This window comes from Doryrhamphus excisus, chromosome 19, assembly GCF_030265055.1.
Source record: "Doryrhamphus excisus isolate RoL2022-K1 chromosome 19, RoL_Dexc_1.0, whole genome shotgun sequence".
NCBI lineage: Eukaryota > Metazoa > Chordata > Actinopteri > Syngnathiformes > Syngnathidae > Doryrhamphus > Doryrhamphus excisus.
In genome coordinates, this window is record NC_080484.1 from 3,171,401 (window position 1) to 3,243,489 (window position 72,089).

Consider the following 72,089-nt stretch of genomic DNA (forward strand, 5'->3'; position numbering starts at 1 on the left):
TATACTCATTTATTTGCTGCTCAATTTTTTTACGAAACCAATGTCATACTCATTCATTCATTCATTTTCTACCGCTTTTCCTCACGAGGGTCGCGGGGGTGCTGGAGCCTATCCCAGCTGTCTTCGGGCGTAAGGCGGGGTACACCCTAGACTGGTCGCCAGCCAATCACAGGGCACATATAGACAAACAACCATTCACACTCACATTCATACCTATGGACAATTTGGAGTTGCTAATTAACCTAGCATGTTTTTGGAATGTGGGAGGAAACCGGAGTACCCGAAGAAAACCCGCGCATGCACGGGGAGAACATGCAAACTCCACACAGAGATGGCCGAGGGGGGGACCGAACCCTGGTCTCCTAGCTGTGAGGTCTGCGCGCTAACGCCTAGACCACCGTGCCGCCCCAATGTCATACTTTTATGATTAAAAAAGTTAAGTTGTTTTAGTAGCATAAGTGTGAAATATTACAGAAAAATATGTTATTTTTTAAAGTCATAATAGGATGGGAAACTCCATAATTCCTGGAAAATTATGTTGTGACAAAGTTAGAATGTTACAGTCAAAATACTGTATTATGGGAGTAAAGTCATAATTATGAGAAGAAACTTGCCAAAATACAGTTGAAGTACTTGGAAACGGTCTTAAAAACTGCAGAAATTGATAAAAGCAGTATATGGACAAAAATTAAGTAAAGTACGTAGTGAAAAAGTGGCATTTTAATGAGAAAAAATTGTAATTTAGAGAGAATAAACTTGCAATATTATGAGGAAAAAGTCATATTATTTTAGTTGGTTAGTGTGTAAATATTAAACAAAAATAGTCATAACATCATGAAAAACAAACAAAACAATAAAGTGTCATTTTTGGAACTCGAAGTTGGGGTTAAGTTTTTAACCCTTAGATGCATAAGTGGGTCAAAAATGACCCGGTCAGTTTGTTTTCTTGAAATATCTTTGTAATGAAACTTTTTTATCATTTCATATTCCAGGTATTCCTCAAAAAACATGTTTTTGATATCATGCCATTCACATTTTTAACTTATCTTTTATACATTTTAAGAAATTTTAGTTACTACCCCAACCTTCCATAAGTGGGTCAAAAATGACCCGGTCAGGTTGTTTTCTTGAAATATCTCCGTAATGAAAAATTGTTATCATTTCATATTCCAGGTATTCCTCAAAAATCATATTTTTGATATCATGCCATTCACATTTTTAACTTATCTTTATGCAACACACCATGGATCCTCACATTTTCTATTGTTGTACGGGGTCATTTTCTTTTTCAAAGATGTAAAAAAGTGAAAAATGAAGATGTTTCTAACATGAAATCATTCTTGTGTGGTCCTAAATATAATACTAAATATCATACAAGTGATTATTCCTAACCAAAATGGCAAAATTGGCATAAAAAGGCATTGATTCTAGTATGGGTCATTTTTGAGCCACTTATGGAAGAGTGTAGGGTCCAGTCACTCGTGTATCTAAGGGTTAAATTATGGGAATAAAGTAAAAATATTTTGGGAATAAAGTCTCAATATTAAGATGAAAAAATGTATGACGACTGAAGAAGAAAGAAGAAATATTTAGAAAAAAACAACAGCAACAAACTTGATCAAGTTCTTACATCAACAATCAGCTATTTTTGTTGTCAAAATATTTTTAGCTGTGAACAAGAAACTGAAGAAAGTAATATATGATATTTTATTTTCCATTTTTTATGTACGAGTTACTTAACAAAATAAAGTTGGCCTTACATCCTTTAATATTCATCTATGTGGCCCTCGCTGGAGAAACATTTGGACACCCCTGATATCAAGTCATTCAGATGAGTAGTGTGCCTGTATACACACATTCTGACCAACAGGGGGCAGCAAACTACTATAAAGTGCAGTAAAAGACAAAGCGAAGAAGTCGACTGTCTGCCTGTGTTGACAGTAACGCTCTCCGTGTTTAAGGACTCGTTTTATTGAAACGAATCACTTTGTGTTTATTTTCCATGCGTTTTTTGTAATTTAGGCGAGTAATGTTGACGAAATTGTCAGCAGATAACCAGACTTTGTCTACTGTGCCGTTCAAACGATCGAGTTAGAAGTGTTTTAACAACAGAGGAATCGGTACTTTTTAAAATCAAGAAACCAGGAATCCAGCAAGAATGTGAGTTTGACAACTAACCTTTTGTTATGAATGTAGTCGTAGACGGCTTGTGGTTATAGCTTGTTGTTATTAGCTAGTTATTAGATAACTAACAATGCCACGCCGACGTATAAATAGCATAGTTAGATTAGATTAGACCTATATGCGTACAACTTAACATGTTTGGTGTAAAAAAAAGATGAAAAGACATCATATTACCCACACAGTCACCTAATAGGGATGACTAAGTTATTTATTTGACCTAACGGGAAGCCCCGCCCACCCGGAAATACAAAACACTTCAGCATCTGTGTATGAATAAAAATACATGTAATTTATACGTTCAGCACGTTCCAATGTCTTTTTGCCGCACATTTTATGAGTGTTAACAAGTTAGTTTAATGCATTGTTTACGCTATGTAACTCCAAATAAAGCATACAGTAATACAATACGTTCATCATATGTGCTATAGACACGCCCTTCTTGGAGGGAAGGAAAGGGAACAGATCAGATCAATTATTTTTTTAATCTACTCTGGTATTTTTTTTAATCGTACCCCCGACCACATGTACAGCATATTTATGTAAATTCTTAACATATTGACATTTTAGAATGTTTACAAAATTCGATTTTTGTAGGGACAAGTATGGACACGTGTGTTAAATTAAGGAAGACTTATGTAATTCCACTTCCGTTATTAATGTCAGATATTTTTTATTACGCCCTTATTTTGTTGACACAATTAGATGATTAGTATGGCGCGTACAGCACTTTTATTTTGAAGGCCGCAATAAATAAACAGGTCTCTCTTCCTTATTTCAATCAGAACTGTGGTAGGCCTGACAGTAATTGCCTACAAATGATTGCCAAAAATTGATATTATTCTCAACATTATTGCATAATTTCAGTATATTATACAGTGGAACCTTGGTTAGAGTCCGCCCTGGTTAGGGTGTTTCATGTGTTTCAGTCATGTTCTAAATGAAGATAAAAGGAACCTTGAATGTTCATTTTTTTAAATCCCTTTCATTGATCATTTTTATGCATTTATACTAGGGGTCTCAAACTGAATTTACTTGGGGGCCACTGGAGCTAGGGTCTGGGTGAGACTGGGCCGCATCAGGTTTTCCAAAAAAAACCCAACAAAAAACGCATTTATTAAAAACAGAAAAATTAATAAACTTTGCTTTGGTTCCGATTTTCTACAATAAAAGCTCTGATAAAACATTCCACTGTTCTCAAATATCTTAATTTTTATTTTTCTAGACAAAATAAGATGAAAAATAAATAAACAAATCAAGAATAAAGAAAATCAATCAATCAGTAATAAATAAATATAATAATAATAATAATAAAAACTTAAGAAACCACATATAGTTGGTGGGTAGACAAATGATTTTTTTCAGATTAAAATGAACAAAGCATTATTAGAGCCCTGTAGACATGACAAAACACGACTATAGTCACATTTATACTCTTTTTATTTACAACATATTGCGCAACTGCAGGGTCTTGAGACACATGCTAACTTGCAAACTAGAGAGCTAGCGACCTAAACGGTAGCCTTCAAGTTATTTCCTTTAAACTTAAACAGCCAAAAACTTACCACTTCCACACAGATAGGGAGGATAACTATTAACAGTTATTTAACCTTTAACATGAACATTAATGAAATGTAATATTTTTTTCTGTGTACATGATACCATACAGCATCCATATCAAACTTGCGCGGGCCGCACTAACATTAAACTTTCATATCAAGTCGGGGGCCTCAAACTAGTGTCCTGCGGGCCACATTTGGCCCGCGGGCCGCATGTTTGAGACCCCTGATTTATACTATTTCTTATGGGAAAAATTGATTGGTTTAGAGTACATTTTGGTTAGTGTTCGACCTTCTGGAACCAAGGTTCCGCTGTATGTGCATACTTATATGATACAGGAGATGCCTTGCGTGTTTTCCAGCGTGTCCATCGGCCTTCCAAGTGGTTCTTGTTGAAGCGGACTGACTGAAGTGAAACCGAGAAGACCCGACTGTGAGCAGCGCAGGCAGGACAGAAAATGCCTCTGTTCTTCAGAAAGAAGAAACCCAGCGATGACTCCCAGAAGCGACTTGAGTATCAGCTGTGTCGGGTATGATGCGTTGTCATTATTATTATTAGTATTAATTAGCGCATGTTGAATACTATAAATTTGTACATGTTATTAAGTCTGCATCTCCACACACACACACTATTTGAAACTAACTAGTTTGGCAAGACAATCAATGCCTCTAGTGCAGGGGTGGGCAAACTACGGCCCGGGGGCCACATCCACAAGTGTTTGAATACTGCCCGCCCAATCTTTCAAAAGTATTTAATTTAAACTCAACATACAACCTGGCATCATGGCCTGAGCCAACCTTTTGATGGTTGTATCAATTTCGTTGTTTGACATGGTCTGTTGTTTACAAAGTGCTCCTGAAAAAAGAGACACAAGCACATAATAATAATAAAAATTAAAATAATAATTATTATATTATTATTATAACTATTATGATTATTATATTTATTATATTAATGCTAATTATTATATTAATTATTCATTCATTCTCTACCGCTTTTCCTCACAAGGGTCGCGGGGGGTGCTGGAGCCTATCCCAGCTTTCTTCGGGCGTAAGGCGGGGTACACCCTAGACTGGTCGCCAGCCAATCACAGGGCACACATAGACAAACAACCATTCACACTCACATTCATACCTATGGACAATTTGGAGTGGCTAATTAACCTAGCATGTTTTTGGAATGTGGGAGGAAACCGCAGTACCCGGAGAAAACCCACGCATGCACGAGGAGAACATGCAAACTCCACACAGAGATGCCCGAGGGTGGGATTGAACCCTGGTCTCCTAGCTGTGAGTTCTGTGCGCTAACCCCTAGACCACCGTGCCGCCCTATATTAATTATATATAATAATATTGTTATATTTGCATATTCTACACAATAATAATATAATAATTGTTATTTTAATGTTATTTTAATTATTATAATATTTTATTATTTTTAAAATATTTAAATATAAATATAAAATAATAAATAATAATAGCAGATTGCATGACAATTTTACAGATACAATAATACCAGGTGGACTGTTACGTGTAAAATATATAGTCTGCCCCCCCGGCCCGCGAGTCAAAAAGTTTGCCCACCCCTGCTCTAGTGTAACCTGTTTGGCAACGAGACAATATAATGAAATGTACACTATTCAAATACACCTGCTTGTTTGATTTCACATCCATCGTGGTGCTGTATAGAGGCGAAATCATAAACCGAGGATGTCCAAAATGTTTCCACTAATGGCCGCTGAACACTGAAAAATCAAAGGATGCAGGGACAAGTTTTCTATTTTTTATTTTTTAAACCCATCCACTCTCGCTATGCATTCATTTCAGACATTTTTTCTTTGCAATTTTAGTGCTTTTTTTCATAGTGTATGAACGCTGTTACAGGCCGAATGGGGAAGTTGAGTGTTGTAGTTCTGTGCTTCATCACAAGGTGGCTGCACCGCCCATTGTCTTTGTCCTGATTGGCTGATTGGGCATTTTCAACCAATCTCCTTAGGCCATCTTCTTTGTGTGTTTTTTTCTCCTGACAAAACCCACAATGTCGACAAAATGTTCTGCACCCAAAATCCAGAGGAAGATGCTTAAAGTAGATATTGTGTCTGTAGGTCGTAATTACGGAATAAATTAACCTTTGGTTTGAGGAGCAGGACGAGGAAAATGGTAATGGTAATGGTTTAAAAAAATGTTAAAAAAGCATATTTAAGCAAGTTTTATGTATTTTATTGCTTGAATTAACCTTTCTTTCCAAACTTAATTTTTCCAAAAATTACAACTTTATGTTTTTTTGTTTTGTTTCTCATAATATTACAAGTTTTAAAATGCCATTTAAAAAAATATATATGTTTTAACTCTGTGTCACTAAAATGACATAATTTTCCCCATAGTTTATAATAGTTTAGAGTATATAATACTGTACATATATAATAGTTTATGGAAAATTGCAACTTTTTTTGTTGTTGTTTTTCTCTTACTATGTTTGACTTTATTTATTACAGCCGTTTTTTCCCTTTCTGCTATATTTTTCTTGCAATTTAATTGTGACTTTATTCGCATAATATTATACCTTTTATGCAAGCGAATGTTTTATTATTAACCTTTATTTTATTTTTTGTCATAATATTATGACATTTAAAATAACATATTTTTGCTTTGATATATAAAATTCATGCTAGTAAAATTATATTTTTCCTCAGAATATTTTGACTTTATTTTTTGTCAAATTTATGCAGATTTTTCCATTTTTGTTGTTGGTTTTCTTTTAATTAAATAATATTTAGAGAATGTGTTGGCAGTCTATTAAAAAAAAGCAGTTGCGGACTGCACTTTGGACACCCCTGCTTTACACTCATTCACTTTCAAATTTATTTTATTTTTTGTCATAATATTATGACATTTAAAATAATATATTTTTGCTTTAATATATAAAATTTATGCTCGTAAAATTATATTTTCCTCATAATATTTTGACTTTATTTTTTGTAAAATTTATGCAGATTTTTCCATTTTTGTTGTTGGTTTTCTTTTAATTAAATAATATTTATAGTATGTCTTCCCGGTGTATTAAAAAAAAAACAGTTGCGGACTGCACTTTGGACACCCCTGCTGTACACTCATTCACTTTCAATCACTTATGCAGTTAAGGGTCATGTTTTTTTCTTACCAACGCTTTTTTAGACACTGATTTTATGAAAACGCCATATTTATAAACATCACATTTTAATACATAATTTTTTTTAAATTAAATTCCATTTAAAAAAATACATTCACAAAATTCAGTGTCTAAAAATAATAGCTTTTGTAATAAAGGAACAAATGACCTTCATAGTCTGTTGTCGTGTCTTCTGTGTTGACAATGCTTCTACTGCATATGTTAAAAATCGAGTAATTCACGTAAAAGCTCATAACTGTCATTCATTCTCCAGTCGAAGGAGGCGGGTGCTGATGACATCCTGGATATCTCAGCTTGTGAACTCTCGGAGGTGAGAATGTTTATTATTATTTCATCCATCTATTTTCTATGCTGCTTGTCCTCACTAGGGGGTATGCTGGAACCTATTGAGGCGGGGTACACCCTGGATTGGTGGCCAGCCAATCACAGGGCACATATAGACAAACAACCATTCACACTCACATTCATACCTATGGACAATTTGGAGTCGCTAATTAACCTAGCATGTTTTTGGAATGTGGGAGGAAACCGGAGTACCCGGAGAAAACCCACGCATGCACGGGGAGAGCATGCAAACTCCACACAGAGATGCACAAGCGGAGACTGTGTGACCAACATGTTAACCACTTGACCACTGTGCATTATTGAGTTTAAGTTACTGTATTTACTGTAACCTTTTTAACCTGAATTAAACATTTTCAAGCAACAAAATTGGCCAAATAAAATACAAATATAAAGCATTCAGAAGATGCAGACGTGATGATATGGACTATTTTACACTGGTCACTAGGTATCAGTAATGTTACATTGATGAGATAGCCAGCAAGTACCGTACAGAACAGGAAGTAAAAAAAGAACAACAAGGCATTCTTACAATGCTACCATGTGTGAGTCTATATCATACCTTATTTTCGCTTATGGTAATGGTCATGATTTAGTTGGGAACACATAATCAGTTCCCAGTTCCACATGTCCAAAAGGAGTAGGAAGAAGCAAAGCTTATTAAATCCTACCCCTCCATCTGGTACTTTTACAATCAGTAACTGTTACATTTGTTCACTTCCTGCTTTCCACAATACAGTTTAAGGTTTTTTTTAAAACTTTTAATAATGCACCTCGTTCCGAAGTACGAGGTAATATGACCATCCAATGCCATAATGGGTCCCATAGTAAGTGTCAATATAGTGATACAATCAGTAACTGTTACATTTGTTCACTTCCTGCTTTCTTTAATTTAATTTAATTTAATTTAATTTAATTTAATTTAATTTAATTTAATTTAATTTAATTTAATTTAATTTAATTTAATTTAATTTAATTTTTAAAAGGTCATTAGCCCATATTTCCACACAATAATAAATAATAAATAATAAATAATAAATAATAAATAATAAATAATAAATAATAAATAATAAATAATAAATAATAAATAATAAATAATAAATAATAAATAATAAATAATAAATGTGGAGAATAAATAGATGACATCAAATATGAACAATATACAGCGTAAACTGTAATTTGTACAAATAATTTAGAATAAATAACAATAATTTAAAGTTTTGGTTTTGCGTGTGGGCAGGTAGAGGGGCTTATTTGGCATTGAGCAGTCTGATGGCCAGGGGGAAGTAGCTGTCTCGTAGCTGGGAAGTAGCAATAAAGAGTGTGGAGTGATTTCTGATTGAGAACAAATTTTGCTTTGTTCAATACTGAAATATTTCTGGCCACCTTATGTTGTATATTTGTAATATGAGGTTTCCAGCTCATATTTTCATCTATTGTGATCCCCAGAAATGTATTTTCCTTCACCCTTTCAATGTCCACACCGTCTATTTGTATTTGCTGGTGCGTGTCCTTTCTGCTGTGACCAAACAGCATGATTTTAGTTTTTAGCTTATGTCTCCAATAATGATTAATACGGGTGCAAAGGTGCCTATAGGGGTGTTATTTCATGCCAGGACGACTCTAATAATGTTGAAATCAATATTTTTAAAAATGTTTAAACAGATGAAAATATTTCATTTTAAAATGACCAATCTTATTAGGATCTGGTCTAGGACCAGTTAACCACGATAAACAAGGCATTACTTGTATGGTAATCATCCACACACAGTGTGAGCCAGTATTCATGTTCATACCTTCTCCTGTGTGTATTCTGCTCTTACACAGGTTCCTTTAAGTGCCTTTTCCATTTGCAAGGTTGTACAGAAGAAGGTACGAATACCACACAGAGCTGAAGAGATTATGCACAGATTGAATACCTTTTTGTAAGTACTACGATGTGCTCACCTTGCAGGTCCTCATCATACACAACAACAAGCTGAGGTCACTGCTTCCCAAAGGAGGTGACATCAGCTCTCTCGTCACACTGAAGGTAAAGTTAGCTGGACACACAAAACTATGTCTTCATGTATTTTTTTAACACTTTGGTATTATTCTTGCATTCTTTTTCTTGCAATGCAATCTGGAGGTCAGAAAAGCATGAACAAGTTTTTCTGTACCTGCTAGTGGCAGGACTTAAAGTCGCTACATCGGCTCCCCGTCCGCTTCAGGATCGATTTTAAGATTCTCTTACTGGTTTTTAAATGTCTTAACCTTCTTATTTATCTGATCTGCTTTTACCATATCAACTCCCGCGGACCATGCGGTCCTCCGGCACTGGCATTTTAAATCTACCAAAAACCTGGAACCCAGAACAAAAACCCACGGTGAGGCAGCATTCAGCCACTATGGCCCCCACCTGTGGAACAGCCTGCCGGAGACTCAGGACTGCAGAGGCTGTTGATATTTTTTAAAAAAAGATAAAAGACATACCTTTTTAATCAGGCTTTTAACTCATATTTTTCCTCTTGTGTTAGCTTGGATCCCGAATTGAATCCGAAAGTAGACTGGAAGTAGAGACCGGACAGTCCAAAGTTTCTCAAGAAAATGAATAGTAGCTTTAGAATTTAGCGTTATGTTTTCTACGGCATCTGTAACGTCTAATGTGTTTTGTGGGACTACCAGTGTGTAAAAAAAGTTAGTAAGTTAGCTATTAGCAACCCGGCTTCCTCAATGCTATAATGCTACACAGACAAGTGTTTTTCTTTTGGGGAAAGACCCAAAAGAAAGAAACAAAAACACAGTTAGGACACTGATAAACGGTTACTGCTTGCCCTTCTGACTCCTCCACACGACCAAGTAACATTGGAAAGGCTTCAGCAAGTTGGTCGGCTAGTCCAGCTGCATACTGGCCCGTGTTCACAAAACAGTCCAGTGTGAAATGCCGTTGAAAATCAGGAACTCCAACCACTTGTACCTGATGTCGCCGTCTTTAGGAAATGTAAACAAATGTGGCTTTCCTGCATTGCAAGCGACAGAAACCAAGGAGCAGAGCTTATCAGACTCACAACCACGCCCATATAAGGAAGTCTGTCCCTCTGTGACATCACAAGGGGCCAGTTTTACCACGCCTTTTGAAACCGAGTGTTTTGAGCCATCCCAAACTTCTTTTAGGGCTCACTTCCAAATGAGCAAACCTCATGATCTTAAACTTTGGCATCATTTAATACAGGAGTCTCAAACTCAATTTACTTGGGGGCCACTGGAGTTAGGGTCTGGGTGAGACTGGGCCACATCAGGTTTTCCAAAAAAACAACAACCAAATAACGCATTTATTAGAAACAGAAAAATATACAAACTTTTTCTTTGGTTCCGATTTTCGACAATAAAAGCTCTGATAAAACATTCCACTGTTCTCAAATATCTTAATTTTTATTTTTCTGCACAAAATAAGATGAAAAATAAATAAACAAATCAAGAATAAAGAAAATCACAAAACCACATATAGTTGGTGGGTAGACAAATGATTTTTTTCAGATTAAAATGAACAAAGCATTATTAGAGCCCTGTAGACATGACAAAACACGGCTATAGTCACATTTATACTCTTTTTATTTACAACATATTGCGCAACTGCATTGTCTTGAGACACATGCTAACTCGCAAACTAGAGTGCTAGCGACCAAAACGGTAGCCTTTTAGTTATTTCCTTTAAACTTAAATAGCCAAAAACTTACCACTTCCACACGGATAGGGAGGATAACTATTAACAGTTATTTAACCTTTAACATGAACATTAATCAAACGTAATAATTTTTTCTGGGTACATGATACCATACAGCATCCATATCAAACTTTAACATTAAACTTTCATATCAAGGCGGGGGCCTCAAACTAGTGTCCTGCGGGCCACATTTGGCCCGCGGGCTGCGTGTTTGAGACCCCTGGTTTAATACGACATTGTAACTACATTTACAGGTCAGAAAAGTGGAAAAAGCACAATATGTGCCCTTGAAGAAGAAAGTTGAAATATTTGGAAAATGAACACAAAAAGAACATCTGTGTTGATGTTTTTGTTCTTTGATGTGTAAAAAGTCTTTCCAATAGCATGCAAACATGTTCCTTCTCTTGGTTCCTCTCAAGGTTTTGGATTTGCATGAAAATCGGCTGAGTTCGCTCCCAGAAGACATCGGGAAACTGGCCTCACTGCAGGTAGGAAGTCGGCAACAATTGCGGAATTTGATGCGTTTTTGTCTTTACTTGTTTTTAACGCCCGTCTATTCAGGTGTTAAATGTGGAAAAGAATCGTTTAAAAGTCCTTCCAGACTCCATCGGGGACCTGAGGCTCCTACAGACACTCAACGTGAAAGGTCCAGTGCTTACTGAGCGATCGATTGAATATTTTTATGTGTGTCTGACTTGTTTGGTTATTTCCCCACCGCCCTTTAGGCAACTGTCTCAGTGAGCTTCCATCGTCGGTGAGCTCTCTGTGCAGCTTGCGTACGCTGGATGTGAGTGACAACCTCATCATCCAGCTTCCCAAAACCTTTGCATATGTACGCACGCTGGAGGTATGTGCTTAAACGTCAACGTTAAAGTAGCACTACCGCTAAATAACTGCCTGATTCATCTCTGTATGTACTATCTGTGTGACAGAGCTTCACATTAGATGCAGCCACAATGACCTACCCCCCTGCATCTGTGTGTATGGAAGGTACAGAGAGCATCCAGAACTTCTTGTGTGCTGGTGAGGATTTACTTCACATCCATAAAATATCCTTCATATCTTAGCATTATCTGGGGCTGGTTGCAGGATGAAGACTAGTGGTGGGTATACCCGTTCATTTCAGTGAACAAGATCATTCCGGTTCATTCAGTAAAAAGATCCGTGCATTTCGGTCAGTTGGTCGTTAGCTTGTGATCTCCGCCTGTGCATACGTAGACCCGGTAAGCCATGTCGAGTCAGTCCGTTCGTTCCAACTCAACTGTCAGTCATGAATGAAAGGCGGTCTTTCAGTCAGCTAAGCCCACCCACAGAGCGAGGTGCGACAATAGGATAAGACAGGCAAGCACGCCGATAGTCCCGTCCTGCAAAAGGAAACGGTGAACTGACTCTCCAGCCAATCAAAAAATAGCATTTGCAACTGAACAGGTATTTTAGGGGCGGTGACCTCGTTCATTCCGTTCACAAAAAAGAAGTAGTTCTTTTTTTACCCGTTCGTTCATGACCGACACACCGCTAATGAAGACCCATAGCTTTGATGAAGTTCATATGCTGAGAACTCAGAACTCAGCTGTAATTACAGTATATGAGAAGCAAAGAAAACAACCATTAAAGTTGTAACGTTATGAGAATAAAGTCAAAATATTAAGGGAATAAAGTCATAATTACAAGAAAAAATAGTTGCAATAAAAAAAAACAGCAATACAAAAACAAAGTAAAAAAAGTCAAATTCCAATGGAAGTAAAGTCATTATTATGAGAACAAAATAGTTCATTCATTCATTTTCGACCGCTTTTTCCTCACAAGGGTCGCGGGGGTGCTGGAGCCTATCCCAGCTGTCTTGGGGCGAAAGGCGGGGTACACCCTAGACTGGTCGCCAGCCAATCAAAGGGCACATATAGACAAACAACCATTCACACTCACATTCATACCTATGGACAATTTGGAGTCGCTAATTAACCTAGCATGTTTTTGGAATGTGGGAGGAAACCGGAGTACCCGGAGAAAACCCACGCATGCACGGGGAGAACATGCAAACTCCACACAGAGATGGCCGAGGGTGGAATTGAACCCTTGTCTTATTATTATTATTATTATTATTATTATTATTATTATTATTATTATTATTATTATTATTATTATTATTATTATTATTATTATTATTATTATTATTATTATTATTATTATTATTATTATTATTATTATTATTATTATTATTATTATTATTATTATTATTATTATTATTATTATTATTTGTAATAATAATACATTTATAGTACAGATACCTTTAATTAATTTAATTAATAATAATTTATTCCAAAATGTATTTATTCAACAACTTAAAAAAAATGATATATTAAAATAAATAAATATATTAAAATATATTACAAAATAGTTGTGATATTTAAAATTAACAACATCAGAAATGGAAAAAAAATAGTCAAAATATTCCGAGAAAATAAATCATATTCTCACTAAAATGGTTGCAATTTTGTGAGTATAAAACTCATAGTATGATGAGGAAAATTGATGTCATTTTAATTTCATAGACTCGAAATATTAAACAAAAAGGATTAAAAAGTTATGAGAAACAGACAAAACAAACTCCAGTTTCTGTGAGACATTTTCGAGGCACGTTCTGCAGGGTGCAAAACTTCAATCAATCTCACAAAGACAGGAAGTCCCACCCACGGCAGACTTGCTTGTTCTGAATGCTGCGGTTTTTCACTGATATCGCCGATACCAATCGGTGCCCGATAGATCGTAGCACGCCGATTTTTCACCTCTATTAGTGCTTCTCAATTATTTTCTGTCATGTCATTCTGTCATTTTTTCCCCTAGAGCTTGGAGAGGAGTATTGTCCTCCATCCCAGTATCTCCTGCCAGTGCTGGAAAATGACGGCGGGAGATCAAACTCAGACTGTGTGGACGGTTTGGATGAGTCCTGGCAGGTAGATGACACGCACATACACAACGTCATACTATAGAACAGGGGTCGGGAACCTTTTTGGCTAAGAGAGCCATGAAGGCCAGATATTTTAAAATGTGTATCTGTGAGAACCATATATATTTTTTTAAACATTGAATGCAATAAAATGTGTGCATTTTTATATAAGACCAACAGTTTTAGATATAATGAGCTCTAATTATGTAGACCAGGCACACTACCCCACGCCAATGGGGTGTGGCCAGCACACTTTTGTGAGCAGCGCAGTGTCTAATAATAAATCTAATACTTGTTGCCATTAATACAACTTCTGCTGCTGCATGGTTTTGCACCATACTCTGTACATGTATTTCATTCTTTTGGCCATCTTTGTCAGAAGGCTTAGTTCTGCAGCTTTAGCTAGGCGACTATTTGACTAAAGGAGGAAAGTTTATATTTACATGTTGACATCTCAATGACCGAGGTAGACTACCGCATTACCCAGTAATAATCGAGTTTTGGTGTTTGACCTGGAAAATATCATCAGGAAAGATAGATATGGTCGGCCGTATTGCAGTAGAAAATAAATGGACGGATTAAAATGCATAAGAAAGTTGTTGATTTTGAATATTATTTTTAACAGTCATTTCCGTGATGTTTACTTTAAAATGTTAGCAAAAATACATTTTTATTGTGGTAAGAAACGCTTGAGAGCCAGATACAGTCATCAAAAGAGCCCTACCTGGCTCCCGAGCCATAGGTTCCCTACCTCTGCTATAGAACATCTTTTATATGTGTGTCTTACTAGAGCGTGTCTCACTTTACTTTGCAGAATAAATTCAGTGACTATGAAAAGAGAAAGGTATGTCTTCACACTTGGCACCACTTTGCACCACTACGTTTGATTCCATGCATGATGCTGTAGTACTGGGGTCACCAAACCTTTCCCATACTGAATTTAGACATTGTCATTTAGACATTTTTTTTAGAATGTGCTGTGACCCAATAAAGAAAAGAGTTGCAGCCAGCTGGCCCGCGAGCCGTACTTTGGACACCCCTGCATTTCTCATTTATTGCCGTAATTATTCCAGACCTGAAAGGTGATAAGAGATTTTACGCTAAATCGAATTCCTTATTTATAAATGAAATATTTTTTTCGGGTTGGAGCATAGAAACCTGTTATATTATTAGAGTCCTCTAGACATGAAATAACACCCCTATAGTCACCCTTAAACTCCTATGACCCAATTTTGTAGACATAATAAAGGAGGGGTGTCCAAATCTGATACTGTATATGATAAGAAGTTCTATATATTTCATGACATAACTGCATATCAGCTTTGTGATATAGGTGACAAAAGCATATTACTAGTATGACCTTTGCTTATTTGCTCTTGGATTTTTTTTTCACTTTCCAAATATTTCAACTTTTTCTACAGTAAAACCTCGGATATATCGGACTCGGATATATCGGAAATTCGCTCACAACTGACAGATAAAAAATAACCGATTTTTCTGTAATGCATTTCCAATAAAAATTCATTGCATATATCGGATTTTTTTATAACGGATTTCGCCTATTTCGGACAAAATCTCCAGTCCCGTTCCAATGCATTTCCATTAAATTTCCCTCGCATATATCGGATGGCCGCATCGTGGCGCTCCCATTCGCCGAATCGTGACAGGCCGCTATACGACGTCATTTGCAGCGTTTGCAGCGTTGCCTGCGCGTCCAGGTACATTGGAAACATAGTCAAGGAAGTGCCTTTTTATAACGGATAAAATCCGATTTACGCATATACCGGATATAAATCCGATATATGCGTAAAACGGACATTTTCCGGTATACGCATATAATGGATTTCGCTTATATCGGACAAAACCAGTGGGAACAATTGAATCCTCTATATCCGAGGTTTACTGTAGTATATTTTATTTTTGTAATTCTGATTTAATTCCCATAAAACCCATAATTCCCATAATACTAGAATGTTTCCCCCAACCTAATTCTTGGTAATGGTAACGGTTTTATTTCATTTGAACATGCATCAGATTACAATTGAGTGCATCCCATAATCAGTTCCCAGTTCCACATGTCCAAAAGGAGTAGGAAGAAGCAAAGCTTATTAAATCCTACCCCTCCATCTGGTACTTTTACAATCAGTAACTGTTACATTTGTTCACTTCCTGCTTTCCTAAAATAGTTTAAGTTTTTTTTAATTGATTCTTATTTAAAATAAAATAAAATAAAATAAAATAAAATAAAATAAAATAAAATAAAATAAAATAAAATAAAATAAAATAAAATAAAATAAAATAAAATAAAATAAAATAAAATAAAATAAAATAAAATAAAATAAAATAAAATTTGTTGTCCCGTACCGAAGTAGGAGGTGATATGAGCATCCAATGCCATAATGTGTACCATAGTAAGTGTCAATATAGTGATATATATAGCACATCATGACTGGTTCAAGACTCTTCATCCTTGTATTTAGCAAACATCAACTGCTTGTATTGTTTCTTGAATTGGCTCATCGTTGTGCATTGTTTGAGGTCCTTACTCAATCCATTCCATAGTTTGATTCCACATACTGAAATGCTATGGCTAGCATAACGTAGTCCTAGCATAGAAGTGTTTCAAATGTACTTCTTCCCTGAGATCATATTTCTCCTCTCTTGTAGAGAAGTATTGGATGACATTTTTAGCTAATTGGTTATTTTTAGCCTTATGCATTATTTTAGCTGTTTGAAGATGAACTATATCAGCAAGTTGAAGTATTTGTGATTTTAGAAATAAGGAGTTAGTATCTTCTCTGTAGGCGGCATTATGAATTATCCTTACTGACCTTTTTTGCAGTACATTTAGCAAGTGAAGATTGCTTTTATAGTTATTAGCCCATATTTCCATACAATAAGAAAGATATGGTAGAACCAGAGAGAATTCTTCTAAATTGACAGCTTTATTTTGTTTTGTTTGTTTCTCATAATATTACAACAATGTGATTTTTCCTCATAATATTATATAATGTTTATTATTGTAAAATTGTGACTTTTTTTCTCATTACGATATGACTTTTCTCTTAATATTTAGACTTTATTCTTGTCAAATTAATACTGATTATTCCATTTATGATGTTGTTTGTTGTTTTCATGTTAAATTAAATAATTTTTCAAAAAAGAACATAGGAAGGTGTCAAAAGAAGCGTGACGTGGCAAGGACATGTTTTATTGTCTTTTTGTCAACGGTCAGGTTTAGTCCCAACAGTATTGTGTTCCTTCTCCTTCAGTTGCAGAAACAGGAGGAAAAGCTGGCCATGGAGCGTCATAGAGAAGAGAAGCAAAACGAGCACACCCAGCTTCTCCTCATGAACAACTCTCGGAAAGTAAACATACTCAACTCGGTTCGTCAGGTACGGACGGGCTTCCCTCATTTTATCGGAGTCTCATGGACCATTCTTGGAATATTAAGTGTTTGCAAAGCCGTCAGATTATAACGTGATGTAAAAAGGCGCTCACCTCCTCATCGGCGTGTAGGAGCAGGAGCGTCTGGAGCAGGGGGTCAACTTGCAGCAACGGGCCCAGGAGACGGAGAGGCTCCTCCTGTTAGAAAAAGTGAGACAAGCAGAAGATAATATCAGCAATCGCATTAGCAACATGCTATTGGATGACAACAGGTAGGACGTGAGGGCAACTTTCTGACGGCTGAGAGGGTTGATCTTGCTTTACCAGCGTTTTCATCTCTGCAGGCAGAAGAAGAGCGCAGAGTTTCTCCAAGCCATGGAGGAAGACCGGTGAGAATATATGATATATGGTTTTTAAATCTTTTTAGCATAATGTATGTGGCTGCACAGTGGTCGAGTGGTTAGCAGACCCAAGTTCAATTCCACCCTCAGGCATCTCTGTGTGGAGTTTGCATGTTCTCCCCGTGCATGCGTGGGTTTTCTCCGGGTACTCCGGTTTCCTCCCACATTCCAAAAACATGCTAGGTTAATTAGCGATTCCAAATTGTCCATAGGTATGAATGTGAGTGTGAATGGTTGTTTGTCTATGTGTGCCCTGTGATTGGCTGGCCACCAGTCCAGGGTGAACCCCGCCTCTCGCCCGAAGACAGCTGGGATAGGCTCCAGCACCCCCGCGACCCTCGAGAGGATAAGCGGTAGAAAATGAATGAATGAATGAATAATCATATGTATATTACATGTAGGGCGGCACGGTGGTCGAGTGTTTAGCACGCAGGCCTCACAGCTAGAAGACCCAAGTTCAATTCCACCCTCAGGCATCTCTGTGTGGAGTTTGCATGTTCTCCCCGTGCATGCGTGGGTTTTCTCCGGGTACTCCGGTTTCCTCCCACATTCCAAAAACATGCTAGGTTAATTAGCGACTCCAAATTGTCCATAGGTATGAATGTGAGTGTGAATGGTTGTTTGTCTATATGTGCCCTGTGATTTGCTGGCCACCAGTCCAGGGTGTACCCCGGCCCTCGCCCGAAGACAGCTGGGATAGGCTCCAGCACCCCCGCGACCCTCGAGAGGATAAGCGGTAGAAAATGAATGAATGAATGAATAATCATATGTATATTACATGTAGGGCGGCACGGGGGTCGAGTGGTTAGCACGCAGGCCTCACAGCTAGAAGACCCAAGTTCAATTCCACCTTCAGGCATCTCTGTGTGGAGTTTGCATGTTCTCCTCGTGCATGCGGTTTCCTCCCACATTCCAAAAACATGCTAGGTTAATTAGCCACTCCAAATTGTCCATAGGTATGAATGTGAGTGTGAATGGTTGTTTGTCTATATGTGCCCTGTGATTGGCTGGCCACCAGTCCAGTGTTTACGTCGCCTCTCACCCGAAGACAGCTGGGATAGGCTCCAGCACCTCCACATCCTTCGAGAGGATAAGCGTTAGAAAATGAATGAATGAATAATCATATGTATATTACATGTGGGGCAGCACGGCAGCCTCACAGCTAGAAGACCCAAGTTCAATTCCACCCTCGGCCATCTCTGTGTGGAGTTTGCATGTTCTCCCCGTGCATGCGTGGGTTTTCTCCGGGTACTCCGGTTTCCTCCCACATTCCAAAAACATGCTAGGTTAATTAGCGACTCCAAATTGTCCATAGGTATGAATGTGAGTGTGAATGGTTGTTTGTCTATATGTGCCCTGTGATTGGCTGGCCACCAGTCCAGGGTGAACCCCGCCTCTCGCCCGAAGATGGCTGGGATAGGCTCCAGCACCAGCATGAATGAATAATCATATGTGTATTACATGTGACTTAAGGGACACCCTAGATACCACATAGTTTTTTTAAAGTTTTTTTTGAAAGTATGATTTCTGGTGCAGGATCCGAATGGAACATTTGACTGCCATCACGCAGGAAGAAGCTAACTCTCTGAGGAAGAGAGAGGTGGCCGGTACGTAGCTCGTTGTCGTATTTCATCTTGTGATAGAAGCAATGGGAAACAGATGATTAGGTACTATTAAAAGTACAGTAACTTGGTACTTGAGGGCGTGTAGCATAACAGGTAGACCACATGTGAGACTTTTGATTCAAGGCTTTTTACTATTTGGTTTCCCCCCCCCTCCCTGTATGAATTACAGCGGCCATGCAGAAGATGCTGTCAGACAGCTGTGCTGTGAGCCTCCTCCAAGAGGCCAGTGACTATCGCAGAAAGAACCTGGTCTCTGAGACCTACAGAAGGTTTCATAAGCACTCCGCATAATTATTATTCCTTTCTCATACAAGTGGCATGAAAATGTTTGGTGATCTTTTCTCTATTTTGTGTCCCAGTATGGAGAATCTAGAGAAGAAGTTTGATAAGATGCTGTCTCTCCAAGTTCTAGACAAATCCAAAGCAATTTCTCACATCTTACAGGAGGTACAGTATAGAATGTATATATACTGTATATTTATCTACATGGGGTGCAACGATACAGAAATTTACCGTTTGATTTAATACAGATTCTTTTAGCTTTGTGTTAAAAAAAAAAAATTCACAAATGGCCCTTGGGCCATAGTTTGGACACATCTGCTTCAGTGTTATGGTTTATTTGATATATTTTTTAATTAGTTATTTTTTTAACTTGTGTTGTATTGAAATGACCAACATTTGTGTCAAGTCAAAAATTTTGTTTTTAAATTACAGTTTGAACACCGTTTTTTTAAAAAATATATTAATTAACAAATCATGCTGTTATCGGTTATTTAAGGAGATTTAACATGTTTTTGGGGGTCCTATGTAGTATTCTACTCTGGTCACTCGGTGCTAGTCACTTTAACATTGTGTGAGACACACAAGCACCAGACTTGATTGTCAGACCAATAGGATTTTATTGCAGGTTTGAATGACAAGATCAATAATCCCACACATAGGTGACTGTAGGGGTGTTATTTTATGTCTGGAGGGTTCTAATAATATTAAAAGATTTTCTATGTTTTAACTGCAAAAATATTACATTTATGTATACGGAATCTGGACCGATTAATGTACACGAAATTAATTGTGCTCATAGATTGAATAAAAATCATAAATATGAAAAATCCCGGGTCTGATGATTGGGTTACAGTAACATTGGATCCTTCATGGTATCAAATCGAGACCACAGTACAGAACAGATTCGATACAGATATTTGTATTGTTGCACCCTGGTATATATCTACAGTACATGTATAATAAAACCCAGCTCTTAATTGTGATTAAGTGATATTCTCCCAATCCAAGTGTTTTTCATTCCTTCTGTGTGTGCAAACAGGAGGAGATGCAGAAAGCAGCATTCCAGGCACTGCAGTTACAGAAAGATTCCGTGCATGGTTACATACGCAGCCAGGTGTGTATGTATGCAGGGCTGCTGCAAGGGAAGAAAAATAGGACTCTTTTTGCATGTGTTGTGTATCAGATTTTTATGTGAACTAGTTCTATTTTCCTCATATTGACTTTCTAGATCAAGTTAATTGAGGGAGAATTAATGCAGCTGACAAAACTGGAAGTGAAAAGACGCAACCTGGATGCTGAGAACCTGCAGGTTGGTGTCATTTATTGTCCTTGAACCTAAATAAAAGTAAAATCATGCTGTTTGGTAACAGCAGAAAGGACACGCACCAGCAAATACAAATAGACGGTGTGGACATTGAAAGGGTGAACGAAAATACATTTCTGGCGTCACAATAGATGAAAATATGAGCTGGAAACCTCATATTACAAATATACAACATAAGGTGGCCAGAAATATTTCAGTATTGAACAAAGCAAAATTTGTTCTCAATCAGAAATCACTCCACACTCTTTATTGCTCTCTGGTTCTACCATATCTTACTTATTGTGTGGAAATATGGGCTAATAACTATAAAAGCAATCTTCACTCGCTAAATGTACTGCAAAAAAGGTCAGTAAGGATAATTCATAATGGCGCCTACAGAGAACATACTAACTCCTTATTTCTAAAATCACAAATACTTCAACTTGCTGATATAGTTCATCTTCAAACAGCTAAAATAATGCATAAGGCTAAAAATAAGCAATTAGCTAAAAATGTCATCCAATACTTCTCTACAAGAGAGGAGAAATATGATCTCAGGGAAGAAGTACATTTGAAACACTTCTATGCTAAGACTACGTTATGCTAGCCATAGCATTTCAGTATGTGGAATCAAACTATGGAATGGATTGAGTAAGGACCTCAAACAATGCACAACGATGAGCCAATTCAAGAAACAATACAAGCAGTTGATGTTTGCTAAATACAAGGATGAAGAGTCTTGAACCAGTCATGATGTGCTATATATATCACTATATTGACACTTACTATGGTACACATTATGGCATTGGATGTTCATATCACTTCGTACTTCAGTACGGGACAAAAAATTAAATTAAATTAAATTAAATTAAATTAAATTAAATTAAATTAAATTAAATTAAATTAAATTAAATTAAATTAAATTAAATTAAATTAAATTAAATTAAATTAAATTAAATTAAATTAAAAATAAGAATTAATAAAAAAAAACTTAAACTGTATTATGGAAAGCAGGAAGTGAACAAATGTAACAGTTACTGATTGTAAAAGTACCAGATGGAGGGGTAGGATTTAATAAGCTTTGCTTCTTCCTACTCCTTTTGGACATGTGGAACTGGGAACTGATTATGGGATGCACTCAGTTGTAATCTAATAATAATGCATGTTCAAATGAAATTAAACCATTACCATTTACCTACCTCAATAGTTTTTGTTTTTTTTTAACCTAAGTTACCATATAACATTATAGTGATCAATCGTCACTTTGCGCTTCGAATTTTGCGGCTTCACTCCATCGCGTCCATTCACTTTGCTATCCAATCCAATCCACACAGAGTTTCCAAAGTGCTGCACAGACTAGTAAAATAAAAAGTACAAATAAAATACAATAAATAAAAGCACAAATTGAATTTAATCCCAAACTAAAAGATCAAATAAGAAATAAAATAAAATTGATATTAAAATATTAAAAACAAGAAGCAAAGCAATAAAAATATAAAAAATAAAACCAATTAAAATAAAAAGAAATAACTAAAAGACACGGGACCATACGACTCACTCCGAGTTAAAAACCAGAGAATAAAAGTGGCTTTTAAGACGACACTTAAAGCTTTCGATGTTGGGGGCCTTTTTTACTTGGGAGGGGAGAGAGTTGCTATAAAAACTTCATACTTGAGAGACAAGGACTCATTCATTATTTTGCGTACATTTACAATCCATAAGAACAATCCACTTCGCTTGCTTGCTAATTTTGACTTTTAGCATGTTTACCATGAGTGTATTTTATTCTGAAATTCACAACTCAGTTTCACGTGCCTTCCTGAACTATACTGAACTGAAGAATAAACAATTGTGTTCATAGATTGAATAAAAATCATAAAAATGAAAAATCCCGGGGCTGATGATTGGGTTACAGTAACATTGGATCCCTCATGGTATCAAATCAAGACCACAGTACAGAACGATTCGATACAGAAACAAAAGTTGAAATATATAGAAAGCAACTGGCGGGCCGGATTCAAATGCTTGGTGGGTCGCATGTTGTTTGCCCACCCCAGTTCTAGACGCAAGGTGGCCTAGGCCCACACCATTTGGGCTTCTCTGTGTGGACTCTACGTGTTGTCCCCTTGGATGGGTTTCCTCCCACATTCCAAAAATATACATGTAAATTGGGGACTCTATATTGTGAATAGGTATTTGTCTATGTATGCACTGTGATTGGCTGGCGACTAGTCCAGGTTGTCCCCGGCTCCCAAAGTCAGTTGGGAGAGGCTAGTGACGATGAGCGGCATAGATGGATAGTTTTCTTAAAAGTACTCGTCTTGTTCTTATGAACCCGATATCGTCTAAAGCAGGGGTGGGCAAACTTTTTGACTCGCGGGCCGCATTGATTTAACAAAATTGACTGGGGGGGGGGGCAGACTATATAGTATTTTATATGCAACAGTTCTATTTTTACGCATATTTTACATGTAAAAGTGTCATGCAATCTGCTATATGTGCACTTTGAAATCATTTATTTGATGTAAAGTGTGTTGGAAATTAAATGTATTATTATTTTTATTATTATTATTGTCTTTATTATTACTATTTTATATATATATTATATTAGATTTGTTATTATTAGCTTTAGTAATGTTATTATCATTATATTATTATTATTATTGTTAATAATAATAACAATAATAATATTACAACTATTATTATATTAATATTATTAACAACAATATGAATATAATAATAGTAATATTATTATTATTAACAACATTCTTCTTCTTCTTATTATTATTGTCATTATTTTTATTTTTATTTTTATTTTTGTGCTTGTGTTACTTTTTCCAGGAGCATTTTGTAAACAACAGACCACATCAAATAACGAAATTGATAAAGCAGCTACCTCAACCATCAAAAAGTTGGCCCAAGCCACGGTGCCAGGTTATGTGTTGAGTTTAAATGAAATACTTTGGAAAAAACAGGCGGGCCATATTGAAACACTTGGCGGGCCGCATGTGGCCCCCGGGCCGTAGTTTGCCCACCCCTGGTCTAAAGTAACGTATCGTATTGGTTTGATTTGATCCTCATGCATTTTTTTAATGAACCTAGGAATGTAATGGTCATTGTCAACCTGCTTCCTTGTGTGTACATGCAGGAGGTGCTGGTGGAGCAGCGCACGGCTCTTGGGGATTTGCTGCAGCAGCTACTCAAACAGAAACACCAGAGAGAGCAAGAACTGCAGCAAGTACTGGTGAGCCAACACAACTTGTTTTTGGACGCCGTGTCTTTTAGTTACGGAGGAGAAAATGCAGTTTTACTAGCTCATTACAATGTATGCTAACTGACTACTATACATCAATTCCACCCTCGGCCATCTCTGTGTGGAGTTTGCGTGTTCTCCCCGTGCATGCGTGGGTTTTCTCCGGGTACTCCGGTTTCCTCCCACATTCCAAAAAAACATGCTAGGTTAATTAGCGACTCCAAATTGTCCATAGGTATGAATGTGAGTGTGAATGGTTGTTTGTCTATGGTCTATGGTGGTCCACGTGGTGACGTGCATTGTGGCTCATTTAAAGGCAATGAGAGGCGTTCAATTCATTGGTTAAGATTACACCCGACACCCTCTCATGCCTTCGCTCCTCCCTCTTTTCCACTCCCTCTGTTGGGAAGGACGGAGGCGTGGGTGCGCTGCGCCGGACTGCACCGTTCATGTAAATTGGCCACACCCCTGGTATACGAAAATAGAGTCCAATGTGGCAGCAAGATTAATACCTTCCTCTTTTTTGTCATGAGTTATTTCTTGAATTGAATAGTGTTTCGGTGGACAAGTGGTTAATGGAGGCCATAGTTAGGAGATTGGAAAGACCTGGGTTCCATTCTCCCCTTGGGCATTTCTGGGTGGAGTTTGCATGTTCTCCCCGTGCACATGTGGGTTTTCTCCGGGTACTCCGGTTTCCTCCCACATTCCAAAAACATGCTAGGTTAATTAGCGACTCCAAATTGTCCATAGGTATGAATGTGAGTGTGAATGGTTGTTTGTCTATATGTGCCCTGTGATTGGCTGGCGACCAGTCCAGGGTGTACCCCGCCTCTCGCCAGAAGACAGCTGGGATAGGCTCCAGCACCCCTGTCACCCTCGTGAGGATAAGCGGTAGTGAATGAATGAATGAATGACCATACAAAGATACATTTACATGCAGTGGAACCTTAATTGTGGTAATTAAAATATGGCTGAGTACCATGGGGTTGGGTAACAACAATCATCAATTAATGTGATGGTTCATATATATTAAAAAAAAGACTGTGAGGCATTATTTTTATAATCGTCTTTCAATTTCCATCTCTTATGAGTGTACAGTGTTCCCTCTTTTGCCCCCAGGGATAGGTTCTCAAAATAGCCCCTCAATAAATGAATTGCACATATTAAATATGTTTTAAGGCTGTAAAACCCCTCACCAAACACTCTATACCAGGGGTCTCAAACACGCGGCCCGCTGGCCAAATGTGGCCCGCAGGACACTAGTTTGAGGGCCCCGCCTTGATATGAAAGTTTAATGTTAGTGCGGCCCGCGCAAGTTTGATATGGATGCTGTATGGTATCATGTACCCAGAAAAAATTATTACGTTTGATTAATGTTCATGTTAAAGGTTAAATAACTGTTAATAGTTATCCTCCCTATCCGTGTGGAAGTGGTAAGTTTTTGGCTATTTAAGTTGAAAGGAAATAACTTGAAGGCTACCGTTTAGGTCGCTAGCTCTCTAGTTTGCGAGTTAGCATGTGTCTCAAGACCCTGCAGTTGCGCAATATGTTGTAAATAAAAAGAGTATAAATGTGACTATAGTCGTGTTTTGTCATGTCTACAGGGCTCTAATAATGCTTTGTTCATTTTAATCTGAAAAAAATCATTTGTCTACCCACCAACTATATGTGGTTTCTTAAGTTTTGGTTTCTTAAATTTGCCATTTTTTTTATTATTATATTTATTTATTTATTACTGATTGATTGATTTTCTTTATTCTCGTTTTGTTTATTTATTTTTCATCTTATTTTGTGTAGAAAAAAAAAATAAGATATTTGAGAACAGTGGAATGTTTTATTAGAGCTTTTCTTGTAGAAAATTGGAACCAAAGCGAAGTTTTTTAATTTTTTTTGTTTTTAATAAAAAATTTTTTGGAAAACCTCAAAAGCCCAGTCTCACCCAGACCCGAGCTCCAGTGGCCCCCAAGTAAATTGAGTTCGAGACCCCTGATCAATACCCTTTTGCAGTAACATTTTCTCACATTTGATTTACTCCTCTGACTGTGCCTCTTCATTGTCCTGGAACCGGTCCGCTGTACGTTTTTGTATCCTTGTTAAAACCATTCTTCTGTCGTCATATATTTTTTTTAAATTATTTTATTTTGCAAGCCAAACGCATTCTAGCTACACTGCGCAGGAAGGCACTTAAGAGATTGATTGACAATGGTCTACAGATCCCTTAGCCAATCAGGACCCAGAACAAAAAAAATCAAGCAGTGAGTCTGCGATGTAGTGAAGGAACACTGTATACCTCATCTTTCCTCTCAGAGGTCCAGTGGTTTATGACATCACTTTGGAATTTCTAGGCGGAGTTGGAGCGGAAGTCAGAATCCAACCAGCAGAACTACTGGATGATTCAGTACCAGAGACTGCTGGATGCCAAGCCCTTGTCACTACGCATGCAGGTACTCCCCGCTACAGATGAGAGATCTGGAAGCAAAGTATTCAAATGCTTGTCCCCGTGCAGGAAGCTGGCGTGGAAAAGGAGCTGGTGAATCTGCTGTGTAAACTGTCCGCTCAGCATTATCTGCCCATCATGGCTCACCATTGTGTGACAGCAGAGGCTCTTTGCCACATGAACACCTCCGACCTGAAGAAGGTGTGTATAGAACACTGTTTCAAGATGTTTCAGCTTTACAATGTCTATCATTTTTAGACACATTCATTCTTGTAGGATGAATGTGGGTTTTGTAGGACTACGGGAGTTTTGCCACCAGCTGCTTATAATTATCTGTTGTGTAGTTTCTAAGAAATTTTGGTGCAAAAGCCTATTTCTGCTACCGTACAATTAAGAGAGGGATTTCTGCAAATAAAAACAAAACATTTTACGTCAAAACTCATATTAACATATTAAAATGAATTATTGGAATATGCAGATAGAACCGGTTCTTGTACGTTCTGCTTGTACACTCTACGCGCTGATTATAACTATTGTTTTTGTCTTATTTTGCGTACATTTTCTATTTTGACCCAATACCGCATCTTGGAAACTATAACCAAGCTGCACTTCTGACTTATTAGTGACCTAAACCAAGAAAACAATTTCAAATTTTACAAATACTATTTTAGACGAAAGCACATACGTTTAACCATTTTTTAACCATTTAAATTGCACTATTTACTGTGCTGTCAGCAAATAAACATACACAAATACCTTTATAAAGCAAAGCAGATAAAATATTTATATGACACAGTCATATAAATGGTCCTTCTATAAAAGTTTTTTTTTTTTATTTTCAACACTGACAGCCAATGGAAATTTCAGGGCGGGAAACCCAGCATATTTTCAAAGCATTAACCCTTAGATGCATAAGTGGGTCAAAAATGACCCGGTCAGGTTGTTTTCTTGAAATATCTTAATATCGTAATGAAAAAATGTGATTTCATCTTCCAGTTATTCCTCAAAAAACGTGTTTCTGATATATATAAAAAATGTGTATATATAAAAATATATATATAATATATTTTTACATATACATAATATTATATATATAATATTTAATATTAATTTAATTATATTTAATATTAATTTAATTATATTTAATATTAATTTAATTATATTATTATATAATATATATTATAATATGTATAATATATATATAATATTTATATATAATATATTTAAAATGTTTTTGATATCATGCCGTTCACATTTTTAACTTATCTTTTATACATTTTAAGAAAGTTTTGTTTTTGTGTTACTACCCCAACCTTCCATAAGTGGGTCAAAAATGACCCGGTCAGGTTGTTTTCTTGAAATATCTTCGTAATGAAAATTTTTTATCATTTTATATTCCAGGTATTCTTCTAAAAACATGTTTTTGACGTCATGCCGTTGACATGTTTAACTTATCTTTTATACATTTTAAGAAATTGTAGTTTTTGTGTTACTACCCCAACCTTCCATAAGTGGGTCAAAAATGACCCGGTCAGGTTGTTTTCTTGAAATATCTTTGTAATGAAAAATTTTTATTTCATATTCCAGGTATTCCTCAAAAATCATATTATTGATATCATGCCATTCACATTTTTAACTTACCTTTATGCAACACACAATGGATCCTCACATTTTCTATTGTTGTACGGGGTCATTTTCTTTTTCAAAGATGTAAAAAAGTGAAAAATGAAGATGTTTCTAACATGAAATCATTCTTGTGTGGTCCTAAATATAATACTAAATATCATACAAGTGATTATTCCTAACCAAAATGGCAAAATTGGCATAAAAAGGCATTGATTCTAGTATGGGTGATTTTTGAGCCACTTATGGAAGAGTGTAGGGTCCAGTCACTCGTGCATCGAAGGGTTAACATAAGATTGATGTGCTGCTTTAAACTGTCTGACATTTTTCACAATGTCATTTTTTTCTTCTTTTTTAAATTTTAGCTCGGCATTAATGAAATTGGCATCCAGAAATCTCTTCTGAAATGGGCGCGGGAACGCAAGCCAGAAGGTAAACCCTACACAGACATATTTGTTGTACACCAGGATCCAGGACAGGAGATCAACACCTGTAAAATACATATACTATGTAAGGCATTCAAAGATGTTGTTATGATATGTAGTACTCGACACTGGTCACTAGGCGTCACTAATGTTACTGTAATGTTAGTTGAGACGCTCAAATTGATCGCCAGAACAACAGACTTTATTGCAGGTGTCGGTGGTCCCACAACAGGCGCTATAATAAATAAAAATAAAATAAAAATGTGTAATAAAAACCGTCTGTTCAGCATGCAGGACACACAGCTAGGACACCCGAGTTCGATTCCACCCACGGGCATCTCCGTGTGGGGTTTGCATGTTCTCCCCGGTTTTCTGCACATACTTTGGTTTCCTCCCACATTCCAAAAACATGCTAGGTTAATTGGCGGCTCCAAATTGTCCATAAGTATGAATGTGAGTGTGAATGGTTGTTTGTCTATATGTGCCCTGTGATTGGCTGGCCACCAGTCCAGGGTGTACCCCACCTCTTGCCCAAAGACAGCTGGGATAGGCTCCAGCACCCCCCGCGACCCTCATGAGGAAAAAGCGGTAGAAAATGAATGAATGAATGAATAAAAACCGTCTGTTTAGCATGCAGGACACACAGCTAGGACACCCAAGTTCGATTCCACCCTCGGGCATCTCCGTGTAGGGTTTGCATGTTCTCCTCGGTTTTCTACACGTACTCCGGTTTCCTCCCACATTCCAAAAACATGCTAGGTTAATTAGCCACTCCAAATTGTCCATAGGTATGAATGTGAGTGTGAATGGTTGTTTGTCTATATGTGCCCTGTGATTGGCTGGCCACTAGTCCAGGGTGTACCCTGCCTCTCGCCCAAAGAAAGCTGGGATAGGCTCCAGCACCCTGCAACCCTCATGAGGATAGGCGGTAGAAAATGAATGAAATATTACTGGAAAAGGCTGTACAGTGGAGGAGTCGTTAGCATGCAGGCCTCACAACTAGGAGACCCGAGTTCAATTCCACCCTCGGCCATCTCTGTGTGGAGTTTGCATGCGTGGGTTTTCTCCGAGTACTCCAGTTTCTTCCCACATTCCAAAAATTAATTAGTTAATTGATTAAAGTTAATCGGCCACTCCAAATTGTCCATAGGTATGAATGTGAGTGTGAATGGTTGTTTGTCTATATGTGCCCTGTGATTGGCTGGCCACCAGTCCAGGGTGTACCCCGCCTCTCGCCCGAAGACAGCTGGGATAGGCTCCAGCATACCTGTGACCCTCGTGAGAATAAGCGGTAGAAAATGAATGAATGAATTCTCCTCCTATTTTGTGTGGAAGTGGTAACTCTTTGGCTTCTTATTTTATCTTTCCCCACCCTCGGCCATCTCTGTGTGGAGTTTGCATGTTCTCCCCGTGCATGCGTGGGTTTTCTCCGGGTACTCCGGTTTCCTCCCACATTCCAAAAACATGCTAGGTTAATTAGCGACTCCAAATTGTCCATAGGTATGAATGTGAGTGTGAATGGTTGTTTGTCTATATGTGTCCTGTGATTGGCTGGCCACCAGTCCAGGGTCTACCCTGCCTCTCGCCCGAAGACAGCTGGGATAGGCTCCAGCACCCCCCGCGACCCTCGTGAGGAAAAAGCGGTAGAAAATGAATGAATGAATGAATGAATGGTCAGATCTGGAACCAATTACCCGCCATAAATGAGGGATCACTGTGTTGCTAATCGAACAGAGGTAGACTATAGTGCAAAAAGTACAACTTTTTTACTAACCAGCTATTCTCTAATGGACGATTAAATCTGGCCGCCAATTAATCGGTTGAAACCCAATTATGACCAAGTTTTCATGGTAAATTTTTATGTGTATGCAGGACTAAATTCTGTGATGTTTTATATTTTGCATGAATAAATGTGAAACTGAACATGGTGTCGACCATCAACCAAAACATTGCAACGTGTTTTCTGTGCATTTATTACCTCCTTCTCTTCAAGGTGCTGCTAAGGTGCTGGAGCAGAGCGAGGAGGCTGAAGTCGCCCCCTCAGAGCCATCCTCGTACCCCTCTCCAATTCCCAGCACCTCTCACGTCCTGACCCCGAGCCCACCACTGACTCCTGGTACCCCCGTTACCCCATCGGCCCCCAGCCCTGTGGAGGGGCCATGGAGCTCAGAGTGTGTGGTCTGCATGGAGACTGCGGTAAGAACCAAGACGACACTTGTTTGAGTAGATGCTGTTAGCGCTTTAACGGTCATTTATTTCATGAATTACATTAAAAACATTTTAGCGTAATGAACACCAGACACTCTTTAATAACTTCATTCTGACCTGAAAACATCAACAGCAGTACAATTTCAACACCATATATGTATCTCCAACTCACAGACATTGCTTGTCCGGAACTTGTCACTCGACTACTACAAGATGCATTCATGGACACTGCGGACAACATCTTTATTATTTGTATATGTGTGGTCTAAATAAACAAAAAGACAAAGAAAGCCAATAATATGGTAATGGTAATGGTTTGATTTCATTTGAACATGCATCAGATTACAATTGAGTGCATCCCATAATCAGTTCCCAGTTCCACATGTCCAAAAGGAGTAGGAAGAAGCAAAGCTTTTTAAATCCTACCCCTCCATCTGGTACTTTTACAATCAGTAACTGTTACATTTGTTCACTTCCTGCTTTCCATAATACAATTTAAGTATTTTTTAAATTTAATTTAAGTTAAGTTAAGTTAAGTTAAGTTAAGTTAAGTTTATTTTATTTTATTTTATTTTATTTTATTTTATTTTATTTTATTTTATTTTATTTTATTTTATTTTATTTTATTTTATTTACATTAAATTACATTACATTACATTTAGTTTAATTTAAATTAACATTAAATTACATTAATTTAAATTAAATTAAATTAAATTTAATTAAATTAAATTAAATTACATTTAATTTAATTTAATGTAATTTAATAATTATTATAAATTTAATTTAATTTAATTTAATTTGTACGAGGTGATATGACCATACAATTACATAATGGATACCATAGTAACTGTCAATACAATACAATACAAATCAATAAAAATCAATAAAATACATAATATTTCAGTCATAGTTGTAAATTGTGATTAATCATGATTAATTATTATGAAAACGGATTAATCTGAATAAATTTTTTCATAATTTGACAGCCCGAATTAGCCGACTAAGAAAAAGCTCCTAGACCGAAACAGTGGATAGGAAAATTTGACGTTCTTCACATCCACCTCAAATCAGCAACTAGATGGCTGAAACTTGGACACAAGTGGTTCTTACAACGGGACAATGATCCTAAAAACTCATCAAATTATTCACGGACAAAGCAAATTTAAATGAACTCTACCTCCAAGTGGTCAAAAGTGGTCAAATATCCCAAAGCAGATTGTTCATTATTTTCCATCAGGATACCAACCAATCACTGTGATTGTCTTCTCCCAACCCTGCCATTTTATCCAGGCTTGGGACCTGCATGTTGTGGCACCGGCTGGGGTCAAAGCCACGCCGATACCGTTACACTGTAGTTGAAATCAAGCACTAAAAAAACAAAAATAAATGATGACTGTACAGACATGTTTGACTATAACTTTCCAGTCCCGGACAAATAAAAGATTGTATTTTTCCTCTGCAGGCTCAGGTCATCTTCCTGCCGTGCGGCCATGTTTGCTGTTGTCAGGTCTGTAGCGACGCAGTACAGAACTGCCCCCTGTGTCGGAGCGACTCATCCCAGCGCATACGTATATACCGTAGCTAGAAACCACTCGTGCCACTCTTATTTCCTGCATGATTAATTACCATGCTGCTATGTAGACATGCTGTGCAGAAATGCTGATCATTTCTCCTGTATTAACCAAAAACCTTCTAATATCATTTTAATATATAGTACACAGTGGAACCCGTTTATGTCAACGCCGCTTGTCTACATAAGCAAAATCTTATTTATTTGTGACATCGTCCATACATATATAAGGCGAATGGAGAGGATAAAGTATTTTAGTTTGTTGGCTTTTAGTTTGTTTCCTAAATTTGTGCATATTTTGACTTAGATTCGTGTGTTTTTATATTACATGATTATTATTATTACCCACATTTTTTCCCTCTTAGAGTTGCAATGCAATGTAATGGAGGCAATTCACAGAAATTTTAAAGTTAACTCTGCCCACCTTGTTATGGTACGATTCGATTACTTTGATTAATGCCATCTCGGTTTTGTGAAAAATACTTTTTTTCCCCTTTTTTGCTGTTAATTTTCCAAATATTTCAACTTTCTTCTTAAATAATCTTCATAAATTTCCTTCTGGAAACTATTTTCCCCATAGTTTGACTTTATTTCCATAATATTACCGTATAACTTTTTCACCAACCTAATTTTTTCAAATTGACTGTATTATTTAGTTTTGTTTGTTTCTCATCTTACGACTTGTTTGTTTGTTTGTTTCTTTTGGCTTTTTTCCTGATTACGGAGTCGTCACAGCATACTGATTTTTGGCTTGAGACCTTTTTATTATGCTGCTATATGATGCTTACTAGCCCTCCACTTGTGTTAGGGTCGGCACCGACCCGTTTTACATTTTAATGCATAAAAAGAATCACATAACATTTGTTTATTGCATCAAGGCTTTTTGACTTTGTCAGGAAACTCTATTTCAACAAAATAAAAACAAAAAAATTTTTTTACTACATTTTAAAATGGTCTGGTTGAAATGATGACCACTGTATTGTTAGGGTGGGTTTGGACCCGGTTATAATAATATGACTATAAAGCAATATTTTGAAATCCTAAGTGTCCAATTAGCCAACACAATGACAACCAGCTCCTCTTCTCATCATGTAAGCTTCAGGGGATTCTCATTTTGACTGGTTTTCCAGTATACCAGCAGAAAAACAAGGTCCAGTTTACATGTGAGGTGAATTCACTCATTTGACTGATGGCTGATTTCACATTTACAATTTGGATCATGGAAAGAATGGCAAGAAGTACAGTGAACCAAGATCTGGACCTGTTCTGCTTTTTCATTTCACTTTATACTAAAGTTCTGTTGCTGAAAACAATCACTTTTTATACCTTTTCTTGACATTAATATATATGGGTCAAAATTCACCCCAACACCATAGATGTTTCTTTAGTGATTCATACTAAAATGAGAAAATAAATAAAACTAATTAATTTAAGAGAAATGTTCTATAGCCCTCAGTAATAGCCAGGTAACAAAAGAACCTTCGATTTATGAATATGATTCTTTTGAGGTTCATTTGACCATTTTTGGAAATAGAAAATATAGTGACAAAAAAAGGCCTCCATGCCCACACCAAAAGTATTAAAAGCAACATTTTCATGGATGAGGAAGCCTAAGAAGGTAACCAAGACATGAGAAGCAAATTTGATGGTAACTTATTGTTTTTAGTGTATTTTATAGCTCATTTAATACATGGGTCAAAACATAAGAGATGATACCAGAAAGCTAACACAAGAGGAAGGTTAATGGAGATTCAAACCCGTGGCGTCCGCTCCAAAGTCCAGAACGCTAACCACTACACCACGGCCGGCTTTCTCATATTATTATTTCAAATAATATTTTTCATGTTTAATATTTGAACTCCATGCTAGTAAAGTACATACTTTTTTTCTCATAATATTACAAGTTTATTTTTCCAATATTCTATATTTTTTCTCATACAAATTATTGACTTTATTCTTGTAAAATTGCAGCTGTTTTTTTCCATTTATTTTTCAACTTTCGTTTTGTGAATTTTCTTCTTATGATTTCTGCTTTTTTTATTTCTATAATATTTGCACTTTATTGCCATTGCTCACATTGTACTTTTTAACTTTAATTCTCCATAAATTACAACTTTATTTTTGTTTTGTTTGTTTATCATAACATTATGACTTTTTTCCAAACAAATTATGAACTGTCTTTTTTTCCTCAGTTTTGCTGTTTTTTTTCCACCAAGATATTTCAAAATTATTCTTAAATAATCAAATTTTCCTTTTGGAATGTTTTGACTTTATTCCCATTTAAAATAAATCATTTCATTTTGTGACTTTAAAAACCTAATATTTTTACTACTAAAATGACGTTTTTCCCTCATAGTGTCACAAGGTTATTCTTGTAAAATTACTGCAGATTTTTGTCATTTTTGCAGGTTTTTTAAAATTTTTTATTATGTTTTTAGAAATTGCAGCAGGCCGATAAAATATGGCCCCTGCGCTTATCTAACAGCTGCTATGGTAAATTAATTGTATGCTTTCACTATGTGAATTTTTGAAAAGAAAGTGAAATATTTGACGCATTGCAAGTCCGTGTTTGCATCTCGACTGCGTTCTGACTTCTGATTGGATGAGCAAGGGAAAGTGAGGTATAGTATGCAGTGATTCTCACTGGAGACAAAACAGGATGAGGGATTGAGTTTGGAGTTGAGGTTGAAGCAAGTTACTGCGCTGTAAAATAAGACAATGTAATTAACGAGAGCATAGCTGTGTGTTTTATAACGAGAAGCGCGTTATCGCTATTAGTTAGGAGCCCTTTTTTTCATAAAAACAATATGTTGGTGTCGACTTAAAGGGGAATTTTGCCCATCATTTGTAATACTCTTGTGAAACATGAACATCATGGAAAATACCTATTTTGACGCTAAAGCCTTCACAAAAAACAGTCTTCCAATTACATAACTGACTTGTATATTAACCAAAAACTATTAACATGATGCGTCGCTAATCGCTAGTCTCAGCGTCATTCACACACCTAGCTCTCAATTTCAACTCAAGATGCTAGTTTTCCGGGCGGCACGGTGGTCTAGTGGTTAGCGCGCAGACCTCACAGCTAGGAGACCAGGGTTCAATTCCACCCTCGGGCATCTCTGTGTGGAGTTTGCATGTTCTCCCCGTGCATGCGTACATTCCAAAAACATGCTAGGTTAATTAGTCCATAGGTATGAATGTGAGTGTGAATGGTTGTTTGTCTATATTTGCCCTGTGATTGGCTGGCCACCAGTCCAGGGTGTACCCCGCCTCTCGCCCGAAGACAGCTGGGATAGGCTCCAGCACCCCCGCGACCCTCTTGAGGAAAAAGCGGTAGAAAATGAATGAATGCTAGTTTTCCGTCAGTTTCCTGGAGCACACATCTTGTGCTGGAAGACGCAGCCATCCCAATGAGAGCGGACATTGTAAGTGTTGTCGCTGTATCGTTGCTGCTGTTATGATGGAACTAGCATAAATATGTCTATCAATGCGTGTTTTAAATCATCAAAATACGGCAACATACTGCGGCTATTACATGTTATCATCAGTGTACGTGTTTATGTATGATCACGTTTTTTTTTAGAGTAATTCATAGTTGAAATAGGTGTTTCCCAGTGATGTACATTGTTAGCTAGCTCCTATTAACTTGTTTTCTGGCCTTATAATGCACAGAAAAGGGAAAGAAATATGTGTTCATGTTTCACATCAGGATTGTGAATGATGGGTAAAATTCCCCCAAAAAGTGCAGTTCCCCTTTAAGTGGGTACTTTTTCAGTAATAGGACCACATTGACATAAACGGGTTCCCTATAACGATGAAAACATTTGACTAGGACTCTATAGTTGGTTTTAAAATTGTTTTTGAAATGATATCAGTCAATATTATTATTTTTTGTTCTTTTGACCTTTTGTTGACATTCTTAGGGGTGTGCATGTACATTTTATTCTTAAATGACAGTAAGGGAGTCTAATATTTTAAGTTGACTTTCCGGGGTTGTGCAACTGTGATCCAGCGCCACACTCGGCCGGGCCCTTAGGGGTGCATGGGAGTTTGCCCAACCATTCAACATGTGTTTTGTGGACTTGGTAAAGGCATTGTTCCTGAAGGAATCCAGTGGGCGGGGGGCATGGGAGTATGGTGGGAGGCGCCGCAGCCCAGGCGCAGCCAGGCGCAGCCCAGGCGCAGCCCAGGCGCAGCCAGACGCAGCCCAGGCCCAACCATTCTCCATGTGTTTTGTGGACTTGGTAAAGGCATTGTTCCTGAAGGAATCCAGTGGGCGGGGGGCATGAGACTATGTTGTATTGGAGTGCCGGATTCGGGCGGTTTGCTCAGTGTCAGAGCTTGGTCCACATGGGCGGACTCGCTTCCATTTGAACAGAATTTCCAGGCGCAGCCCAGGCGCAGCCCAGGCGCAGCCCAGGCGCAGCCTAGGCGCAGCCCAGGCGCAGCCCAGGCCCAACCATTCAACATGGGCTTTGTTGACTTGGTAAAGGCATTGTTCCTGAAGGAATCCAGTGGGCGGGTGGCATGGGAGTATAGTGTGGTCCACATTGGCGGACTCACTTCCAGTGAACGTTGGACTCTGCTGTCACCGATTCTGTTCATAACTTCTGTGAACAGAATTTGCAGGCGCAGCCCAGGCGCAGCCCAGGCGCAGCCCAGGCGCAGCCCAGGCGCAGCCCAGGCGCAGCCCAGGCGCAGCCCAGGCGCAGCCTAGGCGCAGCCCAGGCGCAGCCCAGGCCCAACCATTCAACATGTGCTTTGTGGACTTGGTAAAGGCATTGTTCCTGAAGGAATCCAGTGGGCGGGTGGCATGGGAGTATAGTGTGGTCCACATTGGCGGACTCACTTCCAGTGAACGTTGGACTCTGCTGTCACCGATTCTGTTCATAACTTCTGTGAACAGAATTTGCAGACGCAGCCCAGGCGCAGCCCAGGCGCAGCCCAGGCGCAGCCCAGGCGCAGCCCAGGCGCAGCCCAGGCGCAGCCCAGGCGCAGCCCAGGCGCAGCCCAGGCCCAACCATTCAACATGGGCTTTGTGGACTTGGTAAAGGCATTGTTCCTGAAGGAATCCAGAGGGCGGGTGGCATGGGAGTATGGCGTATTGGAGTGCCTGATTTGGGTGGTTTGCTCAGTGTCAGAGCTTGGTCCACATGGGCAGACTCACTTCCAGTGAGCGTTGGACTCTGCTGTCACCGATTCTGTTCATAACGTCTGTGAACAGAATTTCCAGGCGCAGCCAGGCGCAGTCAGGCTCAGCCAGGCGCAGCCTTGGTCCACATTGGCGGACTCACTTCCAGTGAGCGTTGGACTCTGCTGTCACCGATTCTGTTCATAACGCCTGTGAACAGAATTTCCAGGCTCAGCCAGGCGCAGCAAGGCGCAGCCAGGCGCAGCAAGGCGCAGCCATTCAACATGTGCTTTGTGGACTTGGTAAAGGTATTGTTCCTGAAGGAATCCAGTGGGCGGGGGGCATGGGAGTATGGTGTATTGGAGTGCCTGATTCGGGCGGAGCAGCCAGGCGCAGCCAGGCGCAGCCAGGTGCTGCAACCAAACTGGAGTTTGGTTGTAATCTCTGAGGTGAAACTCGGAGGATGCTTCCCAGACACTTGGGGAAGGTCCTCTGGGAGGACCCAGGGCACATCGGAGAGAATATATCCCTCAGATGTCCTGGGAACGCCTCAGGATCCGAGTTGGATGAAGTAGCCAAGGAGATTGAAGTCTGGGCTTCTTTGCTTAGGTTGGTCCCCCCTGACCCTAAATAAGCAGACAAAAATGGATGGAAGTTAGCTTTTCTAAATGCACACAAATTGGGACTTACTTACATAGAATGGTTTGCTGTTTCATGTGACTTCTATTGTCTGTTATTCCTGAAAATGAATGTAAGAGTCAATGTTTATGTTAATAATTCATCATCATACACATTTATTATATATAAGAAATGAACAGGCTTTTGGAAGTAATAGTGAGACCTCCTTAGGATGGCTTTTAAGCTTACTGCTGTTAAGTGCTTAAGCATGTTACAGGATATTATATATGATATTTTCCTCCTGAAGAAAACTATCATCCAACTTTTTACCCTCAACCATCTTTGGTAGATGACTTGGTTGTGTCTGCATGACCCACCAGCCTTCTTCATTTGTTTTCTTTGACCACTATACTGTATCTGTGTATTTACTGTGTACTCTATTTAGCATCACCCGTTTGTGGCCACCGCTCATGTATTTCTAAGTGCTCTTACATACACCACACATGATATTTCAGTGTAACACAAAACATACGTAACCTTCGTGTACTCCATGTGTCGTCAATGTAAATATCCATGTTGGATGGGAAATGGATACTGAAGTATATATTTGGAGAAGTTGATGCTGATGTGTAAGAAATAAAATATGAAGATGGCTTGTGGAGTTGTCTTATAAACGACAAAGGCTGTGTGGTTTGCTCTGCAATTATTATACCTAAGGTTACAAGCATGTATCAGAATCAGAAATGGTTTATTGCCAGGTATGATCGAACACATACTAGGAATTTGTTTTGGTGAAGTAGGTGCAGACACATCTATTAAAAATGAAAATACAAAATATACAGAATAAACAGTATAAATGTATATCTGGGGTCTCAATTTACTTGGGGGCCACTGGAGCTAGGGTCTGGGCGAGACTTTTTTTCCCAAAAAAAACCCCAAAAACGCATTTATTAAAAAAGGAAAAATGTATAAACTTTGCTTTGGTTTCGATTTTCTACAAGAAAAGCTCTGATAAAACATTCCACTGTTCTCAAATATCTTACTTTTTATTTTTCTACACAAAATAAGATGAAAAATAAATAAACAAATCAAGAATAAATAAAATCAATCAATCATTAATAAATAAATAAATATAAAAATAATAATGGTGGGTAGACAAATGATTTTTTTCAGATTAAAATGAACAAAGCATTATTAGAGCCCTGTAGACATGACAAAACACGACTATAGTCACATTTATACTCTTTTTATTTACAACATATTGCGCAACTGCAGGGTCTTGAGACACATGCTAACTCGCAAACTAGAGAGCTAGCGACCTAAACGGTAGCCTTCAAGTTATTTCCTTTAAACTTAAATAGCCAAAAACGTACCACTTCCACACGGATAGGGAGGATAAATATTAACAGTTATTTAACCTTTAACATGAACATTTATCAAACGACACACATTAAGTATTATGTAATATAAATAAAGTCTATAGTGTGGTACATACATTGTTCACTCGGTTCACTGATATATTTGGTATAATAAAAAAATATCTAAATCATATTTGATTAAAATATATTTGCACAATACCAGAATTCACTTAATGTGTTTTAAACAAAGTATTTTATGTTTTATCATGAGGGACTATTTTCTTGTAAAGTAGCCAAAAGCCATACTTGTGTAAAAGTAAAGTTGGTAATACTTGTAAATACCTTCAGGTACCTTACATGTAAAAATACATGTCAATTAAATCGCAATCAAGCTGAACTTTTTAAGTGTTTATTATAGATAAGCCGTCTGACACATACGTAGACTATGGTGTGCTGCTGTTGTCTGTGTAATGTCAATATCACGTGACCGCAGGCCGGCCGGCCGTCACTTCCTGTTTACATAGCGTTACACAAAAAGACCCAATGAAACACCGCAGTCTTCTTCTTCCTCATTGGATTGATTGGTGCGCGGCATCATAGTACTCGTATCAGTCATTGGCTGCCGAAGCTAAACGAAAATTAACGAGTGGCGACGATGTTCGTCAGAAACGTATCGGAGTGGAAGTATATATGTACATTTTTGAAATATAGCAATGTTAAAGTAAAAAATGGGTCTCAACACAAACAGTAAAATATACACATTAGAAAAAATATACAATTTAAATCCCTCAAAGCAGAATACTGTACAACAGGTGTTGTTGGATTTTTTTCTGATCAGTGAACGCACCGGCAGTCCACAGGCCAATGACGTTGCGACATTTATGCCGTAAAGTGTGACGAACATATTCTTATGGAAGACCTCTGAGCGTGGCTGACAATTCATTTTCCTGCGTTTTAAGACGTCGTCGTCATTAATGACGGTGACGGGAACTGTAAGTGGTAATTTTGAATACTCGTATATATTAATGATACTAGTGATATAAAATAAATATGAACGTGCACCGGTATTCATACTGTTGCTAGCCTGCTAGTCGCTAGGCAGCTAGCACCAGTAAGAGTACTACAAGGATACTTCAGGCACAGTCAAGCATTGTATCATTGCATTGCCTTTACAAAAGGCTGTCTTACAGAATTTATAATGTATTGGGGCATAGCACAAGTAGTATATTATTAAATTCATGAAGTTTGGTGTTGTGGTTGGCTTTTGCTAAGCTAAGGATGTAGGTACAATACTTTGTTGTTGTCTGTTCTGGAAGGAACCACACAAGGAGTGTCAAAAGTTAGGGCAAGGGGCCACAAACGGCATTTTAGTGGCCAGCCGCATATTTGTGTAACCTAAACATAGTCATTATATTACTGTTTGTCTCTTTTAGGCATAATGTCAATCCCTGCTTTGCTCATCCTGTATGGGAGCCAGACGGGGACGGCCCAGGACACGGCACAGAGGATTGCCTGGCAGGCGCTGAGAAGACACATGCAAGTGCGTGTGTCATCTCTGGATGACTACAATGTGGTGGGTTTTTGTTTACAAATTTACACCAAGCGGGGGTTCGTCCTGTTTGTATTGATGGCATTGTGCATGTGTGTCTTCTTGTATAACAGGCCAACTTGATCACAGAGCCTCTGGTTGTTTTTGTCTGCTCAACCACTGGCCAAGGAGACCCTCCAGACAACATGAAGGTAAAATTCAGATGGAATGAGTCGCCATCTTTTCTGTCCGAGTCGGTTACTTCCTTCTTGCTGACTCATTGCTGCCCTCTCTGGAGAGGCTCAGTGTCGCTGAGCCCTCCTGCTACGTATTCTTATTCTCTAGCAGACTAGGTGCGTATGTGGTGCGTTGAGAAGCAGAGACACGGTACATTGTACCGTACCGAGTCGGAACGACGAGCTGCATTGACAGTCCCGTTATAATGTCTTTATGAGCACAGGCAAATCTATTTGTGGTGGTCCATGTTTTTGGAGTGTGGGAGGAAACCGGAGTACCCGGAGAAAACCCACGCATGCACGGGGAGAACGAGCCCTCCTGCTACGTCTTCTTATTCTCTAGCAGACTAGGTGTGTATGTGGTGTGTTGAGAAGCAGAGACACGGTACATTGTATCGTACTGAGTCGGAACGACAAGCTGCATTGGCAGACAGTCCCGTTATAATGTGTTTATGAGCCCAGGCAAATGTATTTGTGGTGGTCCGAATGTATTTGTGGCGAAATGAATGTACTCTGTCACGGTTTTTCAAACATATCCAGTATTCGTTAATAAATAATGCTGTTTTCTGGTTGAATACAGCCTTTCATTAGTAAAAAAAAAAAAATACGTGCACTTAAGCAGTTTTTTTTCCCCAAAGACACATTCAAATTGTGGATGTAGTACTTTACTCTGGCCACTAGGTGTCAGTAATTGTATGGTGAGACCAGCACTGGAACAACAGGGTTTTATTACGGATGTAGATTATCTCACGACACAAGCTAATAATAACAAGCTAAAACTCAACTGTGCAAACCCCGGCGTCACTTCCTGTTCGCCACACTGAACGCATTTACTGCAACACACACAAGCACAAGTTGTATTTATGTCTTATTTTGTATGATTATATCTACTGTATTGAGTAATACGAACATAAAAGTGGGTGTTATGTCAAGTTTGGAGGGCTCTAATAATGTTAAAAGTGGGTATTTAGTGGGTGGTAAACAGGTTTTTTTATGCTCTAAATACAAAAACACTCCATTTATGTGGACTTCCACTCTCTACTCGGATCGCCGCCCTAGTTACGTAGACCGAGGACCATCTGAAACGGTCATAATTCAGAGTTCAACCCTGCTCATGTTTCTCTCTATAGAATTTCTGGAGGTTCCTTTTTAAGAAAACTTTACCAGTCGGGTCTCTGTGTCGGCTGGACTGTGCCATACTGGGCCTGGGGGACTCGTCTTACCCAAAGTAAGTCTGGGCTGCTGTTTTTGTCCCCGAAGTGGAGTCGCACTCTCACTCTCTTAATGAAGCGTCTCCTGTCTTTGTTTGGAGGTTCAATTTTGTGGCTAAGAAGCTCCATAAGCGTCTGGTGCAGCTGGGCGCCACGGTGCTGATGCCCGTGGGCCTCGCTGATGACCAGCATGACCTGGGGTGAGTGTATTATGGGATGCTTTTGGGAATAATGAATACGACCAGAAGCATTTTCATTTTTTGTATTCTTTAATGTATTGTCATTCATTGCCACACATACCTTTAAACTAATAAAATTAAATAAGTGAAAAATGAATAAAATAAAACAAAAACAGGAACAAAAAGTAATTAAAAGCTAAAAATTGTATATTTTTATTCTTTAATGCATCATCATTTAATGCCACATATACTCAAGTAATAACAGTAATAACAGTAATAAAAATATTATATAAATTTATTATATATCATTTTTATTACTGTTATTACTGTCCAAAAGTACATGTGACATTAAATTATGATTAATTTAAATTTATATTTGGGATCTTTATTTTTATTTTGAATTGTAATCTTTATTTTGTCTATTTATTTATAATTATTTTAATTATTAAATATAGTATTATTATTTTTAAATCTTATTTATTACCTATTTAAAGTAAAACAAAAACAGGAAAAAACAGGAAAACATTTATTTAAATGATAGAAATTGTATATTTTTTATTCTTTAATGCATCATCATTTAATGCCACATATACTTAAGTAATAACAGTAATAAAAATATTATATAATCAAATAAATAAGAAATAAATAAGATTAAATAAATAATACTATGTAATTAAAAATAAATATACAAAATAAAGATTACAATTCAAAATAAAAATAAAGATTCCAAATATAAATTTAAATTACTCATAATTTAATGTCACATGTGCTTTCAGACAGTAATAAAATAATATATAATAAAATGCAAAGGTAATAAATACAATTTAAAATATAAAATAATGGAAAAAAAAGATTACAAAAAATATTCCATTAAATCCATTATATTTTAGCGCAGTTTCTTGGGTAATTAGTTAATGCCACATACTTTTTCCATCAAAGGCCACATTCTGAAAAAAAAAATTGTAAAAAAAAAAAATCCATTAAAGCCACTTGTTGCTAATGTAAAAAAAGGAAGCGAGGACGTGTGCCCTCCTGCTACATCTTCTTATTCTCTAGCAGACTAGGTGCGTATGTGGTGTGTTGAGAAGCAGAGACACGGTACATTCTACCGTACCGAGTCGGAACGACGAGCTGCATTGGCAGACAGTCCCGTTATAATGTGTTTATGAGCACATGCAAATCTAGTTGTTGTGGTCCATGTTTTTGGAATGTGGGAGGAAACCGGAGTACCCGGAGAAAACCCACGCATGCACGGGGGAGAACATGCAAACTCCACACAGAGATGGCAGAGGGTGGAATTGAACCCTGGTCTCCTAGCTGTGAGGTCTGCACTCGACCGCCATGCCGCTGCCATTTTTGTTTTGTTTTTTTTAAATAAAAAAAGTGTAATATTAGAGAAAATATCAAATGATAAAGTGGTCATTTTTGGAAAATGAGGGGGAAATATTAAATATTAAATATTATTAAATTATAAATATTATTATATTATTGTAAATATTAAACATTATTATAAATATTATTATAAACATTATTGAAAATATTATTATAAACATTATTATAAATATTATTATAAACATTATTATAAATATTATAAACATTATTATATTATTATTATTAAATTATTAAATTATTATTATTAAAATTATTAAAATTATTAAAATTATTAAAATTATTAAAATTATTAAAATTATTAAAATTATTAAAATTATTAAAATTATTAAAATTATTAAAATTATTAAAATTATTAAAATTATTAAAATTGTTAAAATTGTTAAAATTATTAAAATATTTGGCAAATAAGACAAAGGACAACAGCTAAAATGGAGAAAAAAGAGCTAATTGAAATATAGAGTATATAACTTCTTATTGCAAAATCATGGAAGAACATGACACACATTTGGCATTTATATTTGTAGAATCTATGCCAATGGCTTCTTATTGGCTATGACTGACTGCCCTCTTAGTCTTGATGCCAGTGAGTTACATAACAATTCTTTCTGTAAGTCAGGCCTGATGCTGTGATTGATGTGTGGCTGACATCCTTTTGGCAAAGCATAGCGACGCTGTACCCGGGCTTTGCCGATGTGATCCCACTTAGGGAAGATGAGCCGTGAGTATCCTTTTCCATTCATCACATCAAACCCGATCGTCTCTGTTGATTTTGCTGAATATGCGTCTGACTTATTTCTCACCAGACTTCCTCCCACATACACCTTTCATTTTCTGGAATCTGTGGAAGGACAGACGGAGGACTGTCCGAGGATTCCGTCACAACAGCCCGCTCCCTCCCGGTCGTGTCCGTTCTCCGCCAAGCTGCTGTCCAACAGGAGAGTAACTGACCCGCAGCACTTTCAAGATGTGAGGCACATTGACTTTGACATCACGGGATCCAACATACGGTACGTCCTCTTCAGTCGTTTTTGCTACGGATTTGGGAATTCTCTCCCAAGTTGGTCATTCATTCATTCATTTTGTACCGCTTATAGTCACAAGGGTTGCAGGGGTGCTGGAGCCTATCCCAGCTGTCTTTACCCTGGACTGGTGGCCAGCCAATCATAGGGCACATATAGACAAACAACCATTCACACTCACATTCATACCTATGGACAATTTGGAGTCGCCAATTAACCTAGCATGTTTTTGGAATGTGGGAGGAAACCGGAGTACCCGGAGAAAACCCGGAGATGGCCGAGGGTGGAATTGAACTCGGGTCTCCTAGCTGTGAGGCCTACGCGCCAACCACGTGTCGTCCATGCAGCCTGGTTTAAGTTACATTCATTCATTCATTTTCTACCGCTTATACTCATGAGGATCACGGGCGTGCTGGAGCCTATCCCAGCTGTCTTGGGGCGAGAGGCGGGGTACACTCTGGACTGGTGGCCAGCCAATCACAGGGCACATATAGACAAACAACCATTCAGAACATGCAAACTCCACACAGAGATGGCTGAGGGTGGAATTGAACTTGGGTGTCCTAGCTGTGAGGCAGGCGTGCTAGCCACTAGGGTCACCGTGCAGCCAGGCTAACGACCATTCATTCATTCATTTTCTACCACTTATTCTTTCGAGGGTCGCGGGGGTGCTGGAGCCTATCCCAGCTGTCTTTGGGCGAGAGGCAGGGCACACCCTGGACTGGTGGCCAGCCAATCACAGGGCACATATAGACAAACAACCATTCACACTCACATTCATACCTATGGACAATTTGGAGTCGCCAATTAACCTAGCATGTTTTTGGAATGTGGGAGGAAACCGGAGTACCCGGAGAAAACCCACGCATGGCCGAGGGTGGAATTGGGTCTTTTTGCTGTGAGGTCAGCGCGCGAACCCCAAGTTGGTCAACATTTGTAAATTGACAACTTGTGTCGTTAAGAATAAAAAAAACTAGCCGTCGGCACTAAGCTGGGGATGATGATAAATCAATGAAGGCAGGAAGAGTGTTGGTTTCAACACCTTGGCACAGTTCTTCCATAGAACAACGGCATTAACAGAGTGAGCCTTTTTTGTCAGTGATACAGTTTCTTTGTCTCGGTGGGTGGAGGTGGGTCCGCTAGGAAACACACAGAGTGCAGAAGAGTGTAATGTAGAAATGACATTGGCAGATTGTCATTGAGTTTTTGGTTTAATTTGACTTGAACATCCATGAAGTGATAATGGAATACATCCCATAAATTCATTCACAGTTCCACGTGTCCAAAAGCAGTAGGAAGAATCTGTTACTATTGCAATACATTAACATTTCCTGAAGTGTAAGGTGATGTCACCATATAGTGATTTTCCCCAACCATAATAATAATAATCATCGATGTAACCACAAAATAGTGATACATAATAACAAAATAAAGACTCTTCATCCCTGGATTTTGCCAACGTCAACTGCTTGTATTGTTTCATTTAGCAAGTGGAGATTGCTTTTATAGTTATTACCCCAAATATTTCTCTGGGTACTCTCCCACATTCCAAAAACATGCTAGGTTAATTAGCGACTCCAAATTGTCCATAGGTATGAATGTGAGTGTGAATGGTTGTTTGTCTATATGTGCCCTGTGATTGGCTGGCCACCAGTCCAGGGTGTACCCCGCCTCTCGCATGAAGACAGCTGGGATAGGCTCCAGCACCCCTGCGACCCTTGTGAGGATAAGCGGTAGAAAATTGATGAAAAACTAAAGCAATGCAACTTTACATCATTAAACAGGTGCCCGCAAGGCATGCTGCATAAACGTGAGATGAGATGTTACATATGCTTACTTACAAGGAGAATCAGACACATCATGAATGTTTTTTTTTTTTTTAATCACCCATGTGGGTGGCACAGCGTTCGAGTGGTTAGCACGCAGACCTCACAGCGAGGAGACATGAGTTCGATTCCACCCTCCGCCATCTCTGTGTGGAGTTCACGTGTTCTCGCCGTGCATGCGTGGGTTTTCTCCGGGTACTCCGGTTTCCTCCCACATTCCAAAAACATGCTAGGTTAATTAGCGACTCCAAATTGTCCATAGGTATGAATGTGAGTGTGAATGGTTGTTTGTCTATATGTGCCCTGTGATTGGCAGGCCACCAGTCCAGGGTGTACCCCGCCTCTCGCAGGAAGACAGCTGGGATAGGCTCCAGCACCCCTGCGACCCTTGTGAGGATAAGCGGTAAAAAATGGATGAAAAACTAAAGTAACGCAACTTTACATCATTAAACAGGTGCCCGCAAGGCATGCTGCGTAAACGTGAGATATTAGATTTGCTTACTTATAAGGAGAATCGAACACATCATGAATGTTTTTTTTGTTTTAAATCACCCATGCGGGTGGCACGGCGGTCAAGTGGTTAGCGCGCAGACCTCACAGCGAGGAGACGTGAGTTCGATTCCACCCTCCGCCATCTCTGTGTGGAATTTGCATGTTCTCCCCGTGCATGCGTGGGTTTTCTCCGGGGACTCCGGTTTCCTACCACATTCCAAAAACATGCTAGGTTAATTGTCCACAGGTATGAATGTGGGTGGGAATGGTTGTTTGTCCATATGTACCCCGCCTCTCGCCCGAAGACAGCTGGGATAGGCTCCAGCACCCCTGCGACCTTCGTGAGGATAAGCGGTAGAAAATGGATGAAAAACTAAAGTAACGCAACTTTACATCATTAAACAGGTGCCCGCAAGGCATGCTGCGTACTGCGGCAGAAACGTGATATATTAGATATGCTTACTTACAAGGAGAATCGGACACATCATGATTTTTTTTTTTTTTTTAATCACCCATGCATGTGATAAAACATGCACAACATGAAACAGCCAAGTCAATAACTTCATGTTCTGTTGTTAGATAAGCTTTAAAACCATAACGTTTGACTCAAACTAAACACACGTTTTGCATCATGGCCATTTACTTATTATACTCAATTATTAATTATGCAAATTAGACGATACTCTCTTGCATCCCGACATCACAGATACATGTCAGCCCCGTGAAAAATACTTGTGTAAAGTAGCAGTTACCATAGCAACCTCGCCACCCCCAATACTGTGTCTGGCGCTGTTTAGCATTGTGTCGAAGGCACCAAAGCAAGAGTTTGTAATTGTTTTAAATATGAAATTAAAATGTTACAAAACCCGTATTTTAGCAATTTAAAAAACCTGACAGTGAGCACGCATATTCTGTCGGAGAGTCACTGCACACATTATTAAAAATTCATTTTTTCATGAGTATTTTCATTTGTATACATGCTTGTTGGGTAGATTACTTCATCTTCAATTTTGTACAGGATTTATACATCACATCATTTCACATCAAGTATAATTGAAATACTTTCAAACTCATACACCGGAGCTATATAGAAGATTGAAAGTATATGGCAAAGGTGGGCAAAGTGCAGCCCGAGGGCCACATTGCGTATCTCCACGCAATACCCATGCAAAAAAAAAAACACCATATATTCCTGCCACAAGGCATGCTGGGCAGCCTGTGCTACTCTTTCTCCCAACATTTTGCCGCGTTTGTCCCATGTTTGCTACATTGCAAAATGTGTTGAGGAGGTTGCCAGATAAGTAAACAAGAAGGGGTTAACATATGCTAATGTTTCAATGCTGGACTACCCAGCATGTCTTGTGGGCATTTTGGGAACGACAGTTTTAAGTTACATGCTGTTTAGCACTAAGTTGTTGATTTATGTGATGCGTTAACTTGCTGTGTTTCCATTTTGTTGCACCGTGAGCAAGTATGTTGTTTTGCTGCATATAGGCGAGTTTGGCCACCCATAGTATATGGAAAACTAGTATACTTTAATGTCTACCTGAAGACAAACTGTAATTAAATATGTTTTTCTGCTCTAATCTGCTCTAACTTTATTTTTCTAATATTTTGGGTAGGGAAGTAAATCAGGTATTAATTCAAAAGTTATACTTTATCAGATTTTGCAAATTTATGTAACATTGCTATGTTTAGGTTACACAAATATGCGGCAGGCCTCTAAAGTGCCGTTGGTGGCCCCTTGTCCTAACTTTTGACACTCCTTGTGTGGTTCCTTCCAGAACAGACAACAACAAAGTATTGTACTTACATCCTTAGCTTAGCAAAAGCCAACCACAACACCAAACTTCATGAATTTAATAATATACTACTTGTGCTATGCCCCAATACATTATAAATTCTGTAAGACAGCCTTTTGTAAAGGCAATGCAATGATACAATGCTTGACTGTGCCTGAAGTATCCTTGTAGTACTCTTACTGGTGCTAGCTGCCTAGCGACTAGCAGGCTAGCAACAGTATGAATACCGGTGCACGTTCATATTTATTTTATATCACTATTATCATTAATATATACGAGTATTAAAAATTACCACTTACAGTTCCTGTCACCGTCATTAATCTGCACATACTCCGGTTTCCTCCCACATTCCAAAAACATGCTAGGTTAATTAGCGGCTCCAAATTGTCCATAGGTATAAATGTGAGTGTGAATGGTTGTTTGTCTATATGTGCCCTGTGATTGGCTGGCAACCACATCCCGTTAGTCAGACCTTTTCACACATGAACTAAATCACACACACACACACACACAAGTTCTAATTGTCATTTCTGGGCTGTACGTTGGTGGAGTGGTTATCACGCATGCCTCACAGCTTGGACACCCAAGTTCAATTCCACCCTCGGCCATCTCTGTGTGGAGTTTGCATGTTCTCGCCCGCCTCTCGCCCGAAGACAGCTGGGATAGGCTCCAGCACCCCCACAACCCTTATGAGGATAAGCAGTAGAAAATGAATGAATGAATGATTATTACTACTACTACTAGTGGTAGCAGTAGGCTAGTATTAGCCTGCTTATTGGCTTGCTTATTTTCCTGCTTTTGCCCTATTACAAAAAATTGTCAGATTTTTGTCAGATTTTTTTTGTAAAAAAAAAAAAATCAATAAAAATGTAAAAAAATCAATTAAAAAATATCAAATTATTTAGGGGGGCTTAAGAATATTTTAGGCCTCTAAAATAGGCCTAATGGTACCACTGGCCCTTAGAAGTAAAAAAAAAAACATGCTAGGTTAATTAGCGACTCCAAATTGTCCATAGGTATGAATGTGAGTGTGAATGGTTGTTTGTCTATATGTGCCCTGTGATTGGCTGGCCACCAGTCCAGGGTGTACCCCGCCTCTCGCCCGAAGACAGCTGGGATAGGCTCCAGCACCCCTGCGACCCTCGTGAGGATAAGTGGTAGAAAATGAATGAATGAATGAGTACAGTAGAGTAGTCTATAGTAGTAGTAGTAGTAGTAGTAGTAGTAGTACAGTAGTATATTAGTAGTAGTCTATCTGTGCAGTGTTGGACAAAGTTACCTACATGGTGCGTTGAAGGACCGTGGGATTATATAACATTATATAATTTTTCTGGAATGAACATTTCACTATGTGCCATCTGAATATGATGCGTTCTTTTACACATTTGAAGATACTTCCGTGACTCAAAGCAGCATTTTTGTGTAGTTTCACTGCAGGCGACGTGGTGATGATGCGTCCTCGCAACGCACCGGAGGATGTCGAGCAATTCTGTCAATTGTTGAGATTAGATCCAGACGCCAGATTCACTCTTGCGGCCAGCCCGGGCTCTACAGGTTGGTGTCTTCTTCCACTCTAATCATCTACTCATCGGTATCGATGGCGGTCATGGCTTAGTTAGTTCATTTCAGATATGCGGAATCACATATCACATTGACGTTACAATAATTGTATTTATAATACATACTCCTATAATAAAACTCCTCTATAGCAATAACCTTAGAAGTATGAACCCGTCGTGTGTGTCCAGTCCCCGGCAGGCTGGCCCCCTCCTGCACCGTACGCTACCTGGTGGAGAGCTACCTGGACATTGGGGCCGTGCCCCGACGCTCCTTCTTCGAGCTGCTCTCCACCTTCTCCACCAACGAGCTGGAGCACGACAAGCTGGTGGAGTTCAGCTCAGCGGAAGGCCAGGAGGAGCTGCACAGCTACTGCAACCGACCACGGCGCACTGCGCTGGAGGTGTGGGCTCAGGGTTCAAAGTTCATCCTTCTAATAATAGATCATAGCCATTACAATTATAATAGTCACACGCTGTTGTACTTAACACTTTAAAATTGTTCAAATTTGTAAGTGAAACTCCGTTTCCCAACAAAAGTAGTTAAAACTCAACTCTGAACCCCCGACGTCACTTCCTGTCTGCGCCCCACTCAGCTCACCCTTCCTGTAAATCACATTTACAAGTCGTATTTATGTCTTATTTTTAAATGTGCCCTGCGATTGACTGGCACCAGTCCAGGGTGTACCCCGCCTCTCGCCCAAAGTCAGCTGGGATAGGCTCCAGCACCCCCACAACTCCAGTGAGAATTAAGCGGCATAGACAATGAATGTCTTATTTTCTCTTGTGTCTACACCAGGGGTCTCAAACTCAATTTACCTGGGGGCCACTGGAGCTAGGGTCTGGGCAAGGCTGGGCCGCATCAGGTTTCCCCCCCCCAAAAAAACAAAAAAAAACCACATTTATTAAAAACAGAAACTTTTTCAGTTCTTTGGTTCCGATTTTCTACAATAAAAGCTCTGATAAAACATTCCACTGTTTTCAAATATTTAAATTTTTATTTTTCTGCACAAAATAAGATGAAAAATAAATAAACAAATCAAGAATAAAGAAAATCAATCAATCAGTAATAAATAAATAAATATAATAATAATAAAAACTTAAGAAACCACATATAGTTGGTGGGTAGACAAATGATTTTTTTCAGATTAAAATGAACAAAGCATTATTAGAGCCCTGTAGACATGACAAAACACGACTATAGTCACATTTATACTCTTTTTATTTACAACATATTGCGCAACTGCAGGGTCTTGAGACACATGCTAACTCGCAAACTAGAGAGCTAGCGACCTAAACGGTAGCCTTCGAGTTATTTCCTTTCAACTTAAATAGCCAAAAACGTACCACTTCCACACGAATAGGGAGGATAACTATTAACAGTTATTTAACCTTTAACATGAACATTAATCAAACGTAATCATTTTTTCTGGGTACATGATACCATACAGCATCCATATCAAACTTGCTCGGGCCGCACTAACATTAAACTTTCATATCAAGGCGGGGGCCTCAAACTAGTGTCCTGCGCGCCACATTTGGCCCGTGGGTCGCGTGTTTGAGACCCCTGGTCTACACAATCCAAGTGTAAAGGTGACTATAGGGGTGTTATTTCATGTGTACAGAGTTCTAATAATGTTTAAAAAAATCATATTTGGAAGGTCGTAAACAGGTTTTCTATGTGCTAACTATGTGCTAACTATGTGCTAACTATGAAAACTGGAGAAAGTCATTACTCAATAGAATAGTCAAGGTGACTCACACATAAGAACACTAAACTCTTCACACAGCAACACTCAAAATATATACCTAATAAATATACAAACATACCAATACGAGTTTAAAATGAAAAAAAAACAAAACATATTAATGTTTTCCCACAAAGCATTTATTTAAACAAGGCATTTCATGGAAGGACAAGCAGCATAGAAAATGGAAATATGGTGCTGCAATGCTGCCTCTGTCCACCAAAAGGAGCCAAGAGGGAGGCTGATGTCAAGTGCAGCACCCCTGAGTTTTATTTTAAACTTGCATTGTTATGTATTATTGTCAACATTATTTCAGGGGATTTTCCTCACTTTCTGGAGCAGCTTTTGATTTACGCGAATATTTTTTTTTCTGCAGGTGTTGGCCGACTTCCCCCACACAACTGCACAGCTCAGAGTAGACTACCTGCTGGATCTTTTCCCTGAGATCCAACCACGCTCCTTTTCCATCGCGTCCTCTCTTCAGGTAGTTCACCTTAATACTTCGAAAATATACACATTCTTTACGCCGATGTCTGGAACCCCCCCACAACAGGCTCACCCTAACAGGCTCCAGGTTCTAGTAGCTGTGGTCCGATATAAAACCAAAATGTTTCAACCACGAAGGGGTCTCTGCTCCACCTGGTTAGCCTCCCTCGACCCCACAAAAGGTCGTTCCCGTCTTTAACTCCGAAATACACTCATCACTTATTGGATATCTCAGAACATGAAAATATTCAAATTGTTCACTTTTCAGGAGATGTTTATGTACCTCTCTGGGTGAAGAAGGGAAGTCTAAAGTTTCCCAGGGACAAGGACACCCCCGTGATCATGGTGGGACCGGGAACAGGAGTGGCGCCCTTCCGGTCAGCTTTACAAGAGAGGACCGCCGAGGATAAGAATGGTGAGTACTTTGACCTCTGCACATGGATCTGTCCCTGAATGTGTCATGCAGACCCCCGCCCACCACTGTCCCCAGCCAACGTCCTCTTCTTTGGCTGTCGATCCGAGTCCAAAGACTTCTACTTCAGGAACGAGTGGGAGGAGATGATGGGAGTTGGACAGCTGATGCTCTTCTCTGCCTTCTCCAGAGACCAGGTCATACCATCACTCAATACATTTTTTTTTACTTTATTGAACCTCACAGATGAACAATATACACCAGTCATAACCAAGCAAATTTCACTTTTAAGATTTTAAGTTGAAAAAATGGCGTCTTACTATCCCGGGATAGCCATAGCCTCTGATATGCACACCAGACTTGTGGCTTGAGAGCAATTCTGGAGGCAGACTTGCAGTTCGCCGAGTCTAGGCACATTTATTTAGCTTGGCAGAGAAACTTATGGATAACACTAAAAATAAAAAAAAATAATAAATTGGGAAAAAAAAGAATGACTTGACTTCCCAAAACAACAACAAGAAAAAAAGTATTCGCTCACATCACTGAAATCCAATACTGCAGCCACCTCCCATACACCCCCAGCTGCCCCAATCTGCCCAGAATGTCCCACTTTCATCCATGGGTGAGTCTACAAAACACATCTAATCATGAAACTCTTAAAACTGGATTTCAACACCATCATCTGATGCGACCCCACTGCTACTACTAATCTAAAATCATAAAACATTATGATTTAACATACACATATTTCCTTACCCGAACCCAACATTAAATACCCATCCAACCTTACATCCCCCTCCCCTGTCCCAAGTACATGGTACGGTCTGATGATGTCACTAATGACATCACTAAACCTATAAACCCCAAGACTCATGGTGCCTACTCTCCAAATATTCCTGCAGGTGACTCCCCAGGTAAGACAAACTCTGTACACCTGTTCGACTCCCAATTTAATCTGGATTAACACAGCACTATTAGCAGTGACATAACTCCACAAACAATGACATCCTGAATGACGAGTTCTAACTCATTCACTTTGTCACAAGAGCTCTTCCAGCACACACAACAGGCCTCCTCAGCAACAATTCACCCAGCCCCTTTTACCCGTGAAGGGCCAACCATAATTCCCCAATGAGAGGGTGAGGCAATTTGTCTAAAACAGGGGTCTCAAACTCAATTTACTTGGGGGCCACTGGAGCTAGGTTCTGGGCAAGGCTGGGCCGCATCAGGTTTTAAACTTTTTCAGTGCTTTGGTTCCGATTTTCTACAATAAAAGCTCTGATAAAACATCCCACTGTTCTCAAATATCTTACTTTTTATTTTTCTGCACAAATTAAGATGAAAAATAAATAAATCAAGAATAAAGAAAATCAATCAGTAATAAATAAATATAATAATAATAATAAAAACTTAAGAAACCACATATAGTTGGTGGGTAGACAAATGATTTTTTTCAGATTAAAATGAACAAAGCATTATTAGAGCCCTGTAGACATGACAAAACACGACTATAGTCACATTTATACTCTTTTTATTTACAACATATTGCGCAACTGCAGGGTCTCGAGACACATGCTAACTCGCAAACTAGAGAGCTAGCCACCTAAACGGTAGCCTTCAAGTTATTTCCTTTCAACTTAAATAGCCAAAAACTTACCACTTCCACACGGATAGGGAGGATAACTATTAACAGTTATTTAACCTTTAACATGAACATTAATCAAACTTAATCATTTTTTCTGGGTACATGATACCATACAGCATCCATATCAAACTTGCGCGGGCCGCACTAACATTAAACTTTCATATCAAGGCGGGGGCCTCAAACTAGTGTCGTGCGGGCCAGATGTGTTTGAGACCCCTGGTCTAAAAGTTACCATATTTACACTTACCCACAACACCCTTCTTTTATGTTACAAAAGCCTTTCAATATTACCACACTTAAGTTTCACTTCCTGTATACATTTTAAGCACTAGATTGTAGATTTTAACTACATTTACCCAACAACTACCCAGTTAATCCCCGCCCCTACTCCAGGTGACACTTGGGAGAGTCCAATCAAGGTGGGCGCGCCTCCATGCTTGTGCCCCGACCAATCACCTCAAAGAAAGGAGAAACTGATGAGAAATCAGGAACAAAACCAATGACTTCTAAATGAAAAACTAACTAAAGTGGCAATGAAACAACCTAAATGGCAAACAAATGTAATTAAAGTGCTAACCAGAATGTCTATATGTAAATAACAAAATATATACACAAATAGAAAACATGACAGTGTGTAGGTGGGGCAGTGAGGGAGGATTCAAAGGGTCAATTAGCTTACCAAACACATTTTGTGTTCCAATTAGTGCTAAAGATACTAAAATCAATAAAACAACAAGTTTATGTACCCGCCTACTTTTGTTTAAATAATTTATCGCACACTTTCTGTAAATAAACTTCATTTCCCTTCTCATCCATCTGTGTTAAATATGATATACAGTAAACCTCGGATATATCGGATTCAATTGTTCCCACTGGTTTTGTCCGATATAAGCGAAATCCGTTATATGCGTATACCGGAAAATGTCCGTTTTACGCATATATCGGATTTATATCCGGTATATGCGTAAATCGGATTTTATCCGTTATAAAAAGGCACTTCCTTGACTATGTTTCCAATGTACCTGGACGCGCAGGCAACGCTGCAAACGCTGCAAATGACGTCGTGTAGCGGCCTGTCACGATTCGGCGAATCGGAGCGCCACGATGCGGCCATCCGATATATGCGAGGGAAATTTAATGGAAATGCATTGGAACGGGACTGGAGATTTTGTCCGAAATAGGTGAAATCCGTTATAAAAAATCCGATATATGCAATGAATTTTTATTGGAAATGCATTACAGAAAAATCGGTTCTTTTTTATCTGTCCGTTGTGAGCGAATTTCCGATATATCCGAGTCCGATATATCCGAGGTTTACTGTATAATTTTTCTGGAATGAACATTTCACTATGTGCCATCTGAATATGATGCGTTCTTTTACACATTTGAAGATACTTCCATGACTCAAAGCAGCATTTTTGTGTAGTTTCAGTGCAGGGGTTTACTGTATTTAACTGGAATGGCTGATCCCAACAACCAATGATCTGGGGTGTCCAAACTTTATATACATGTGTACATATACACACAATATATTACATATTGTAAATCTATTTTTGTAACTGATCCCAGGAAGAAAAGGTGTACGTCCAACATCGTGTGAGGGAGAAGGCCGCACTCCTTTGGGACCTTGTTGCCAATAAAGGAGCCTACTTTTACATAGCAGGGTGAGTTCTCCGCAAACCCGTGGAGTTCCATATCATTTAACGCTGACTGGTACTTTAATAAAATTTAAAATTTTACATTATGCAGAAATGCTAAACAGATGCCAACCGCCGTGTGTGACGCGCTGAAGGCTGCTTTCGAGCAGGAAGGAGGGAAGTCCACTGATGACGCCGAGCAGATGCTTACGGCCATGGAGACGTGCGGACGATTCCAGGCGGAGACCTGGTCCTGATCGGGTGTCATCAAAACCAAGAGTACACATTCCGTGATTGGATGCAGGAGAATATGTAAAGTCATCACGTGTATGCACTGTAAAGATTTGAAGGCTTTAAAAGGAGCATTTCAAATCTGAAATGTAGTAGTAAACAACCGTACGACAGCATCATGAGGGTGAACTTCCTGTTTACTTACGTTACTTACGTAACGTTATGGCACAGCAGAGACAAGAGACTCCTAGTGTGCTTTTTATTGAGCTAATAGCACCTTCTTGAAAAACATTCAGCACTGTCTAAAATGCACAAGGTGACATTCAAAAGCAGCGGCTACAAACAGGAAGTTGAATTATAAAAGTCCTCTCATCAGGACCAGTTCTTTTGTAAAAAAAAAAACAAAAAAAAAAACCTGTAAATGTGTTGAAAATAAATACGGTCAGATGAGCCAACTTAACGATGCAGCATGCAAACCGTGACGGTTTGACTCCAAACGTCCTATAAAACATCAGGAAGTCTCATCGCAGGGCCAGGGTGTGGACGTGGTAGATCTCCTTGGGGAAGTTGACCTGTTGTTCCTCGTAGATGATGCTCAGGCCCGCCCTGACCACCAGACTGCGAACTATCTCCAGGTCTCGACACACGCTGCTGTCCACCTCGTCCGGGACCACGCCCTCGTACGACACGTTGTCCTTGATGACGATGAGGCCGTTGGGCCGCAAGGCTTTGTGGCAGCGCCGCAGGAACTCCACTAGGTGGTTGTCAGTCAGGTGACCTTGAAGGACATGGAGATAATACTTTGTCTCGATACAATCTTATTAATAATACATGTACATACATGTGTGATGCAGGACTCACCAATGACCCACTGTATCCAGATGACGTCGTAGCGTCCGCTCTCCGGTACGAAGTCCTGCAGGCCCTGACAGAAGTAGCCGCCCACTCTCTTGCCGTCGTCTCCCAGGTACGTCTTGGCTTTGTCGAGGAACTCCTGGGTCACGTCCACCAGGTCCACCGTCTTGAAGAGAGGCAGCAGCAAACGTTTGGAGATCCGGCCGATGCCGGCGCCGCAGTCGAGAGCGCAACCCGGATTCGTCTTTCCTTCGCCTTCCTGCAGCAGCGACAAGCACCGACTTGAGCTGCGACACAAACAATTGGAATCTCTTCCGTGTTTGACTAAACCACACAATACTCAGAAAACGTGTCCCCTAAAGTCTACATAATATAAACATGATTAATCACAGTCGATTAATCGTTCAGTCATAACACAAAAAATATATGCATTTATATCCACTTTAGTCTGGACATACAATACTGTATACACGTTAATATACACATACAAAAAAGGAGCATATTAAAATGGCATAAAAACTGTTCTCGCCCGAAGACAGCTGGGATAGGCTCCAGCATCCCCTGCGACCCTTGTGAGGATAAGCGCTACAAAATGAATGAATGAAAACTGTTACAAAATGAATGTATAAAATATTACACATTATTATTATATAATTATTTTAAAAAATATTAAAATTACATTAAGAAACTTTAAATGACATAACTTTAAACATGTATAAAATACTATACATTATATAAATAAAAATTAACCATTTAAATTATATAAAAAATATAAAAATTTGATAAAACTGTTACAAAATGATTTAATCAAATATTATACATAAAAATACTAAACATTTTATTTTAAAAAGATTAAAATTCCATTAAGAATATCAAAATGACAATAAAAACTTACAAAATTAATGTTTAAAATACTATACATTATATAAATAAATATAAAAAAATTAAAATTATATTATTACATAACATACAAAATTAATAAAATACTATTCATTATATAAATAAAGATATTAAAAATGAAAATTCTATTAAAAATATTAATGACAATAAAAACATACAAAATGATGTATAAAATTATATACATTATATAAATACAAATATATAAATTAAAATTATTAAAAATATTAGAATTACATAAAAACGTACAAAATTAATAGAATACTATTCATTTTATAAATAAAGATATTAAATGAAAATTCTATTTAAAATATTAATGACAAAAAAACACACAAAATGCTGTATAAAATACTATACATTGTATAAATACAAATGTAAAAAAATTTAAATTACATAAAAACGTACAAACTTAATAATACTATTCATTATATAAAGATATTAAACATGAAAATTATATTTAAAATAATTACATTAAAAACATACAAAATGTATGAAATACTATACATTATATAAATACAAATATAAAAAAATTACAATTATATTACAAATATTAAAATTACATAAAACCGTACAAAATTATTAATACTATTAATTATATAAACAGATTAAAAATGAAAATTATATTTAAAATATTAATGACATAATAAAAACATACAAAATGATGTATAAAATACTATACATTATATAAATAAAAATATAAAAAAATAAAATATTAAAATTACATTAAGAATATTAAAATTACATAAAAACTATCACAAAATGAATGTATAATAGTATGCATAAAAATATTTAAACTACATTAAGAAAATATTTACTTGCATAAATATGTTCATTGGATCAATTACATTTTTAATGTATTTGCATTTATATAAATAAATTGGGGAGACACAGATAGCATGTTGCAACCAAACGCCATTTGGTCATCATCGCCTGCTGCGCCATGATGATGATGATGTTACAAAATTTCCTAAAAATCAAATGTATACTCTATAATTATAAAAAGTTATGACAATTAATGTTAAAAAGAAGACACTTTATTTATATTATGTTAACGGTTAACGGTATTACTTAACGGTTCTTATATGCATGTTTGCCCCTGTGGCCAGACTTGAGGGTATAATATTATATAAGCTTTTATAGACGGAATATGGAAAATGTTTGGATGTAATGGATTACCGTAATGGATTATGGTGAAAAAGAATGTCAATCACGATGATTAGTAAACAAAAGTGGATTGGACGTCAATGTGCTGTAATATGTTCTTACGCCGAGGAACTTGCGAAGGAAGGCTTTGGAACCATTGATGTCGATGCTGGAGATGCTGCCGTAGCCTCCCAGCATGCCGTCCACTGTAGGGGGAACCTCCTTCCAGTAGCCCTCGGCATTGGAGTAGAAGCCTGGCTCTCCTGATATGTCCCCCATCCTGCTGGAACACAACAAAGACAGGATTCACATCCCATTTCTTCACTACAGGTGAAAATGGCAATCACAGGTAGCAAACCTTTTAACCCCCTCCCCCCAGTTCCCCCATGTTGCAAATAGCCTCCTCCACACTTTGGACATGTGTGATTTAAAGAGACAGGTGCACACTATGCTAGGCTATGCTATGTTATGTTATACTAATAAGCACACATACCAATTGATGAAAAAAACACACGTGACCGAACCTGCACAGTTTAAAAACAAAAATAAAAAACAATGATGAATATAAAGTGACGGTATAAGAAACATTCATTAGTAAACACACTTAATGACTAGTATAACTAGTTACGCTGAGTGAGTGCTGACACACCGTCAATGATGAAACAGCAACCTAGCTAGTTTGGCGATTACTAGTTACCTAGTTAAAGTGCTTCCATAAAACCATTCGATAAGCCATTTTAATAATATACTTACGGCAACACAAATGAAATTTAGCCGCTACTTACCTCTTTCAGCTCCAAGCCCTTAGCCCTTTTTAAGCCACGTTCAACCGTCCCGGTGTCTATTTAGGAGCATAGCTGACATGTGTGCATGACGTCATTTCCTTATTTGGTTCCTGTTCAACCATGGGGTACGCTCGCCCCCTTTTGGCTAAATGTAGTTACTGCACCATTCCAATGGACTTCACCTTGGTATGACATTTAATAATAAACAAGACTAATTATTTGCAAAATTATGAAAAGTAACTACATTTACTAAACTACGTAAATGTTATTATGCATCCAAAATGTTTTATTTGTAAACATTGTCAAAAAATGACATTGGAAACTACTGTTCTGCACCCTCATCATTGAGATGCACCTGGTCGCTATATTATAATACGAATTAAAAATTACAATAAAATTACAAATAAATAGATAGAAACAAATAACTTATAAAATAAAATAACTTATATATAAAATAATATTTTTTATAGAATAATATTACATACATGTAATATATTTACATACAAACCCATTATCTAACTGGGCAAAAAAAAGGAAAATAGTTGTTCATACTACAAAAACACGGTGATTTTCAGATTGTGGATATGCAGTTAACTTCTATTAATGTGTATATTTATTGATTTATTTTATGAAGTACACTTTTGCATAATGTAATCATAGTATGATGATTAAAAAAGGGGTTTCCCAGAGGTCGGCAATCGACTGACTTTCACGTTCAATTTCACTTTCTGTAACCTACTAGAGATTACAAAATATGACAAAAAAAACCTTTTGGCACAACATTAACAATATTTATATGACATAACATAAAGTGAAAAATTGTGGGCTGTGTCTAGGATGGAATGCTTCTGTGAGTACAGTACAAAAAGAATACAGTACTGTGTACACTATGTACTAGTCCCTGAGTTTGCAGGCGCTTGCCTCAAATCCATTGCTGTCATCGCCAATCCATTATGGTTATTAATAATATATTAATCAATAAATCATCGCCTTTTTGTGTTTGGATCCAGACAATTTTTAAGCAAACCTTTTTGTATTTTTGCCTAATTCAACAATTCTCAAGCATTGAAATGACTGAATGAGGTCAAATCCAAATACGGGCAGATATAATGATATGTAGTATTCCACACTAGCCACTAGATGTCAGTAATGTTATATTACTGACAACATCTACACTGCAGGAAGAAATGTACGGAACAGGAAGTAAATAACAAGGAACTCTAAACATTATGTCGTAAATTTCCTCTTATTATCTTTACTATTATTACTATGTCTACTTCTATATATAAATAAATAATTCATTTACCATAATAAATGAGGGATTACTGTATATTTACAATATATTAGTATATACTTCAGACACCACTGGTCATGCACGACAGGAAGCTGCGTAGCTAGCGGCCTGCCACAAATACATTTGGCCTGCCACAGATAAATTTGGGTACCTGTTACAGAGTTCATTTGTAGTTCTATGCACATTTGTTTTGCTTTTCATGCTTTTTGCTCACTTTTTGTCTCCCCACTCGTCACTAAAAATGACATGCACATGCCAATTATATATATATATATATATATATATATATAAATAATACAAAATATACAATATATTTATGTATAAAATATATATATAATATATATATTTATAAAATTTATATATATAAAATATATAATATATATTTACTATATATATATTATTTTATTTAGATATAAAATATATAGTAAATATATATTATATATTTATATTATATATATAGTAAATATATATTATATGTGTAGTAAATATATATTATATGTATAGTAAATATATATATTGTATTATATTTTTAAATATTTTATATATAGATTTACATATGTATAAATTTATTTATTATATAAATTATGTATATATAATTTCTTTAAATGTATATATTATATATATCTTTAAATATATTATATATTATATATTTTATTATTTTTATTTTTATATATTTTATTATATACATATTATATTTATAATATATATATATTAAATACTAAATCATGCTGTTATGTGGTTGCGTAGTAAAAATAAAGTCAGCATTTCTAAGCAGAAAAATGGCTAAATGAACAAAAACACAACGATAAGACATTCAGAAAATGCATTAAAGGAGGATATGATATGTAGTATTATACACTGGCCACTAGGTGTCAGTAATGTTCTTGTAATGTTGGGTGAGACACACAAGCACCAGACTTGATCAGTGGAACAAGCAAGGAATTTTAGGTTTAAATCAACTCACAACAGGTACAATTGTAAAAGGTACAATAATCCCGAACACGGTCTATCGCTTTCGCTTTCCATAACCCACAGCACACAAAAACTCAACTCTGAACTCATGATGTCACTTCCTGGCCATTTCCCCACTCACCTCCCTGAGCTCTGGAACCTATTTACGGTAATACACACCAGCATGGGTCTTACCTATTTATGTCTTAAATTTCTTATTTTGTTTTATATTGAGTAACACAAGTATAAAAAGGTGACTGTAGGGGTGTTATTTCATGTCTACAGTGCTCTAATAATGTTAAAAACTGTATTTAGAAGGTAGTAAACAGTCTCTAGTCGAACTAGGTAAATATTTCATTTATATAAATTTATATTCATTTATATAAATTACGACTTCTACTTTAAAAAAAATAAAAAGGTGACTGTAGGGGTGTTATTTCATGTCTAGAGTGCTCTAATAATGTTAAAAACTGTTTTTAGAAGGTGGTAAACAGTCTCTAGTCAAACTAGGTAAATATTTCCTTCATAAATTACGACTTCTACTATAAAAAAATAAAAAAGGTGACTGTAGGGGTGTTATTTCATGTCTACGGTGCTCTAATAATGTTGAAAACTGTATTTAGAAGGTGGTAAACAGTCTCTAGTCGAACTAGGTAAATATTTCATTCATAAATTACGACTCCTACTAAAAAAAAATAAAAAAGGTGACTGTAGGGGTGTTATTTCGTGTCTACAGTGCTCTAATAATGTTAACAACTGTATTTAGAAGGTGGTAAACAGTCTCTAGTCAAACTAGGTAAATATTTCATTCATAAATTACGACTCCCACTAAAAAAACATTTAAAAGGTGACTGTAGGGGTGTTATTTCATGTTTACAGTGCTCTAATAATGTTTAAAACTGTATTTAGAAGATGGTAAACAGTCTCTAGTCGAACTAGGTAAATATCTCATTTATATAAATTTATATTTATTTGTATAAATTACGACTTCTATTTAAAAAAATATAAAGTTGACTGTAGGGGTGTTATTTCATGTCTAGAGTGCTCTAATGATGTAAAAAACTGTATTTAGAAGGTGGTAAACAGTCTCTAGTCGAACTAGGTAAATATTTCATTCATAAATTACGACTCCTACTAAAAAAAAAATTAAAAAGGTGACTGTAGGGGTGTTATTTCATGTCTTGAGTGCTCTAATCATGTTAAAAACTGTATTTAGAAGGTGGTAAACAGTCTCTACTCGAACTAGGTAAATATTTCATTTATATAAATTAATATTTATTTATAGATTTATTTTTATAAATTAGGACTTCTACTTAAAATAAATAAAAAGGTGACTGTAGGGGTGTTATTTCATGTCTAGAGTGCTCTAATAATGTTCAAAACTGTATTTAGAAGGTGGTAAACAGTCTCTAAATATTTCATTTATAAATTACGACTCCTACTTTGCGGGAATTCACTGATCACGGTCAAGTCTGGAACCAATTAAACGTGATAAACGAGGGCTTGCTGAACCTCGGTTAGCGTACTTCCTGGTTAGCATTTATTCAGTTATGCATACATTTCCTGTTAGTTAAGTATATACTGCGCCAGTCCTACTGTGTTCTATTTTTTTTACTTACAAAACGTCCTTGTTAGTTTACTAATACTAATGTAAATTGCTAACTAGCACAGTTTTGCCACAAGTCTAATTTTTTTTTAACACAAATCATGTTTTTTAGTCCACTCATCTTTGAAGAATTGTTGTCATTAAGCCACATTGGAGGCTTTTCCAACATGAAGCGGCTTTTCTAGGTCATGCCACAGCATCTTAGTATAGGATTCAGGTCAGGACTTTGACTAGGCCACTCCAAAGTCGCCATTTTGTTTTTCTTCAGCCAATCAGAGGTGGACTTGCTGGTGTGTTTGGGATCATTGTCCTGCTGCAGAAGTTAGTTTCAGTTCAGGATTTTTTGGTAGACAGCAGAATTTATGGTTTCATTTATCACAACAAGTCTTCCAGGTCCTAAAGCAGCAAAACCGGCCCAGACCCTCACACTACCACCACCATATTTTACTGTTGGTGTATGATGTTCTTTGTGTTACGCAAGATATAATGGGACACACAGCGGTTTTCATCTTGGAACTCTTGGAACTTGCAGGCCGTTTTTGCCCAGTGTCTTTCTTTCTTATGGTGGAGTCAAGAAAACTGAGGTAAGTGAGACCGGCAGTTTTTTGGATGTTGTTGCGGGGTCTTTTGTGACCTCTTGGATGAGTCGTGGCTGAGCTAATGGCTCTCACTGTGGTTCGCTGGAGTCCCAAATTTTCAGAAACGGCTTTGTAGCCTTTTTCCCTGCTCATAGATCCCAATTAATCTCAGTTAAATTATTTTTTCACAGGGGGACAATCACTTTTTTTCACACAGGGACATGTCGGGTTTGGATTTTCTTCTCCTTTAATAATAAAAAGTTTCATTTATAAATTGCATTCTATGTTCAGTTCTGTTGTCATTGACTAATATTCAAATTTTTACGATTTGAAACATTGAAGTGTGACAAATATACAAAAACACGAGAAATCAGCAAAAAAGCAAACCTTTTTTCCCATCTTAACAAAATGCTGGCACTTGCAACTTTTTTTTTCTTTAGCTTCATTTTAAGTTATTGTGCAGTCATGGTCAAAACAAAAGCAGACTTGAGGGGAGAAATACTTGAAGAAATAACCAAACAGGAAGGTGGTATTGATCTTGTCTTTGGCAACAATCATGCCTTCAATGAAAGTAAAAGTGACTTTAAATGTTCATTTGTCATTTATATGCAATTAGAATAGTTTTATGCATTTTATAAACGTGTTTTGTCTTAAACTTCCTCTTGTGTTAGCTTTCTGGTATCAACGCTTATGTTTTGACCCATGTATTAAATCAGCTATAAAATACACTAAAAACAATAAGTTACCATCAAATTTGCTTCTCATGTCTTGGTTACCTTCTTAGGCTTCCTCATCCATGAAAATGTTGCTTTTAATACTTTTGGTGTGGGCATGGAGGCCTTTTTTTGTCACTATACCCCTCCATTTCTATTTACAAAAATGAACCTCAAAAGAATCATATTCATAAATTGAAGGTTATTTTGTTACCTGGCTATTACTGAGTGCTATAGAACATATCTCTTAAATTAATTAGTTTGATTTATTTTATCATTTTAGTATTAATCACGAAAGAAACATCTATGGTGTTGGGGTGAATTTTGACCCATATATATTAATGTCGGGCTGCACGGCGGTTGAGTGGTTAGTGCGCAGACCTCACAGCTAGGAGACAAGGGTTCAATCCCACCCTCGGCCATCTCTGTGTGGAGTTTGCATGTCATAAATTATGAAAAAGTCATCATTTTCAAAGTATAATGTTGTAAAAAAAATATCATTTTAGTTGCATAGTGTTGAAATATTAGAGTAGTTAGCGCAGGCCACACAGCGAGGAGACCTGAGTTTGATTCCACCCTCGGCCATCTCTGTGTGGAGTTACTCCGGTTTCCTCCCACATTCCAAAAACATGCTAGGTTAATTAGCGACTCCAAATTGTCCATAGGTATGAATGTGAGTGTGAATGGTTGTTTGTCTATATGTGCCCTGTGATTGGCTGGCCACCAGTCCAGGGTGTATCGCGCCTCTGGCCCGAAGATGGCTGGGATAGGCTCCAGCACCCCCGCGACCCTTGTGAAGGAAAGCGGTAGAAAATGAATGAATGAATGAATATATTAATGTCAAGAAAAGCTAGAAAAAAAATTATTGTTTTTAGCAACAAAATGACAAATTGTCATTGTGTTGGCTAATTGTACACTTATGATTTCAGTTGTGGCTCAAAATATTGCTTTATAGTCATATTATTAGAACCGGGTCCAAACTGACCCTAACAATACAGTGGTCATAATTTTAACCAGACAATTTTAAAATTTAGTAAAAAAAAAATTTTTTTGGTTTTATTTTATTGAAATAGAGTTTCCTGACAAAGTCAAAAAGCCTTGATGCAATAAACAAATGTTATGTGATTTTTTTTATGCATTAAAATGTAAAACGAGGAGGATTAATCATTTTGACTTTCCGGAACTAATTAGATTTACACTATTTCTTACTGTAACTGATCTGGTTAGATGTTTTGGTTAGAGTCGCACCTTCTGCAACGGATCAATGATGCTAACCAAGGTTCCATTGTATATTGTATGTACATTTTAGGTACTGTATAATAACTGGATCCTGGAAAGAAATCGGATCCAAATCCAAAGAAAATCCCGAAATTGCATTCAACGTTGGAAGTTGAACCACAAACCCTACATAGGTCAGGTCCAGGACTCCCAGGAGATGGATGGACCGGTGCGGACACAGGTGGCTGGAGAAAAAGGAAGATGGAGGGGAAAGAGACAAAGAGACGGACAAATATTCACTACTGTTCAAACTTTGCTGTTCTATCTGAGCTTTATTGGAAAAACGTCCAGAGTGAGTCCAGCACTGAAATTAGATATTGATCCTTCTCCGCCCTCCCCGACCTCCCTCCTTTCTCCGCCTATACTTTTCAGAACATACACCTCCCTTTCTGAGGACTCCTTCTATTTCATTTAGACCCTATTGCTGTGTCACTCTTGGGAATTCTTCTTTATTGGGATTTTTGTTCCTAAATACACCTTTGGTTCCATTATGTACATCATTCAGGACACGAGGAGAGCTTCAAGGAAATAATAATAAACCATACATAAAATGTATGGATTGCATGGATATTATTTATTTTAATGTAAAATCAGCATCCGGGACAGCGTTCCATGACCGACAATGTAAGCTGGTCTTGTTGCTGGAAAACAATGGAATGTCCTCGGGATGCACCGATCGGACATAATAATCATAAAAATCATAATCATAAAAATAAATCATAATCATAAAATCTACAATATAAGCTAAGGTGGCTATATTTTGATGGCCAAACTGGTAATTCATTCATTTAATTTCTACCGCTTATCCTCACCAGGGGTGCTGGAGCCTATCCCAGCCGTCTTCGGGCGAGAGGCGGAGTACACCCTGGACTGGTGGCCAGCCAATCACAGGGCACATATAGACAAACAACCATTCACACTCACATTCATACCTATGGACAATTTGGAGTCGCTAATTAACCTAGCATGTTTTTTTTTTGGAATGTGGGAGGAAACCGGAGTACCCGGAGAAAACCCATGCATGCAAGCAATGTAAAAGATGGCCGAGGGTGGGATTGAACCGCCTTCCGACTTAAATGATACTGGAAGATGTCTTTACATTTAAAGTATGCCTCCCTTGCACGGGTAGAAAAAATGTCAAATATAAATAATGTTTAATGTTTATGAAAATTTTTGATAATTCAGTTTCTATAAGCAAAGACACAGAGGTTACTTGACATGTTGTTTGTTATGTACTGTACAGGTATGTATGCTCTCCTGGTCCAATAAGGACATAGACATTGTGGCATTTATTGACTCTGGATCAGACCATTGTTTCCAATCCACTTTATTTATATAGTGTTTATAGTGTTTATATAATATAATATATTTTATAAACACTTATTAAAACTTCTAATCACTCACCTGCGCCTTAACTCTGCATCTGGTCTCAAACTAACACCACCGTGACATTGTTATGCCTAAAATAATATCTTTGATAAGTTTCATTGGACAGGAGGAGTGGTTAGCAGGTCACACAGCTAGGATACCCAAGTTCGATTCCAAGCTCTGCCATCTCTGTGTGGAGTTTGCATGTTCATACGTGGGTTTTTCTCCCACATGCTAGGTTAATCAGCGACTCCAAATTGTCCATAGGTATGAATGTGAGTGTGAATGGTTGTTTGTCTATATGTGCCCTGTGATTGGCTGGCTGGCCACCAGTCCAGGGTGTACCACACCTCTCGCCCGAAGACAGCTGGGATAGGCTCCAGCACCCTTGCGACCCTCGGATAAGCGGTAGAAAATGAATGAATGGCAACTCTACCATAAACACCTGAGGGATGCCCTCCAAATGTGAGGATCCATTGTGTGTTGCATAGGGGATGCATGTTTAAGGTACATAAAAGATAAGGTAACATGGTTTTAAAAAACTGTTTAAAATGCACAAATATGTTTAGAGCATTTAAGAGCAGTAATAGTTCATATCATACATATAAAATTCAGTTGTAAAAGAAAAAAAGACACCCTACTATTTTTTTATATGTTTGTTTCTAAAATAACCAAATCTCCATTGTTGGCGTTTGGGTGTAATACCGCGATGTCCACTAGGAGGTGCTAGCAGTGATGGTGGTATAGAGTAGGTGACAAAACGACAGAGGAAGAATAAATCCCGAGGGTGAAAATACGTCAAGTCATCGTGGATTGTCCTCCTTATTCTGTACCACAGGTTAGTACAAAGTAGAGATAATTTATATTTTAACGGCTGTAAAGAGTTTAGAAAGTTGCTGGAGTAAACAGCTGACTGCTAAATGTTTGTTACAAAATGTGTTGTAGAGCATTTGAACATAAGCTAAATGGCTAATGCTAGCCAGTTTGAATGTACAGTTAAAAGCATGAAGCAGGCTAATTGAAAAATGTTAAATGTGTCTGGACACAAATTGGTAATTGTTGATGTAATCATTTTATGATATCTGAAGTGTTGTTATTTTTCAGAGGAAGAATAAATCCTGAGGGTGAATATACGTCAAGTTATCGTGGATTGTCTTCCTTATTCTGTACCACAGGATATTCAAGGCATACAACACGTGCATCACTCAACCAGAAGATCTTCAGGCCATACTTGGCTTGCCACTTCCTGGACAAAAGTCTGGGTCATGAGTCCAACCCCGTTACTGCCTCTCCATCATCCAGCATCTGTAGGACCATTTCAGCTGTGTATCTAGCAGCCAAGGTATGGATGAGGAAACAAAATAATGGCCAACAATACATATAGTAATGTTAGCCAGCTAGTGTCAGCTAGTTATAAAGTAGGCTAATTTGTTGATGATACGAACAGTCATGAAAGACACATACACAATATTATATGAAGATAATACTTGTTGTATTAGCACTTTATGTGCTTCCTGAGGGGTGACACTTCTGATATAGTCTGTGTGGTCTACAGTCAATTTATTCCTGACAGCCAAAGTTGATAAGAATCAAAGGTTCCGATTGGATTCCATAGAAAATGCATGTGGGTCATTTTTGACCCACTTATGGAAGGTTGGGGTAGTAACACAAAAAAAACCATTTCTTAAAATGTATAAAAGATAAGTTAAAAATGTGAACGGCATTATATCAAAAACATGTTTTTTTAGGAATACCTGGAATATGAAATGATAACAATTTTTCATTACAAAGATATTTCAAGAAAACAACCTGACCGGGTCATTTTTGACCCACTTATGGAAGGTTGGGGTAGTAACACAAAAACTAAAATTTCTTAAAATGTATAAAAGATAAGTTAAAAATGTGAATGGCGTGATATCAAAAACATGTTTTTTGAGGAATACCTGGAATATGAAATGAGAAAAATTTGTAATTACGAAGATATTTCAAGAAAACAACCTGACCGGGTCATTTTTTACCCACTTATGGAAGGTTGGGGTAGTAACACAAAAACAAAAATTTCTTAAAATGTATAAAAGGTAAGTTAAAAATGTGAACGGCATGATATCAAAAACATGTTTTTTGAGGAATACCTGAAATATGAAATGATAAAAAAATTTTCATTACAAAGATATTTCAAGAAAACAACCTGACCGGGTCATTTTTGACCCACTTATGGAAGGTTGGGGTAGTAACACAAAAACAAAAATTTCTTAAAATGTATAAAAGATAAGTTAAAAATGTGAATGGCATGATATCAAAAACATGTTTTTTGGGGATTACCTGGAATATAAAATGATAACAATTTTTCATTACAAAGATATTTCAAGAAAACAACCTGACCGGGTCATTTTTGACCCACTATACAACTGTCATTTGGCACCAAATGACTTAAGTAAATAAGTAACTTTGGGTCCTCTACACTCCCCTCATACTAGAGTTGTCCTATCTAGTCGACTGGAGTTGTCTAGTCATTGAGCCTGCTCAGATGAGAAGCCAAACATCTTTTAAGACCACCTCAACAGTCCAGTTGCAATTGTTTTTCAGGAAAACTGCACTTTTAAAAAATGTTGCCCATCATCTTCAGTTCCTATTTTCTGTGTGTTGTAAAAACATAAAAATAGATTTTAAGAAGAACCTATTATGGTTTTTCCACTTTTTTTCTTTTTTTTTTTCCATTAAAACTACTTACCATTGAGAGACGTCTTGAAGTAACCTCTTTTCTTGAGAAACTTTGGACTGTCAAAACTCGAATTCGAAATTACACCACATATGGCTGTATGTAAACTGATATTTTAAAAAGATAAATGGCCATTTATTATAAACTCCTATACCGTTTATCAACTCCTATAAAGTTGGGTTCGGCAGTTATCAGGAAGTCCTCGTGAGCACTTGGGAGTGTGACCAACCACAGTGGAGCTGGTGTGCCTGGAGGTGGGCCGTGGGTGGAATAAATTAAAACAGATCGTTTTTCGCTAGGAAGCATTACATGCAAAAGAAACACAGCTGAATAGGTGCAGATTCTGGAAGATATACAAAGCTTTCTGTGCTGGTAATTGTGTGTAGCTGCTCTGTAGCAGTTTATCAACTCCTATAAAGCTGGGTTCGGCAGTTATCAAGAAGTCCTCGTGAGCACTTGGGAGTGTGACCAACCACAGTGGAGTTGGTGTGCCTGGAGGTGGGCCGTTTTCGCTAGGAAGCATTACATGCAAAAGAAACACAGCCAAATAGGTGCAGATTCTGGAAGATATAGAAAGCTTTCTGTGCTGGTTATTGTGTGTAGCTGCTCTGTAGGAGTCCACAACTCAATATATTACGACATATAAGATAGCAAATATTTGTAGAATTAATAAGTTTAGATGTTTAAAAGTTTCATTGTTAATTTAAAAAAAATTGCAATATTATGAGAAACAAACAAAGAATAATTAGCAATTTTAGAAAAATGATGTTAGTTAAGTTATAATATTTTTAACATATTAAGTTAATGCATACTTTATATATGCTTATAATAATGTTAATTATGAGAATAAAGTCATAATATTACAAAGTAAAAGGTATGAGAAGAAAAAGTTCAGTCTAATAATAATCATCATCCATAACACAAAAAAATATTTGTAGAATGAATAAGTTTAGATGTTTAAAAGTTTCATTGTTAATTTT

The 72,089-nt window shown here is 37.6% G+C and overlaps 3 protein-coding genes across 6 annotated transcripts; 2 read left to right on the top strand and 1 right to left on the bottom strand.

The window, feature by feature from the left end:
- Positions 1-1,922: 1,922 nt before the first annotated feature.
- On the top strand, positions 1,923-32,453 carry lrsam1 (leucine rich repeat and sterile alpha motif containing 1). Its single transcript, XM_058057191.1, has 25 exons — positions 1,923-2,160; positions 4,103-4,270; positions 7,163-7,219; positions 9,079-9,123; positions 9,206-9,283; positions 11,374-11,442; positions 11,516-11,600; positions 11,680-11,801; positions 11,887-11,977; positions 13,796-13,905; positions 14,713-14,742; positions 17,171-17,293; positions 17,418-17,557; positions 17,630-17,674; positions 19,223-19,293; positions 19,481-19,580; positions 19,671-19,758; positions 20,633-20,707; positions 20,822-20,902; positions 24,045-24,140; positions 26,495-26,593; positions 26,656-26,787; positions 28,575-28,641; positions 30,628-30,830; positions 32,305-32,453. Exons 2-25 carry the CDS (start codon positions 4,199-4,201, stop codon positions 32,425-32,427), a joined length of 2,202 nt encoding a protein of 733 aa, XP_057913174.1. The 5' UTR covers positions 1,923-2,160; positions 4,103-4,198; the 3' UTR covers positions 32,428-32,453.
- Positions 32,454-40,366: 7,913 nt separating this feature from the next.
- ndor1 (NADPH dependent diflavin oxidoreductase 1) lies at positions 40,367-57,382 on the top strand. The gene is made up of 15 exons (XM_058057572.1): positions 40,367-40,514; positions 40,956-41,095; positions 41,185-41,262; positions 42,417-42,514; positions 42,599-42,697; positions 44,685-44,786; positions 44,872-45,075; positions 50,634-50,761; positions 50,956-51,167; positions 52,888-52,995; positions 53,065-53,179; positions 53,266-53,412; positions 53,488-53,606; positions 56,624-56,718; positions 56,804-57,382. Exons 2-15 carry the CDS (start codon positions 40,961-40,963, stop codon positions 56,946-56,948), a joined length of 1,785 nt encoding a protein of 594 aa, XP_057913555.1. The 5' UTR covers positions 40,367-40,514; positions 40,956-40,960; the 3' UTR covers positions 56,949-57,382.
- Positions 57,165-60,734, bottom strand: ntmt1 (N-terminal Xaa-Pro-Lys N-methyltransferase 1). Of its 4 annotated transcripts, none has more exons than XM_058057574.1 (4): positions 60,603-60,734; positions 59,941-60,097; positions 57,784-58,036; positions 57,165-57,700 (listed from the first exon to the last, which is right to left on the bottom strand). In XM_058057574.1, the coding sequence occupies exons 2-4, from the start codon at positions 60,094-60,096 to the stop codon at positions 57,444-57,446; spliced, it is 666 nt and encodes a 221-aa protein (XP_057913557.1). In that variant the 5' UTR covers position 60,097; positions 60,603-60,734; the 3' UTR covers positions 57,165-57,443. The 4 variants fall into 4 exon arrangements, with proteins under 4 accessions (XP_057913557.1, XP_057913559.1, XP_057913556.1 ...); XM_058057576.1 differs by having other exon boundaries at positions 57,784-58,064; XM_058057573.1 differs by having other exon boundaries at positions 59,941-60,100; positions 60,603-60,715.
- Between the last annotated feature and the right edge of the window lie 11,355 nt (positions 60,735-72,089).

Bases quoted from the DNA above. Each gene is read 5' to 3' on its own strand.
- lrsam1 (XM_058057191.1), top strand. From the start codon at position 4,199: ATGCCTCTGTTCTTCAGAAAGAAGAAACCCAGCGATGACTCCCAGAAG. The intron at 9,284-11,373 runs GTAAAGTTAGCT...GTTCCTCTCAAG, and splicing joins GCTCTCTCGTCACACTGAAG to GTTTTGGATTTGCATGAAAA. The intron at 20,708-20,821 runs GTGTGTATGTAT...TTGACTTTCTAG, and splicing joins ATGGTTACATACGCAGCCAG to ATCAAGTTAATTGAGGGAGA.
- ntmt1 (XM_058057574.1), bottom strand. From the start codon at position 60,096: ATGGGGGACATATCAGGAGAGCCAGGCTTCTACTCCAATGCCGAGGGC. The intron at 58,037-59,940 runs GTAAGAACATAT...TCGCTGCTGCAG, and splicing joins TCCTTCGCAAGTTCCTCGGC to GAAGGCGAAGGAAAGACGAA. The intron at 57,701-57,783 runs GTGAGTCCTGCA...ATGTCCTTCAAG, and splicing joins CTGGATACAGTGGGTCATTG to GTCACCTGACTGACAACCAC.
- ndor1 (XM_058057572.1), top strand. From the start codon at position 40,961: ATGTCAATCCCTGCTTTGCTCATCCTGTATGGGAGCCAGACGGGGACG. The intron at 42,698-44,684 runs GTGAGTGTATTA...TCTGTAAGTCAG, and splicing joins GATGACCAGCATGACCTGGG to GCCTGATGCTGTGATTGATG. The intron at 56,719-56,803 runs GTGAGTTCTCCG...TACATTATGCAG, and splicing joins GCCTACTTTTACATAGCAGG to AAATGCTAAACAGATGCCAA.